This window comes from Corvus moneduloides, chromosome 12, assembly GCF_009650955.1.
Source record: "Corvus moneduloides isolate bCorMon1 chromosome 12, bCorMon1.pri, whole genome shotgun sequence".
Classification (NCBI taxonomy): Eukaryota; Metazoa; Chordata; class Aves; order Passeriformes; family Corvidae; genus Corvus; species Corvus moneduloides.
The window spans coordinates 14,601,799-14,672,460 of NC_045487.1; the positions used below are offsets into that span (position 1 = coordinate 14,601,799).

The following is a 70,662-nucleotide window of genomic DNA, read 5'->3' on the forward strand; positions in this document are numbered from 1 at the left end:
GAGCACATTTTTAATTTAAAATTCTGCTCTTTCCTATAAAAGGTAAAGAAGATGTCAAGGTCTTGCTGTTCCCATTCCAAATGAAATGGGTTCATGTCCTGTTAATCAAGAAGTACAGCCGTAGCATTTGTCATTTCCCTTTAAAGTAATGGGTGGTTGATACCTGTCATTTCTCAAACTATATACCAGATTATGGTGTATTTATAGAAATCTCAATTGCTGGTAACTTGGCTGAAGCCAAGTTTAGGCATACCATTAGTAACACATAATGAAATGACCTAAGTGGAGCTAGATTTGGGAGGGGGAGGAAAAAGCTATTTGAGTTGGATAGCTTGAGGATGCTGTTTTACTATTAAAATTAAGCTTCTGACCCCTGGCACTAAAGTGATAAAAATGAATCTTCCTATATTTCTCTTCTGCATTTAATCTTCTATATTGGAAAAGATAAAAAATCAAATCTCCTTCTCTTCTTTGTCTCTTTCTTTTCTAGGTACAGGACCTATTTATGCTACAGACCCACTCCTATATATGTCCCTGTTAATACTGCATAAGCTTGTACATTTATTAGTAAACCACTGACGGACTGCTCCCTCCACTCTTCCTCAGCCAAACAGAAAGGAACCTATTTAATAACAAACAAAACCCCTGACAAAGAAATCCCTACAGTTTTAAAGATGGACAGAAAGAGACTGAAAGAAGCATGATAAATTCTACATGGGGGGAAAAACATATTTTTGGGGATGCCACAGAAAAGTAAACCACATAGAATAATGCATCTAGTTTCCAGACTCTATGGTGTAAAGCCCTGCTCTGTGCATGGCACTTATGATTTCTCTATTTTAATGTAATATTTTTTCTTTTCTAAACCTTTCCTCTGACTCTTCATTTTGCACGAACTGTTGAGCAGTTATCTTTATGACAATATGTAAAGATGTTGGGTCAAACCCTTCCTAAGAAAGGAAATATTTTTAGTAGATTATTGTGTTTAGGGTTTTTTTTGGATTTCCTTTTTCTTTTTTAATTAAATTATTTCTTTTGGAGACATTAAAAAGGTACATCTTACCATAATTAATATTCACTGTCAATAATATTTATTTTTAAATGAAGATTGGAAACAAGGTAAGACATTTGTTTATAAACTGTATTGTATATTGCTGAATAACAGTTGAATAAAAAGATTTTGAAATAAAGTTTTTACAGATGTGTATGCCTTTCCCTGTGTCCTGAATGTCCCTGAGAAGGCTTGATGGCTGTGTGAGTTCCCTACCTTGTTACAGCACAGAGTTGAGGAAAGACACAGCACAAACAAAATAAAATTGAAATCAGTTGTTTTTCAGACACCCTCGCATAGTGCCTAAGCCCACAGCAGAAGGTGCAGGCAGCCAGTCTTAGGCTGCAGCTGCCTTTTCCTTGGTGACACCAGTTACCTCTGGGCAGTCAGGGCAAGATCTGGTAGATGGACAGGGGGACACTATGTGGCACTCAATGTAAATTGTTTTGGTTTGCCCCAGGCCTCTCTGAAAAAAGGTGAATCAAGCAGTGGAAAAGAGAAATAAATCATCCTGGAATGTTGTATTCTGTAGTTCCAAGATTTGTTTAAAATTTATTCCGATTTTTTTTTAAATGCAGAATTGTGTCACTTTTCTTATCCAGGTGAGATTTCTCTAAAGAAGCTTTTTTACAGTAAATAGAGCAGTTATTTTTCTGCTCCAAAATGCTTGTTTCTCAAGTGAGCCAATAGGATAACTTTAGGTAAAGAAACATGACCTTCGTTAGCTGAATTTAGTGAAGTACCTTGAAATTTCCTATGTCTGACTGTGACTCTTACCCTGTCACTTGTGTGGCATTTTAGAGAGGAGCTTCCTTGTGGGAAAGGTGGAGTGACAGCTCCAGTGGCAGCAGGACTCTGCCTGCAGGAGCTGCAGAGCAAACAGCCACTGCCTCACCTCATACCCAAGTCTTTTTCTAGAAGGAGGGCAGGAAGGGATTGTAATTTTTTCAGATGGTCAGGATTTCCTTTTTCTAGGGCTGCCAGTAACAGCCAGGGATTTGTGCCACCTGCACTCACTGGGTTTGAGACCAAGCAAATCTGTGTTTGATGTGTCCTACACTGGTAGTAAAAGCCTCTTGTACTGGGGCAAACTCACCATGGGAATCCAAAGGTGGTAAAATCTTTGCAGTAATGTTCATTCCATTACTGCCATGTAGGATCCCACGGATTTGGGAACAATCCATAATCCTCCCACAAAAAGCTGAACTGCTCTTTAGAAGAACTCAGAGCAGGGTGGTTGTTTTGTGCCTGAAAGTGCATCAGAGCATGAGACACTGAAGAACACAGTCCTTGGCTTCCATGTGCACACAGGAGGGCTTCTAAACCTGGAAGGAACAGATAGGTGGGAAAAAGATTTGCATGTTGGACCATGTCTAAACTAATACCAGCATTCCCATCTGAGAATTTGCTCAAGGACACTTACTCCAGCAGAGGTGTGTGTGGAGTCTGCAGTGTGACGAGAGCTCTAACCCTTCAACCAAGGGCTGCTCACCAAGTGAAACCTGCCTGTGTTTGGACTGGGGGTCCTCTGGCCAGCTCTTCTTGCTGCTGCTGTTTTCTCAAGGGCAGAGAATATTTCTCAGAGCCTCAAGTTCCTTCTGAGGGAGAGAACTAAAATTTTTCCAGAAGAAGAAGAAGAAGAAGAAGAAGAAAATGTGCCTAAATTGATCTAATAAATAGCTGAAGCTTGAAGCGCAGTGAAGCATGTTTGTCTAGGAGTAGTTATGCTTCTATTTCAACTTCAGCCCTACTCTAGCTGCTCTGATACTTCTGTTTAATCACTTAGCGAGCACATTGTATCTTGAATTACAGACTCTGTGCTTTGGAGGAAATATATCAATCATCTTGAATTTGTCCTTCCCTTCCTTTTGTAGCCTGTTACCTGCAACGGGATGTGGCAGCACGTTTTGGGTGCAATGACAGGAGCAGAATTACCAAGGTATTTTAGACTTTAATTACATTAAAGGTGAAAAAATATTAAATCTACAACTAAAAATAACTTTTTTATCCTTTCTGAGATCAGAATTAAGTGTGCCACAGTAGGAATAACTATTCTTAGATTCCAATTCACCATAAAACCTCAGAAATACTAAACAATAACCTGAGGATTTGATGGTAAATCTCTTCTTGCAAGAGCAACAGGCATCTTTTCTTTCCAATGAAGACCTGTACACAGGCAAAGAGAACTTGTTCCCAGCACACAGGGTAAATTCAACAGGTGAGCAGATTGCCAAGATAAGACGGCTTTACCTTTATCTTCACTATATTTCTGCCTTTAAAAATGTGCAAAATGAGTCCTTCAGGTTTCAGGGCCATGGTTTCCACATTCAGGCCAGCTCTTTTTGGCAAAATGCACATCCTATAATTGTCTCCATCTTCCTATAGCGCAGGGAAAATAACTGGCTAAAGAGGAGACTGCAGCTTTCAGTAAAGAGGAGACTGCAGCTTTCAGTACAGTGTTTTGTCTTTAAAAAACACTTAAAGGAATGAGAAACGTTTTTGAAGAAAAACTGTAAAGAATGTGGAGCCTTATTGCTTCTGAGTGTGTTGAGAACTTTTGCTAAAACATCTGTCCTTTGAGAGTGCTCTTTCTTCTGAAAAGGGCAACTGCCTCACTTCTGCTGATTGTATTTACAAAGGGCAAAGCGAGGTTTTGCCGTACCCTTAATGGACAGAGGCTAGTGGCAAATCTTGCTCTTTCATAAATCTCAGCATTCCTTGTGGTGTCTGCTGTCAGAATCGATTAGGAGTAAGTGCCTGTGCTGCAGAGCCGTGGGAGGGTGGTGTGGCTCTTGCAGTGCCACACAGAGCTGGGCACAGAGTCCCCCAGCACCGCGGGTGGGGCGGGTGGTGCCCAGGGAGGCAGCCCTGGGTCCCTGCTCTGGGGACAGCACAGGCTCCTCGCACAGCCAGCAAGCAGGGAAACATGAGGGATGGCTGTTGGGGGCCAGAGCTGAGTCATCTGTAATATAATCATAAGGAAACACCCATTTTTCCTGAGAGAAAATCAATAGAACTTTGCACTTTTCCTTGTAATATTTCCAGTCTGTGCCATCAGCTGCAGCTCGCTCACAGTTATACTGCCATAAATTCACTGCGAGTTAATGGATTTCCACAAAAACGAATGGATTTACAGCAGTGTAACAGAGCTGGTGCTAGAGCCGTGCACATGTAAAAATACATGGAACAAAAGTAGTTTGATAGCACACAGGTGACCTTCAAAGTGCCAAGACCTAGTGAGTAAAAAACAAAATTACCTAGTTTGTGGTGTGCTCCTTTTCTGGCAAAGTTCCCGAGAAAAATGGAGCCTGCAGTGCTGAAAGCCTTGCTGTGCGTGGCAAGAGGGCCAGACCCACTGAAGGGAAGATGGGTGAGTGAGCAGCTTCACGCTGTGATGGAGAGTGCAAAAGACTGTCTGAACATGTCATTTGTCATTTCCTGCATAAAACATTTTGGAGCCTAGTCTCACTTAGAAATAGTAAGTAAGTAAATAATGTGCTCCCAAACTTGTGTGTCAAAACTAGGTTGGTTAATATATGAGCTGCCTCTGTTGCATTTGTTACTCCACAGCAAATTTCATGCTTAGCCAGAGGCTGGCAAAGTTCATTTATTCATTATCCCCAAACTTTGGGCAGTTATTATTCAAGCTCCCCTAGTACATCTATTTAATAAGAAGAGAACAGAAAATTGATGGGATCAGAAATGTTAAAGTCTTAATTAATGCTTTTAGCAAAGACTGATTGGAGGGGGGTTGCTGTGAGAATATTAATGTGCAGCAAGCGCATTTCTGGCTGGTGTCACTGGGCAGGGGGAGGGCTCTGCCAGCCCTGCCAGGGGGCTCTGCCCCTGCAGCCCCGTGAGCTCTGGGCCTGTGGGACACCACCTGCATCACCCTGGGGCTCTGTGCCTCCAGGTCAGGGAAAACCAGTGCTGCAAGCCATGGGAGAGCACTAAAATACCAACATGTGCGAATTACTGCTGCTGATGGATAAAAGAGAGCGTTTAAATGGTAAAACATCCACCTACAGCAGAGTAAAGATGGGGGGGTTCTTTCTTTTCTGCTGTTTCTGGGCTTTTGTGGCATTTCTGTGCAGTGCTGCAGATCCTGTGCTTCAATGGGGGCTCCCAGGCAGCCGGGGGCTTCGCTGTGGGCAAGGGGGGACCAGGTTTTGTTCATGTAGGAGCAGCTACAATTATTCCACAGGAAAATTAACAGGTCTTAAAACAATGTGAACAAGACGAAGGCTTGAAGAATTCCATTAAGGCAGGCCATGAGGAACCCCTGCGTCAGCATGTCCTGCCCCAGAGCAGCAGCAGCCGCGTGTGGCAGGGATGGGAGGGGGATGGGAGGAGGAAGGGAGGGCGGGGTGGGGGTTTGTTGCTGAGTTTAGACCATGCTTATAAAACCCAGCAACCTCTGCCGACTAGAGATGGATAATATTATAAATGAAGCCAGTCAGGGAAAATACATGTTTCAGCTTTGCAACAATGACAGTCCAAAATTTAGCACTGAACAAGGTGGCTTTTTGTAAGGATCTGTGCTAATGCCAATGAGTGGATTGAAATCTCCTTTTTCTCCTCTGGTGACTGCCCACCTTCTAATTATAGCAATTATGGACATTCCAAGTAAAACACAGTTACATTAAGAGTTGAATCGAAGAGCACTGTGATGTAGAGTTAGTTAATGGATTTCCCTATTTGTTGCATATAGATTTCCTTTCCTCTTATTATTGAACTGTTTCTTAAATCTCATATGGAAAATCATCTGTAGTGTAATACAAACTAAATTACCAAGATCTTCATAAATAATTCAAAAATATTTACAGTTCAATTGAAGATTATACTTTTTCTAATAGGAAATTTCTGGGATTTACTCTGGGGAACATGGGAAAGGGGGTGTTACTTTTTTTTTCTATTACATGACCAGATCTGTCAAAAACTTTCATTTGTCTCTGTGTTAGTATTATCCTTGAAATAGGAAGCAACAGGTTAAGTCTTTGGGAGTATTATATAGGATAGAGAAACAGATGACTACATTAAATGGGCTCTTATTTTTTGATTTTCTTGTCATTTTGCTTGGAAATCTGAAGTAGTTGATTTCTTTTAATAAACTAAAATAGGAATTCTTCATTACTAAATATTTTTCAGGCTTTTAAGTTGCTCTGACAATCCAGTGAGTATCATGACTCATTTTGAGTTTTAGGGTGTTCAACACAGTACCTAGGCAGGTGTTGATATTTAGGCTGATAGTCAACTGTTTGGCAAAAATTAGTAGCATATTTCTGATTTCCAAGTGTTGTGTTTTTATAATAGCTCTTAATTTCTTTTTTTTTTTTTTTTTTTTTTGACAGAGTCCATCTGTATTAACAGTCTCTGTTAAACATGAGATATAGTTCTAAATTCCCATGGCAGAGCCTCTTTTTAATGTCTGTGCTGTAATTTATTTACTTACTGTTCTGGACAGTTGCATTTCAGTGCTTCCAGAGTTGTCAGAGTTGATCCAAGTGACAGATACCTGTCAGTATGTCATTAACCAAGTGTCTTTGCAGTTTTACAAATGTGTCACCAGCCCCACAAGGAGAGTGTCTGTGCTCTTAGGCCGGGTGTGAGGAAGATCAGTGCCAGGACTCTTGACACCCTTTGGCTTTGCCTCATCCTTTCCTCACAAGAGCAATGTGGTGGTGGCTGTGACACGGAGATGAGCAGCTTGGCCAGATCTTAGCTAAGGATCTGAGAATTAAAGCCCCCCTTGGGAATTAATGTGCCCTCTCCTGGCATCAGGCAGCCCTGGGCTGGGGGTTAGTCTGCTCTGAGAATCAGAAAATCAGTTCTCTGGAGCCTGTGGAGTATCACCAGCATGGTGAGGAGGACTCTTAATTTGTCTTTGTTTTCTGGACAACTCCAAAGCACTGAAAGCAGGATGGCAGGGGCTGTATTGCCAGGCCTCCAGAGCCATGGCCAGTGCAGCTCAGGAAAGCTCCTGCCCAGTGTCCCAGGGCACAGCTTAGCCTAACACTCTCTGGTCTGGCAGGACAGCCATTGCTGCTCTGAGCAGGCAGGGACAGTGAGAGCACAAGGAAAAGCCACCCATCGCTTCCTGAAGGGAGACCCTCAAGTGCCTCAAGATTTAAAAGCCTGTTTTCCCTAGATAAAGTCATCCTGTGTCTGTGGCTGGAATTAGGATGCTGTGCTCTAGTGAATTACAGTGCCCTGGGAAGCCAGCAGTGCCTACCCAGTGTACCTCACTCTGATGGAGCCAAGCAGTGCGTGAGCTCCAAAGCTGCGCTTGCTTAGGAACATTGATAAACCTTCGGACAAAGACACAGTGTGCACATCTAAATCCAAGTCAGGCCAAGGAGTAACTGTACTGAGTGATGATCTAGCCTGAACCATGTCTGTCAGCGATACCTGTTACCCTGAGGGGAATGCAGCACTTGACAAAGTGCACAAAAGAAGGCAACAAAATCAAGTGAGACAATGAAAATTTTGTTTGATTAAGGAAACATCAGTTACTTTATGGTCTTTACCAAATACACTCATGTTTATTATTCATTTATGCTAATCCAGTGCAAGATAGTAAAAGTACAATCATTCAGTGCTACAAATAATGATAATAGTGTAATCCATTTACAGAGTGCCTGGATATAATTCCAACTTTTATAGTATAGTGGTATGAAAGTCTTAAGTTAGTTAAATGCAGAGCAAGGTGCTGTTATAAATGAAGTCTGTAATTCGTGCTGTTATGTATAAAAATGAACTGTAATAAAACTATACAGAGCCAGCGTTTCAAACCCCCCCACCAGCCTGGCTGAGAGGAAAATATCACAACACTAGAGCAGTTGAAAAGGAAGTTCTCTCAGCACAGATGTAATCAATAGGTGAGGATTCCACCCCAGGTGGGGTTGGATCTTATCACCGGGACATTAACACTATGATGGCTTGATCGCTATCTTCTGATATCTACATCTCAGCCGATAACGAATTGGACATTCCGGGAACTAAGAATAACTGTTCCAGGAACCAGAGATGGACCATTCATCATCCAAGATGGACAATTCATCACACCCAGGAAAGGCTTTGTGCAGTCCAACTTCAGGACAAGAAAACATCATGGATGTGCTAAACTGCGAGAAGAATAGAATTAATTCGGACTCTGCCCAAGAACTGTATAAGAAGGAACCAGCCGAAGCAACATTTGTGAACTTGGGAGGTCTGATGTGATAGAGGTCAGATCTATGCGTGTTCACCCAGCTCCGACCCCGGGCTCGGGGCTGCTTTTCTCGATCGTGGCTTTCTGTGTCACCGATCTTTCGGCCGCGAAATAAAATCTATTTCTTTATTAAATTTAATTTGGCTGAATTTCTTTACTTCAGTGCTAATTGCAGTCCTGGTTAGAATGAACCTCCATTTATGGTTAAGTCACTGATAATGACTTTGCACCCAAGCTAGCCAAGAACCACACAGCCAGACTCCTTATGACATCTTTTAATAATTAATAACCCTGGCATTTCAGTCTCTAGAGAAGCAAGCAGGGTTTGACAAGACAGGAAGACCAAAACTGAGTATCTACCAGTGCTTTGATCCTGGGGGGATCTGTTGGTGTGGCCAGCTTGCAGTTCCCCAGCACTAGGGAGAGACAGAAGGTGGGCTTTGCCCTCAGGGCCAGGGGCTCCAGCCCCAGCAAAGAGCAGTCAGCAACCACACCAGGCTCCTGTCAGAATGGGAGCTGTACCATGACTTAATAACAAGACTGAATAAAAGGAACTAAATCCAGTTTGCCACAGTGTCAAATGTGAGTAGTTGAACTTTTTGCAATAATTTTTTAAGAACATAAACTCCCTTTATGAACCTGAGTTAATTATTTTATGACCAGAGAGGTCTTACACTACTTACGCTAGACTAAAGCATTTCACTGAAGAAAACCATCTCAAAAGGAGGGAGCTTTGCTGGGTTCAGAAAGTGTTTGTCAACCTGCTTGTAAATGTGCACGGAAAAGTCAACCCAGTTTAAGCTCATTACCCCGGGTAATTCAAACCTTGCCACAGCAGGATTTTTGGAGCAGAGAAGCACCAGAGAAAGCCCTGCTCACGTTCAGGGCCATGAAAATGCCATGTGTTCACCCAGCACGTTTCCTCCCTTCATTCAGTGCTCATCTATTGCTGCTGGCATTTACAGGACTTGGGAAAAACATCCGTCCAGTTTGTTGTTTACAGCCGGGAGTGCAACTGCAAAATGGTGAGGGGGGGAGGCGGTGTGGGGAGCCCTGGGGACCATTTCCCCGGGGAAACAATCTCACCTGCTCTGGGGCTCAGGGCCAGGAGACACGCGTGCTGCATGGCCTGCACGGGGAATGTGCTCAGGCAAGTTCTGCGGGCACGCTGAAGCCATTTATTTTTATTTTAGCAACACTTAGCATTCTCAAAACAGCCGGATGGAGCTCAAGGACACAGGTAAATAAGCAGAAGCAGCATGATTTGACACAGCTCAAAGTTTCACTCTGCTCTAAAACAAGCTTTTCTTGGTGCAGAAAAAGGGTGAGTGTTTTTTCTTCACCTGCTGAACCAAGAAACAAAATAAGGTGTTTTCCCAACTAAATGAACTGATAACGGGCTTTGTCATGCATCCCTAGCTAATTGGGGCGTGATGAAGTGCATAATTCCAAAGCCATCTAGCCTGAGGGCTTAAAGGAAAGCTTAACTCTGCCTGCAAAGCAGAGTGGCGATAGCTGGTGTGACAACTGCCTATCAGGAGGATGCAGGCTTTCAAACCAGCCTGACACAGGGGCACTATCTGATTGCAGCTCGAATTCTGCCCACAGTCCTGCTGCTGGGTTCAGCAGTTACTCGATGGCCAATAAGGCATTAAAGAGTCACAATGTACAGCTTATTTCAGGAGGAAATATTTTAACAGACCAGGTGTCTGTCATGCATGCGTTAAGAAAACCAGGACACAGCATACCAAATTAAGTTCAGCTACAGTAAAATAATTGTAACAGAGCAATGCTGACCCCCAACTACGGACCAGTGAGACCTGGCTTTTGCTGCACAGGTGAGATTAGGTTTTTCTGGTTTGTTTTCCTTCCTGTTTCCTTGCATATATAAAGCACACATATATAGTATATATTCACATAAATATAGCATATATTTACTATTCAGATGTTTGAGATAAAACCCCAATATTTTAGAGAGAGAAGTGTCCTTCAAGCTCAGCAGCACAAACTATGGTCTCACAGAAATACAAACTGCAAGAGAAAAATAGCCCCTACTGTGCAACCCTTTCACTTTGTTAGATTGCAATATATTTTCTTATTTTTCATGCGCCGGGTTCGTGTGACCCTGCCAGTATGTAAAAATGGTTGTTGACAGTTTCTTTGTTTTGATTTTATTACAATGTAATTTATGGGATGCTGAAAGTCTGCAAGTACTTGTACTTGACTGACATTTCTCTGAGAGTCAAAAGATTGCTCTGTATACTTGACTGAGATTAAAATGAGTAGACTGCGTATAGCTGTATCCTCCTTTGAAAGTGCAGGATTGGAAGGCTTCCATTAAATTGTTATTTTCAGTTATTATTAGCTCCTAAATCAGTTAATATAATTCCTTTCCCATAATGAATGCACAGCACTGTAAGCCTAAATGCCATATTTTCTATTGATCTATTTCCACAACCTGTTTAGTGAAATAATTAAAATGATTTACAAGGCTGACCCAGTATCTTAGTGGTTTAGTAAATCACGCTGCCATGTGGGAGGCTCAGCTGGTTTTAAAGCACAGCTCGTGGCAGGAGCAGGACCTGAGAGAGGAGCTGTTGTGCCGCACCTGGAGATGTGCCGGGCTCCGGAAACGCCTCCTCCGGCACTCAGGGAGAACAAGGGCTCCAGCTGCTTTGCTCAGCCATCACCCCTGGCCAAAGATGGGGAATTTCTTGGTGCCACCCAGAGAGATCAGAATCTGAGCTGCAGGGAAGGTATCTACACCGGCAAGTGGATCATCCCCGTTTTCTACCCCCAGAACTGACTCTGTATATCTGTGTGGGCACCAAAAATGTCTCAGCTGTGGAGTATGATATTTTTACATGCAACACAATGAGGGAAAATACTATTTCTACCTTCTTTTTTTTTTTTTTTTTTTTGTTTTAATTCATAAGAAGAGGACAGCACACAACACACATCTGTGTTTAAATGCCAGGCTTATGGCTCAGTATGATTCAGTAGTGTCAAGACAAAGACACACTTAGGCATTCCCCAGTCCCTTAAAATCCCTAGAAGTCACTCCTCAAGTGATAGGGAGAGTTTCATTAAGATGATCTCCTTGGCACAGGAGCACCTCCTGTAATGATATGAGCTCTCCTGATGCCTCCATGTCTCCCACAGTTCACACAGACAAACACAGAGGGCTGACGCTGGTAGGACCACCAGGATATTCCTGTGTTTGTTCCCAGCTCATCTCCCAGTGTTAAGGAAGCACCAAGAGCCCTTGGAGCAGGGGCAGAAGGACATTACAGCAGAGCCTGGGAGGAGACACAGCAGCCAGGCTGTGTAGCAAGAGTGGCAAGAGCCAACTAAAAGTACCATTATCAAAAGTGGGTAACAACTCTCTTTCTCATGAAGAGTGTGGATTTTGACAGCTTCAGTCTGGAACAAAAAGGATCGAGGTGACTTCTGGGGATCAGGGCAATGGCTGTAAAGCAAGGAGTGTGCAGCCAGGGTCAGCCCTCCTGGGGTCCCTCCGTGTCCTGCCCTGGCCAGCCATGCTGGGAGAACATCCCTTACACGTGTGTGGACAGGAAGGACACAGACCTCCATCCTGGAAAGACAGAGCCCGTAACTCTGAAATCAGTCAGCTTTGAGACACCACTTATAATGCATCTACTTGCAATCCCTGAGCAAGCCTCGACCTTGCTTTCAGCATCTAGCACATTTTTTTCATTCTATTATTTTGAATAATTACAAAAAGAAAAGAAAAAACATCCTATGAAAAAAACTTTTAAATTTGAAGACAGTTGCTGGATGCACTTTGCAGCAGATGTTCTTATCTTCCTTCCCTGACTCTGACCCACAACCAATTCTATTTTGCTTTAAATGGACCTGTAATTTCACAATATGTATTCAGCTGGAAATATTTTTTTTTGTTAAATAAACTTTACCCTTGTGCTGACTGCTCCAGGCTCTGAAAAGAAACACTTCTACCTTGTGACTGTTCCAAAATGTAGGCCTGAAATTTAAAAAAATAGAAGTGTTGGTAAATGGGCTGTAATCATACTGAAGGGCAAGTGAATACTCCTCCTCTAAGGCAGAAGAAAATAAAGAGAAATCTGCTTTGCTTCTGCTGCCTCAATGCTGATAATATTACAGATCAGAGGGCTTTTTTTAGAAAGAAGCCTGCTGTGCTGCAGTGTGTGTTTCAGGGTTGAAATACCTGTAGTCAGGCCCTTAAAGCCACACTTGGACATGTAAATCAGAGCCTTGTTTCGTGTCCCCAGCAGCACCTGGTGTTGCCAGCAGTGGAGGGCCCTGGCAGACACCACCAGAAGCACCGGCAGCTCCGGACTCACCACGGGCCAGTGTGCACTGAGAGCAGCGTGTCTGTCCTCAGCTGTGCACCTGAGAGCTGCAGGGATGTTACATGAGAGCTCAGTGCCTGTGACAAACAGCACTGAAGTGATGTGAGGTTCAAAAATGACCTCAGAGAGGGACAGTAACATGCAAACACCCACGTCCTGAGTGCACAGCTGGGTCACTGCCTTCTGCCCCAGGAGAACATCTCCCCCACTTCAGTATCTGCCTGGCCTCAGATTAGTTTTCTTCCAGAACAGGACAACCACAAACCAGAAGGAGCTGGGCAGCTCTGGGGCCAGTGTGTGCCACATGGCTAAAGCTGACAGGGTCCTGAGCAGTGACTTGCTTGCTGCCCCGACCTGCATGGCATGCACAGCTCTGTTGGTGACTACCAGCTCTGCTGAAGATTATCCCTCTTGGTGATTGCCAGCTCTCTCAGTGATTATCAGTGTGCTTTTACATACAAGTCTGTCCTTTCCTGCAGCTCCTCTGTACACCTGCCAAAGCATCCATCCTTGAGCTTGCTGTAGTCCCAAATAACCGGTGTTCTTCCTGTAGCAGGATCCACCCCTGCAGCACTCCTCATTTCACACTCACGTAACTCTCAGAAATCCTCTAAACCACAGCAACACAGAGTGACTTGAGCTACCTGCTAACTAGGGCTCTGTACTTACTGAGCTGTGGCAAAGCCAAGGAGCCCCTGGCAGCTGTCTGCAAGTGTGCTTTGGGTCAGGTATAAGCCTGTGATTAGTTAATTCTGTTTAGAGAATGTACTTAAATTAAACATTTTCTCTCTCCCATTTTCACACACTGTTCTTTTTTTAACAAGTATAAGGTGCTTAATAATCTCTACCACCTGAAATAATCACAGGCAGGATGAAAGGTCTCCCCCTCCCACCCTTGCCATTTCATCCCACTGCAAAATGTATAAATTAATCCCATGCTAAAATTAACATATATTGCTGAGGCAAATGAATTGGCATCTCCATGTATATCTATTAGCTTCCAGCATTTCCTGAGAGGGCTTTCATTTAATTACCAGCCTGACAGCCTAACTCACTCCCGAACTGCAGCCACATTTATTACTTTTATCTCCTTGGACACCTGCCTCCGTGGTTTATCAGATTTCTACTGAAGAGAAGGACAGAATATTTTCTATTGCACCAGGTTATTGTTTCTTTAAAAGGCACTTACTAGAGCCCTGACCTCACACAGGGGGTTGTTTTGGTTAGCTTTGGATGGGCTTTTTTCTTTTTCAATTATCAAAGGACTGCTGCAGCGTTAACCCTCTCACTGGCCCACCACACTCCAGCAGCTCTGAAGAAATGGGACTACAGACAGGGAGCTGAAAGCCTCATCACCAGCTCTGTGCAAGCAGCTGACCACTGCTCATAAGGACTCTGCCTGCAGTGGGAGTCCAAGCCCTCAGATGCTGTGACTGCTTTTCACACTCCCATGGATGAAAACTTCAAGTGGAAAAGCTGAGAGAGCACAGCTCAGTGCCCTCCACTGCAGTCCAGTGAGGGGGATTTAGCTGAATTGCTCTTGATGGTTTGGGTCACACTTTATACAGTCACGGATGTCTCTATAATTGGTTGATAAAACACCAATGTAGATACAAGGAACATTATAAAAGTAATGCTGCCTCCATGCATTACCAACATGGTCCCAGGCAGCATTATGGGTTATCACTACCCTGTGTGAGTATGCACCACTCCATAACAGCTGGGAATCACAGCTCTCCTTTCAGATTGCTTCAGGCAGCAGCTCAGGACCCTGCTGGTTCAGGTGCTGACTGTGGCAACAGGGCTCCCTCAGCCCAGTTACAACAGACAAATAGTTCCCAGTTGTTTTTCTCTGGGTCACACTACCTGAGACACACAGGTCCCCTGGGCAGCACTCTCGTGAGCTGGCGTGTTGTGACAGACACATTCAAACCAATGTCTGGGACCTGAAGCTGTGTGGTGCAGAGGAGCCCTTCCCGTGTGTACTCAGCAACTGCATCCTTTGGAGGTGCACGAGCAGATTTGCTTTGTTGAAAGGAATGGCTCACTCCTGACAGCCCCAGCAAGCTGCTTTCAAAGAGTCTAGCAGGAACAGGGCTTTGCTGAGAGTGATGCTTTTGAGAAGGATGCCTCATTAGAGAGGAAAAATGAGAAATTCTTATCTGTTCCATTAATGAACCTTCTCACTTTCCTGGGATTTCACAGCAGTTGTAACTCCAGGCACGGTGGCTGTTTGGCAGGAAGCACCTGCTGGCTGGGAGCTGTGCAGGACGTGGCTGTGCTGCAGGCACTGACCAGTGTGGCTGGAGCCTCCTGCTCCCAAATGGGTCAGGGTGTCAGAGGCAGTGCCCATGGTCCCAGCCAGAGCCCCCATGAGCTGCAGGGTACCCTCCCCCGCCTCTGACCCGAGCACCTGCTGGGAAACACAGCAAAAGATGCTTCAGTGAAACACAAATTACTTTAACATACACCTTTTATTTTCAAGACATCTGTATTATATTCAAAATTTAATGAGTTATGTCAATTTTATGTAGTTTAACCAAAACCAAATGAAATAAATTAAACTAGTCAGTCTGCTATAACTCCAATGACTATTATTACTTTCTAATTTATTATTCTTAATCCTCGTTTTTGCATCATACATCCCTATAACGAGCCAATGTTAATTAAGTTTTAAAATAGAATATTCAACAAGATCTAAATGAGACTCAAAGCATAACAAAAGTAATGACTGTGAGACAGACTGTCATGGAATAATACATGAATGCTGAATGGTGGTATTAATTAGTAAATACAAGCTGTTCAGGAGCAGAAGTGGTGCCTGTCATGGTGATGTGTGTTTGGATCATACGTGATCCAGCATGCAGGGAAACCAAATGTCAGCTGCCAAAGCCTCAGCTTTTCTGACTGCTCATTAATGTTTTGGGGAGCAAGTGTTGCTATTTTAGGGGTGCTCTGTGAGGTAAGGCTGGGTAGTTGTAGTTTTAGTAGTTATCTCCAGGTATTCTAGGGTTGCCCATATTTTAACTATTTTAAAACTGATATAGCTTCTTATTTTGACATAAGAATATATTGGTGTTTAAAAAGTGGCCTCCTTAGCTTGTGGTGAAATTGAATTCCTTCAAAAGCCTCTTTTCCCTGATACTGTGATGCAGAAGAGGTTGGTGTATGGGGGAACTGGAGTCCTGTATGCTAAACCAAGCTGCAAACAGGCCCATTTCTTCCAAAAGAGGACACAATTTGTAAACTTTTTTTAATTTATCTTTAAGCCTGAAACAGTGAGCTGGAGTCCAACATCACTGTACAGACAGTCTCGGGCTGCCCTCTAGTGTGAGCAGCTGTGGGGACAGGGCACAGCCTGCCAAAAACCTGCCATGTTTCAGTTTTTTTAAAACCCAGCTATTAAATCATTGGGATTTTCTGACAACATTTTTGAATTATTATTTGCTTCTGATTTCTGTGCCACTGAGATTTGGACCATGCTTCCGAGCGCTTTCTTGTTTCTGTCAGGCACAGACAAGCCAGTCTTTTGTCTGCGCCCTGCAGTGGCAGCTGCAATTCGAGATGAGAAGGAGCCAGGACTGCAAGGAAATAATGAACTTTCAGCTGGGAAGGACAGTTTATCAGCTTGGGGCGGGGCAGAACACGATGACAAGCCATGAGTTAAGGGCAAGCTGATAAAGCAGAAAAATTAATGGAAAAATATATGGAAAGAAAACATTTGAGGGATACAGGGTACTTCAAAAGATGCTGCTCTTCAGTCAGCCACAGCAATCTAGAATCAGTCAACCAAGTCCTTAATGCAAGAGTTTGGGCTTACACACACAAATATTGCAAACCTTCCTTTGGCAAACCTACACTGACACGAGGTGAAAATTCAGGCTATTCATGTCAATCGCTCCATGTACCCACCGGGATGGACAGCAGATTTAACTCTGCCCACCCACCACCATCCCCCAGACATGACCTGTTCCAGGTTGGGTTTTTCCAGGGAACCCTGAGTACTGACTCCCTGGAAAGGTCCTGGCTGCACAGCCAGTCCTGGGAGGGAACAGGTGTGTTGGGTATGGTCAGCCAAGGGGCCCTAAAACTGCTGGCATGGAGCTCCCTCCAGGCCCAAAGGAGATGTCAGGAGAAGGATGCCACAGCCAGGTGCAGGCAGCAGCTGGTGGGATGATGGCAGGGCTGACACAGACTGAATGGACGCTGCTTCAGCACAGCCATGGGAAGGGGGTGGGAATTACATTATCTGGATAGAGGAAATCAGATCAGAGGGCTTTAAATGGAAATTATTTTCACCAGTACAGATGTCCCTAAGGACCAACTTCAGCTGCTAATACAATTTGGCCAAGAGGAATAAACTATATTGATCTTGAGAGCTCAAATGCTTGCTGAGACAGTCCTTCTAGAGAATTACAGTATTTATTTCCTGCATCACTGACAGTCAGCAAAAGTATAACAGTGATTACAGCCCAGTGACTTTTTGCACACACCAGTTAACTTCACATTCCTCTCTCGCTTCAGTTCATAATTACTCTTTTTTAAAAATTCACTGATCTGCTATTCTTGTGTCACACAAATATCTTTAATTATACTGTCTTTGGTCACTTCACATCTCAAGTTTTAGCTTTCTGTGACTGTCACTATAAAGCTCATTCTGTAATTGCTCCATAGCCACCCAGCTCTCCAAAGACACTACTGCCCCCAGCCTGGCCTATACACAGGTTCTTACCCATCTCCGCAGCTCAGCAGCCCCAACAGGTACAGCAATATCCTCCCCTACCCTACACAGGTAGATTGTGTCCATGGAAGAAGTTTGCATGGGTGTGGGGGGGGTGTTATTTTTGGAGAGCAATAAATAAAGCCACATAGATTTAATTGGATAAGAAATGCCAATGCTGGCACCTGTAACATGGTATTAATAATCTATGTCAGGGAATTTTATCCCTACAAACCTATTCCAAGGTGATTTACTCAAAGTAAAAAGCTTCAAAACTCTAAGACACTAAGACAGGGTGCTGCACATCCTGAAACACGCATTACAGTTATTTTTTTAGCATATTTCCACATCACTTTATATTTACCTCTTATCCATCTTTCCTCGTTTCTCTGAGCCTTCTTTTTCTTATCTACAAACTGCCTTTGCCTATTCTGTGGTTTCTCAGTTTCTTCACCTATTCTTTTTCATGTTTATTTGATGTGACACAGAGCCTTCTTGCTGGGACACACACTAACGCTGATCTCTCTCCCTCAGACATTGTATCTGAAGATAAATTGTGGAATGAAGATGTAGAGCTGTTGGAACAGACTGGTTTCCCCAGGCACCAGTTTAGCTTGGATCATTGGATTTACAACACCAGCACCGCCAACACTGATTTGACTATTAATCCCTGAAGAGCCCTAAGAATTGGAGCATAAATCCAGTGAAGGAGCACTCATATGGCCCTAAAGACCCATAGCTCTTATCCTGGTACTCCATTCATGAAAATTGATCTTCTCGTAGTAGCAATGACAACTCAAGGAGTCCATGCTTTGTAAAACCAAGAGATCCACTTGCTGTGGTAATGTACTTAACTGCCAGGAGGTCTGTGATACAAACCAGCTGCTGTTCATGCTTAGTACTCTGCAGAGACTGGCCCTTTCTCCTTTACACACGTCCAGAGAGATCTACTATTTCATATTGGGGATCACTTTAGTACCTTTGTGCCCCACAACACCACTCAACAAAATCATCACGTTTCCTATACCCTGCCTCAGCAACTCCCTCCCCAAATATCCTTTTCCAAGCAGTGCTTAATTATCTGCTAAGCCAATATTGACATGTGACAAGAATATAAATCTCTTCTGTATTTGGAGAACAATCATGCCTGAGCAGAGGCTGCAGGAGTTGGGACTGGGCTGGCAAGGAAAAAGAACTGGACACTGGTTTCAAGATACTTCTGTGTTGTAAGTGAGCAGGACTCTGTCCTATCCCGGGAGGAAAGAGGCCCTGATGTGTCAGAGCATGTAAAGCTCGCAGTGATTGGCATCTTCCAATGTCTTGACCTTGATTGCTAGAAACATGAGGGCTGGTTTTAACCAAAGATCTCATGTTGCTGGGTGTGCAGTTCCAGGAACAGATCTGTTACCTGCTGAGAACAGAGCCAGGCACTGCCTGCAGCGGCAGCCAGGGCTACGGCTGGAGAGGCCTTGTAGGACTGCACGGGACTAGGAAAAACTTCTCTCTCCTACCAAGGGAAGTGGGATAGCAGGAACTTTGGTAAGGGCAGAGAGGACCTGCTCCTGCCGTGGCCCCCAGAGCTTGGGCGGTTGCTGGCTCCAGTACCACATTTGTAAATCCTGGGAGAAATTTCCAGAACAAAGGAGGCAACAAAAGAGGGAGATGAGGAGACTGCAGGATGGAAACGTAGAAATGTCTATCCTAGCATCTGTGGTAGGAGTGACTGCAGGATGAGAGAGAAGTGAGGATTGACGTGGCCAGGCTGCCCATCACGAGTGTCCAGACTCCGCTGTTACTATGGGAAGGACACTAACACGTCAATATTCCAACAACAGACTCGTGTATTCCGTGTGTCCACGACCATGCTCAGGTGGTGGATGACTACAGAAAATGGCCTGTGTTACAGAAGGTATGACTGACAGGGCTTTTTAAAAAGAAGTTCCCCCATGATAGCAAATGAAATATCTGCTGCTCAGTGTCTCCCAATTTAGAGAATTTATTAGTACAAGAGCAGTAAATACCAGCCAGATCAATAGAACAGCTCCCCTCACGGGAGCCCGCCGCGTTCCGCGGGCGGCGGCGCCGCCTTGTGGCCAGCACGGGGAGCGCCCCTGTGCGCAGGCGCGCCCGCCCGTCATCGCCCCGCGCGGGCTGCGCCGCGGCGTCATGGAGGGTGAGGGGAGCGGGGAGAGAGAGGGACGGGGGGACAGGCAGGGTGAGGGGAGCGGGGAGAGAGAGGGACGGGGGGACAGGCAGGGTGAGGGGAGCGGGGAGAGAGAGGGACGGGGGGACAGGCAGGGTGAGGGGAGCGGGGAGAGAGAGGGACGGGGGGACAGGCAGGGTGAGGGGAGCGGGGAGAGAGAGGGACGGGGGGGAGAGGGAGGGTGAGGGGAGCGGGGAGAGAGAGGGACGGGGGGACAGGCAGGGTGAGGGGAGCGGGGAGAGAGAGGGACGGGGGGACAGGCAGGGTGAGGGGAGCGGGGAGAGAGAGGGACGGGGGGGACAGGCAGGGTGAGGGGAGCGGGGAGAGAGAGGGACGGGGGGACAGGCAGGGTGAGGGGAGCGGGGAGAGAGAGGGACGGGGGGACAGGGAGGGTGAGGGGAGCGGGGAGAGAGAGGGACGGGGGGACAGGCAGGGTGAGGGGAGCGGGGAGAGAGAGGGACGGGGGGACAGGCAGGGTGAGGGGAGCGGGGAGAGAGAGGGACGGGGGGACAGGCAGGGTGAGGGGAGCGGGGAGAGAGAGGGACGGGGGGACAGGGAGGGTGAGGGGAGCGGGGAGAGAGAGGGACCGGGGGGACAGGGAGGGTGAGGGGAGCGGGGAGAGAGAGGGACGGGGGGACAGGGAGGGTGAGGGGAGCGGGGAGAGAGAGGGACGGGGGGACAGGGAGGGTGAGGGGAGCGGGGAGACGGGTGGAGGCTGAGGGATGGAGGGAGAGCGTGGTGGATGAGGGATGGTTGAGGGGTGAGGGATGGATAAAGGGTGAGGGATGCAGGGTGGACGGTGGAAGGTGAGGGATGGGGCGGGCGCCGGTGGCAGTGCGGGGCGAGGGGTGGAGGGTGAGGGATGGGGTGAGCGCCCGCCCCCGCTGACCCTGCGCCGCCGTGCCTTGCAGGGCAGCTGTACCGCCGGCTGCCGCCCGAGGAGACCGGGGAGCTGCGCCTACAGGTACCGACCGGCCCCGGCCCGCGGGGCCCGGAACTCCACGCCGGGGGTTACCTGGCGATTCCCACTCCTACGCGGTCCTTTAAACCCCGTTAGGCACCGAAGCGCCGGGGGTCGGTTGAGTCCCCGGTTTCCCCTGTAAATCCCGCTCGGAACTCGCCGTTTCAAACGAAATGCAAAAAAGAGCTTTTCCTCCAAAATGTGAGTCCGACTCCGGGCCGGAGCCGGGGCCGAGCTGTGCCCGCGCTCGGCACTGCAGGCGGGGCTTCGGAGTGGGAACATCTCCCTCCACTGGCACTGACGGGAAGATCTCCCATTCCCATGGAGATTTTGCCGACTTGATAAAATCACTAGTCAGCAGCAAGTTTTAATTTAATTAAAATGTACTATTTTAAAGTGTCCTTTCATATGTCTTTAGCCCCAGGGCTCAGAAAAAGCCAAGACATTTGTACATGCCTTCCTGAAGCGTAGTATGCCCAAAATGAAAGATGAAGCTATCCAGGATATGTTAACTCGGAAAGCTGTAGTTCTTGAGCATTATCCCAAAAAAAAGACCAAGCAAAAGAGGAAGAAGACAAAAGGGTTTACTGCCAAGCAGAGGAGAGAGCTGCGTCTGTTTGAAATTGAACCTGAACAGCAAAGGTAAGACCTTGAATGTCTTCTTTGTGTAGTGAAGTACATCAGAAGTGTATAAACATGCATGTGGATAGGAATCCTTCAGTATGTAAAGTCACACTACTTGTGGCATTTCACCATGAGAAAAAGAGTTCTCTTGTCTGTATAGGTGCAAGATTCATTTCTGTGCATTTCATTTTGTGTACCTGAATATGACCACAAATCAAACCCAAACACAATTCCCTCTGATTTCAGTTTTCAAAGTTGGACTGTCTGTGACCAGAGAGTAAAAATTCTGCATAGGGTCCCTTGAATTGATCATGTTGAATGAAGCCCCAGCTTTGCTAACAAAGTAAGCAAAGAGATAAAAGAGTAGAAAAAAAAGTAGAAATCTCTTCAGTCTTAGCCTGATTCTCTAAAACACATGACTGGTTTGGGTTGGTAGAGAGGAGCATACTTTGTGCTTGTTTTATAAAGTAAACCAGCTATTTGGAGTGGGTCACCTTGCAGGGTAAGTTAAGGTTATGTAACTTACAAATGTCAGTCGTAACTCTGTGGAAATACAGACTACTTCAATAATCAACCAATGGATGTTTTATAACTAAGTTTTGTATGATACTTTTGATCTCTTTTTACTGCAGATATGCCATCTTCCTCCCACTCCATGAGCTGTGGAAACAGTACATCAGAGACCTGTGCCATGGACTCAAACCCGATGCGTACGTTGACATATTTTAAATTTAGTCTGGGTTTTATACAGTAGATGCTTCCAGTTTTATTGAGTTACTGCTTGAAACTCTACAGTTGATAAGTACTATTTCTGTAAGCTTTGACCATGATTACAACAATCATGGTCACATTTTGTAAACCTGACAGTTCATAGGATTTTTTTCCCTCCTTTTTGATCCCATTCTCCTCTTCAAGGCAACCCCATATGATTCAGAGCAAGCTGCTAAAAGCTGATCTCCATGGAGCCATTGTTACAGGTATTCTGTTTGTTTGCTTGTATAACATCATCTGCAGTTAAGTAATGCTTAACTTCACTTAAGTAGTTCAGGTGCTTATTTTTAAATTCTTTTCAGTATTGTTAACTCTAGAATCACATAGTTGAGATCATATTTCTTTCCTTAAAATGCTAATTGCTTTACAACTACTCTTGAAAATCCTATTGTTGTTTGCAAAGGTTAACTGCACATTTTACCAGTGATTACTGTAACTTCTTTATTTCAGAATACTGCAGACTAATTTTTAAAATCATGAGGCAACAGGAGAAGGGCAAATAAACTCCATCTGAAATTTTCTAATACATACTTCTGTTCTTGCAGTTACAAAATCAAAGTGCCCCTCTTATGTTGGGATAACAGGAATCATTCTACAGGAATTTAAACATGTCTTCAAAATTATCACTAAAGAGGACAAGTTAAAAGGTATATAAGAATTTTTTTTCAGTTCTTTTCACGACTTGAATCATAAAAAAAATCCTTGATCACACTCTTCATTTTGCACCTCTTGAGTACATTGGTTTATATCAGTGGTTTTGGCTTTGCGTAGAGTGGCAGAAGTCACCACCCAGCAGCCCAATATCTTACCAAAACCAGATCTCATTAGAAATGAGCAATTTAAAAAAAGTGCAGCACTTAACTGTATGCTCCTGTAAGAGGACTAACTTCGGTAATTCCAGTTAAATTTGGAGGCTTGGGTTATTTTTCTTCTCTTGATAAAGTATAAAAACCTTGAAATGTGTCAAGGCTCAAATCTCCAGGTGAATAACATCCCCTGGTATGTCAGTGTATTTTCATAACAGGGATTTATGTTAGCCCACTTTGGTCAGTTTGTGTCTCTTTGCATTTTCAGTTGTTCCCAAACTTAACAACGTATTTAGCTTGGAGCTTGATGGATTCATTTCCTACATCTATGGAAGCAAGTTCCTGCTCAGAGCAAGTGAGCGATCTGCAAAAAAATTCAAGTTGAAAGGAACTATTGACCTATAATTTCATGGCAAGTCAGAAGCATTCACAGAAATGTCTGCTGTTTTCCTGCAGTTCAAAGACCAGGTTTTCTGGCAGATGGAAAAAGCAACAGCCATGTGAAATATTTATAAAGCATTTCTTCTTAATGAAGAATGAGCAGTATCTGCTGTCTTTAAGCAGTCTCAGACTGTTGAAATTGGTTGTATGTTTTGTTATTGGTATATAATATTCTGGCTTTTATTAAAGTTATATGATTAGTATTAATTATCTGACTTCTGTTTCAGTGTATAATTGTGAATTTGTACAGTGAAAATTAGATTTTGTAACTCTGTAATAAATGTTACTGTTGTATAAATTGGTCTTTAGCTGCCTGTTATATGTTGGCAGTGAGACTGCAGGTGCTGACAGCTGCTTTTTATAATCATTGTGCCTGGGCCAACATCAGCATCTCTGCCTGCTGCAGGCACATGCAAGTAAATTGTTTCAGCTGACAGGTTTTACCTTGAGTGTCTCCTTCCCTGGGGTTGATGCCCTTACAGAGAGACCAGGTGTGTGTAATGTAACCATGCCAAACGTGCCACACAGCCCTGCAAGGTGTCTGTCCCCCAGTGCTCACTAACACCCTGCTACTTCGAGGTTAACTGAGATATGTCTGTATCAATAAATATACACTGTCATGGCAGAGTGCAGGGAACACATCAGAGGGAAGCACTTGAAGCTAGAAATTCACAGATGTAAGTGACCCTGTTCAATCTTGTATTTCAGTTACCCATGGAATTGCCTTGTGAATGTTTAACCTCTGTCCACAGAGCTATTGTGCTTCAGGTATCCTCAGCCCCTTCACGTTTTTTACTGTACACTTCATTTTTGATTGCCCAGATTACAATCTCTCATTGACTAGGTAGGTTTGACATGTTTGGGCGGTGGAAGTGACCCCTGTATTTAGATTGCTTAACATTTTTCTGTTATAAAAGTGCTTCTATGGTGGTTTTGTTACAAACGTAATTTTCAGAAGCTTTTAATCAATTTCAATATCAAATGAAAGACTTGTACCTGGGAAAAGTTCTTCCCTGTCACCTTTCAAGCATTTGTAGCCAACCAGGGTCATTTCTTTAAATAGAACACAGCTGTTCCTCACATAATCACACCCCAAAGCTGAGTAACTGGGGTTGGGAAGGCAGTCAGAGCTCATCACCACCTCCACCCCCAGTCCTACAAAAACACTTAACTGGCCTCCAAAGCTCCCACTTGGTGCAGAAATAAAAATCTTTGTTGCAATTATATTATAACCTTGAAATGGGGAAAACAGTGTTTTTGCTATTTTATATGAGGAAATAGTCATTTCACACCAATGAGAATTTTTATCTGTGAAGTAAGAACAATATGTGTTCAAGTTGTAGACACAAGTTATTATTCTACCTTGCACCCATTACTCCTTTCAACATTCTCTAAAATCTCTCGGTTTCCTGTGAGAGGTCAGAAGGAAAAACAAACAAAGCTGTAGAAAGCATAAATCATAGCAGAAACTTTCGGGACAATGACCTAGTTTCAATTTTGCTCATAGCCTTCAGTGTAACATCTAATTAAGACATCTGTTAAATGCCTATAATATTAAATTAATAGGGGGAAGCTAATGGAACTTTATTGGCATAGTCCAGTTAATTAACATTAAGGGCCTTTAATGGAGGGCTTAAAGAGGCATTAATGGGGATGCCATACAAATCGGAATTAGGCACAATCATGTCTCATTGTGCTGTGAAGGACATAACATGTTCTACCATATGGGCACATAGATGAGCACGATACAGCTTCCCATAGCTACTGGTGCTTCCATTTTTTAAACTATTTCAGCAACCACAAAAACAAATGCTGCCTTGGCAGTGCCTTGGTAAAAGCAATGCTTTCATTATTTACAGTGAAGAGTGCCCAGGAGATGTCAAAGGGCTCCCCAGGTAATCCCAGGCTAGTGGCGCAGAGAGACAGGTGACAAATAAACAGTAACAAGAGCTGAACAGCCCAGGCATTCAGTATCCTTTACTGCAGCTGGTAAATCACCTGAGAGGCGTTTTTGCAATGCCTCCAGGTGTTCCAAACAGCCCCATAACTCACTGCAGCTGAATCGCCCTGCAGAGCTGGGATCACTGCCCACCCCCCAGCAAATGGGAAGGGCTCTGTGCAGGGCTCTCTGGTCACTTTTCCTAGAACACATGAAACTCCCCAGGGCCTTGTCAAGGACCTGCCTTAGAAACTGGGAAATGTGAAAATGACGGCTCACCTGTCCTCCCCCGCCCATTCATGGCCATTCCCTGTCTCTTCATTGGCTGAGACAGTAAATACTTAATGGATTTAATATTGGAAAATTGGAGAACTAATCACAGCTGTCGCTAATATGCTTTGTCCTTCATATGTTCCAACTCTGGATTGCACTCAGCAGAGACACGTTTTCTGTAATGATTTTTACACCTGAACTCTCACTAACCAGGGAATAATGAACAGCAGTGAGCAATGTCTCACTACCTTACACACATTTCTGCTTTCCTATTACTGTGTATGCATATTCATAACTAATATGAACTAAAACAATTGTAAGCAATTTAGTTACTGAATTTTGAACACTTAAGCAAGAATAGAAAAACAAAAATCCCACAATTTCTCTTTCAAACCTCAGAATAATTCACTGTAGGAAATGTTTGAAATTAAAGCCAAGTCACATCCAAGAAAACACATGGGCTATTCTCTTTGAGGGGGATTTCCTCTAAAAAATGGGTTAGACAGCAATATAGCAGAAACCCTCACAAACTGTCTGTGGCTGACAAACTCATATTAAATCACTGAAATAACAGCAGCATGTAGCTGATGCTAACTCTATATATTCAATTCATTCCGTGTTTTAGAGATGTGTAAGAGAGAGCATAAAATTCTGATCCAGACCATGCTTTCAGGAAACAGCAGCAGTATTTTCTCAAAACTAGGGTGGTCCTGATTTTGTCTGAACAGGGCAGTCCCTCAGCCCCTTACTAGAACAGCTCCATGTGCCCATTCCCCATAACAAATGCTCACCATTCCTGCTGTTATACAACCCAAAACCTGATCAAGCCTGTCACACCACAACATTCACCAGCCCATGGTCCCACATACCGAGCCCAATTATACAGCAACAGCTGATTCCGTGGAATTTCACACAGGTTTGACCTACCTTTGTCTCCTGCTCCCCGTCCTTAATTCTGTCATTCCTATGGTGACTCCAGTTCTAAGTCACTGTCCCTAAAGTGTGTGATGAAAATGTATTATTTTGGTAAGGCAGAAATTTCCCTCAGTGTACTGGTTTAATTAAATCAATAAGCAAATGTGAAAAATAGAGGATCTATAAAACAGAGGATCTGCTGCTGAGAGGAGCAGTTACATCTGGCAAACACAAACCTCCTGGGCTGCAGAACAAGCAGTACCTGATACTCTACCTGCAGATGGGTTTTGATACCTACCTCTGCAGGCTCTGCCTGTTGGATAGAGATTATGGAAAACTACAGAGAACCCAGCAACGCTTAATACTGAATTAAGAGCTTTTCCTGTTATGAGAGCTCTCAGCTGCTTTCTACTATTAGTCAGATAAGGCACAGTACCTTATAAGCATGAAGAAAAGAAAAAATGAGTACACAATTAGCTAAAATAATATAACTGATAGGAAAAGGCACAGCCTAAACTTTACAGTCTATCTCTCCCTGCTCCCCAGCCTGTTTTAGGCTATTCCTTTTTTTCATTCTGCTAGGAACTACTCCCATATTGCCAAACCACACTGATTTAAAACATGTTATTTTCATATACTTTCAGCCACTGACAAATCTTGTAATAACCATGCCCTTCTACAGGCATCCAAACGGCATGTCAAGGATCTGCATCCAGGCCTGTTAATAGAAACCTCTCCCTGCTGTATCAGTTATTTCTTTCAAGTCTCACAATAAGCTCCTACTCTCATGGCATATGTACTCTTGACTGAGGAACTAATCTTAAAAGGTACAAAAATGTATAATAATATAGTTAGAACATTAATTATAACATTCAAATCAAAGAACTTCAGCTTCACCTCAAAAATTTTAAATCAATAACCAAAATTGAATATAAATGCTTAAGGGCTTATATGATTGTTAAGGGCAAAAGACTTCAAAACCAAAGCCTCAAGCATGACTGAACTCTCTTTTCCATGGGTCAGGGCTTTTCAGCTGAGCCTCATGGCTCCAGGGCCCCAGGTTTAGAACAGAATGTGCCAGGAAATGTGCTTGTTGTGTGTGTGTGTGTCCAGCTACCATCACTGGCCTCTGACTACAAGCTCCTTGGACATTCCCTAGTGTACACACAGTACAGCCCCAAAAGAGACTCCACTTTATAGCAACATTATTCTGGGAGGGAGGGAAGAATAGGATTATGCACTTCTTGTAAATGTTAAAATAATTCCATAAATCTGAATAAAATTAATTTTTTTTCTTGGTGAAATTGTCTGCAACACTCTGCCATGCATATTCTTCCTCTACAGGATTATTTCAAAATTATGGACTCGGAAATGTTCAGCTGGATAGTTCTTGGGTGGCTGAGATGCTCACTGAAGAATTTAAATGATGTAATAGCTATTGAACACCCCATTATATGGCTGCCTAATTAATGTGAATGATAGTTATGTCTTACTCACAGAAGATTATTTTACACGGAGGAAAATCTACTCACTGCCACAGTAGCCATTTCGATAGTTTTTATAGGAGCAGTTGCATTATGGCTTCATTGAGTAAAAGGTAAGTAGCCGTCCTAAATAATGAAGATTGAAGGTTTAATAGTCCCAATAAAGAATCCTGCAGGTTTTTATTTCAAAAATTAGAGTTTGATTGCAAGTGTATGATAATGAGAGGGAAAAGATCACTGGCATGTGGAATCCTTTTGGCTCCTTGGGAACTTCCATTTCTTCTGTGCAGAAATACAGAGGAATAAGGACAGCAAAACAGAAAATAAGCTGTTCTTTACTTTTGCTACCAGCACGTCCAAGCTCCAAGCCTCTCCCTGTGGCAACATTTCAGTGGCTAAGGATGTGCTGGTTTCTGCCTGTTATACTCGGAAGGCTGACATTACTGGGACAGCTGCACGCGGCTGATCACGTACACACAAATAACCTCAAATAATGTGAAGAGCCCAGCTTAGACCCATTTGAATGATGATATGCAGACATAAGCCAGACTTGTAAACTTGTCTCAGAATTGCAGCCTATTACAGCAACTCTTTTTTGCGAGGCAATAGTCAAGGGACTCGGCATTTCTGTTACAAGACCCTATTTCCAAGGTTATATATCAGAGATTATAACAGCTATAAAAATTCAAATGAGATTTAAAACTTGGCATGAGCATTCTCACTTGGGATCTAATATTTTTTAAGCAAATCTTTACAGGAAAAGCTGAAAGTTTACTTCTTCCACTTGTTATTTTAGGTCTCTGTTGGTACATAACTCTCAGTCTAGATTCCTACACTCTCCCCATCGCAGAACCCAAGTAATCTCTTTTCACAGCTTGCATTTTCGGAGTGGCAATTCAAAGATAGGACAATTGATTTGACATTTGTTTCTCCAAACAGCAAACTTTCAGGAAGGGTTTTAAAAGAACTTCTGTTCCAAGGCAGCCACTTTTTTTTTCTTAAGCAATAAAGCACCACATGTGTTTTAGCAAGTAAAAAGTGGCAACAACATTAACCTGAATTATGGTAACAATGACTACAAAACAAGCTGGCTGGGGATTTGCAAATGCAATCTCCAGATGTCTGCAAAAGATCTGATTTATCAAACACACTCCGGGCAGGATTTGTTGTGGGCTTGTACTCCCTAATAAAAGAGGTCTGTGGTATTTATTTACTGGTAGTGTCAGTGAAAGGTGCTACCCTTGTGGCATCTTTCAGAAAGGTGAGTTGATCCATTTTGAATAACCCACAGGATATGGAGAGAGATAGAGACCCTAGAAATTAGACCTTGGAATCACCAATTAAACAGGATGAAGCTAAAGGTTAACTACAGGGAGAGGGGAAAAAGATTGTAGGAACTGGAGGCAGCCTCCAGAGAAAACCTCAAGTAGTGCCAAGGGGAAGTCCAGTGTACCCTAGCCTCAGGGACAGGTTAGAAACACTAAATGCTAGCATGGAGGTTGCAATTGTATTTTATCAGCACAGTCTGTGGCCATTTAAGATGCTTCCATCTGTGTGGGGGCTTAAAAGCACCACAGTGAAGAGTAAAGGCTGGTTCCACTTCATTTTGATCCACAGCCTTGCTGCTGAGACTGTGATGGGAAGCCTTGGCTAGTGCTTACTTTAGGAATGATTTTTGTGATATGATTCCCTGCCATACAGGAATGCACTCTTTCCAAGCAGGTCTCCACACAACCCTCCCCATGGATAAATGCTGCATGCAAATAACTCATCACTTGTGTTAGTGATCTTAGAGTGGCACAAGTATGGGCAGAAGCACTGGGGCCATTAAATTTGTATTCCCTCACCTTCACTGTCACAGTTCAGCCACGAAGTACTTTGGACTGAAAACTAGTGCTTTGTACAAAGAATTTGGGGTCCTGTTATCCTAGGCTCACTATGCAGAGGGGAAAAAAAAGAAAATACTTACATATGTACACAGAATTAAACCAAGTAAAACACACGGTCCATATTTTTAATGTTGCATTTACAGAGCAGTGCCTCCTATTTGCAATGACTTGCAAACAACAGCTTTAGGACAACACCACATCAAGATAATTACCTTTTGTTCTCATTTGTTGTGCTGGGAGTTGTTCCAAAGCAACAAAGTTGGGGCAATTCTTTAGGATTATTTAGAAAACCCAAGGTTTAACCAGCAAGTGATAACACCTCCTGGTTTTGAACAATTACTTACTTCTGATTAAACCACAATGAGTTACTAAGGTGAACAGATTGAGTAATCAAGCTCAATTAAGCATGCGCAATATGCGCTGTAACAACATTCACTGTTTGGTGAAGTAATAAAACAGCTTTATTTTCTTTTGACTTCTGGCAGTCTACCTCCAAGAGCCATTCATTCCTGCTTCTACCCAGGCAGCATTTCCATGAGGATGCATCATGGATTTTAGCAACTTTGCCAAAGATGTTGTTGCGGAGGGAAACAAAGAAATACATCTACAGCCACGAGCAGGAGACAGGAATAGCACCTACACAGGCACGAGGCTTCACTGGGAGAGCCCACACCCTGAGCAGACACTGTTTTCACATAGGACAGCACTGTCGTGCTTTAGAAGACAAGCCACTTTGGGGCTAAACATCTAAGAGAATGTTTCAAAAGGCAGTTTTCTTCCCATGCAGCAGAATGGCTTGTAGCTTCAGGAAAACTACACTAATAACTCGTAGCTTGGCTCTGGGGCACAGGTATTTTAATTTATTCTTATTATTGTTGCTGCTGGTTTTGTTGTTGCTTTTGCAGAAGCTAACATAAAAATGATACAGAAATCTCACCTCGGTCTATATCCAGAGCAACACGCTTTGCTTTGATACCAGAAGATGGAGCCACATGCTCACAGTTTTAAAGCAGGTTTTTTCCTCTTGCGCCAGAAAACCCACCCATGAAGCGAGCAGACAGTGCCTAGAAACTGCTCCCTTACCTTACATGAACTTGCTGTTTTAGCGTGTCTGTGTGTACAGCGAATCTGGAGCCTGCCTTACCCCGTGTCAGCCGCCTCGCTCAGATGTTTCCATAACAACTCCATTTTCCTTGCTGCAAATATATTTTCTGAATTGCCTACCACGTCAAAATGAAATCGGGAAACAGAACCAAACTAAGCCAGGCATTTCCAATGGCTAAAATATCACACTTTTCATTTCCTCGGTGGAAGGATATACTCTTCAAGGGAGTCATAAATATCCCAGAACCATCAACATAAGACTCCAAACGTCCCATCTTAATAAAGGCAGATACAACATCATTTTTATTGTGTCCTACAGCATGTGCTCAGATGGCAGAACAGGCTAGGTCTGTGCTCTGCCAACCCTTCAGCTCTGCTGCAGTCAGAGTAAGGCAGGTGTTTGACATGACCAATGTGTGCCTTTGCCCACCCCAGCAGGCAAATAAACCCCTGGTTCTGCTTCAAAACCTACTTGCAAAAAAAAAAAAAAAAACAACCAAAAAACAAAAACAAAACAAAACCCCCCCAAACAAACAAACAAAAAACCACCCAAAAACCAGCCATGGTAGGGTATCTCCCACTGTCTGTTTGGGGTTTTTTTGCAAGTAGGTTTTGAAGCAGAACCATCCCCTGCCCAGCATCCAGGCTGTAGCAGTGCCAGTGGCAGCTGCTCCACAGGCAGGGCAGCCAGGGAGCACCGCTGACCCCCAGAAACTCCACCCTGGGCCGGACAGGGGGGACAGGGCTGGACAAGTGAGGGCCACTCTGCTAAACCCTGCCCTTAGCCAAGGGCTGTGCTGGTCCCACTGCCGCCAGCCACCTCCACGTTAAGATGAAAGGGGCCTTTGTAAAATGACACACATCTGAGAGGAAGAGAAACCCTTCGCTAAAGGTATTAAAGTCCATTAGGGCTTGCCTTTGTTGGCTGCTTGCTCTGTGTCAGCTGGATGAGCAGCCAGTCCTAGAGAGTCAGATCAAAGCAAGAAAATGGCATTCCTAATAATGCCAGCAGAGATCTTTCAGGTAAAAATGTTTATTGTTCAAGAACACTGTCAGATCCTTTCATGTCCTTTCCAAACCTGGCAGTGTTCCAGGTTAGCATAGAACTGTTTTAAATACTCAGGTTTAATTATTCTTTTAGCTGCTCTTTCAGACTGTTCTCAGGCAGCAGAAGCAGGCAATAGTTTACTCTCACCCATTTTCTCAGCACAATTTCATAACCTCTTTATAACAAATCCTCCACCACAACAGCTAACATCTCTCTAATGGGACATTAAAAATGAAGTCAGCAAAGCATTCTATCAAAGTGTTCACAAAAAAAGAACCCTCATTATTTTTTACAAAATCTAAGTACAGGATAAAGCACGCTGCCTTTACAACCCCAAATGCTGCAACCTATCAGCAGTAGATATTCAGACATGGCTTCCTTGGGGCACCACCATTTGATAGGGAAAACCAGAAGGAAGTGCACAACACTGAGTGGGGCCCACAGTAGGAGAGATTGACACAAGTGTCATCCTCTATCCTGAGCTTGTAGATACCATGAGAAGGCTCCAGCATCTGGAACAACCAGAGTAAATAGTTACCACTAATTCTCAGGGTTTTTTTTTTTCAATTGTACTTACAAGATTATCTCTATCAATTAAAGGCAACCCAAGCAACAAATCTGAAGAAAATGTCATATCAACCCTTTTTGTCCCCATTTATTTCAGTGCTGTGGCCGAAAGCCCAATTACAGCTTTGGCAGCCAGGACTTCTGAGCAGTGGCTCCATCACTCCCTGTTCAGATGAACATTTAAAAACTTGGATTTGCTTCCTCTGCCTGTAATGTGTGTGGAAAAACTCACAATGTGAGAGGTTCATGTCCAAAAAGGAGACAGAGGAGTCCTGTAACTTTATTTGAATAAAGTGAGAGGCCATGGGGCACTTCCCATGGGGTCTCAAATTTTTGGGGGCACAGCCCCCTTTTTATCCTAAGTTCCTGGCCACATCACCCTCTTCCTTTCCCCACTGGCCAAGGTACTCAGAAGGTACAGACCCCGAACTGCCGACTCCACACCCCCCTCTAATATACACCCCCTTTAATTTTTCTTTTGTAACAAAACACTATTCAGAATTGTATTAAGCCTTTGTTCTTTTTCTGTACGTTCAGGAATTTAACACAGCCTTGGCTGAGCAGCAGTCTGTGTCAAGAGTAACATTTTCTAGAACGGATGGTTTCTTCTGTTACTCCCCTATCTGTAAGTTCCTGGCCCTATCTACAAGCAGATTCTCATCCTATTCCTTTCACATGTAAACAACACTCAGAGTCCTTGGCGCTATGAAAGCACTCTGTAGAGGTGAAAGGGAGCCCAGGCACTCCTCTACAGAAACTCAAAGGACTTTCACACTCTTCCCATGCAGTCTGGGTCCCTTGCAAAGCAGCCACAGCTGTAGCAGCTTTCCCAGTGAAACTGCAGGACCTGCAGACAGCTCAGCCACAGCCAGTGCAGGCCGAGGTCAGCTGTGGGCAGCCCCACCACGAGTGGATGAACCTGCCAGGCTCAATCCCTGTTAGACAGGGCAGAAGCCACAAAGGACACGTGGGCAGCACCTGTTCAGTGTGCTGCATGATCCCAAACACAGCACCAGCACTGCCCGTGCTCTCGCTGCTCAGAGAGCCACGGCATCCCCAGACAGGACAGGACTCCTGTGAAGTGCTGCCCTGAAATGGTGCAAGCTGAGGAAAGCTCCAGGAGGAAGCAGAAAAGGCCACACTGATGACTGACTCCTGTGTCTGCAAGATGGATGAGAATTTGAATTCCTTTGTAAGGGACCAAACATATCACTTAATAAAAACAAGGCATCCTACAATGAACCTCTCTTTCCCATATTTATTCCTCTCTAAACACAGCAGTGCACAGATTATAGGAAATGGTTTTACATTTAACTTCAACCCCAAGTGGTAAAGAAACGGATTGTATCTCACAATGTAAATTTGCATCTACCATCATTTAATGGATGTTTTATACATGCTATGTACTACTGTGTTTTTATGGAAAGGCAAAAAAATTACTTGGGAATTTGTTTTTAATTAAGCAATAAGGCTCAATGGGGTACTGCTATCATGCAATAAAACCACTCCTGGGGTGTTGTGAGGCATTTGGTCCAGATGAGTGCTTCAAATCACCCCCAGATTGTGATTAGATGATTACTCCCTGGAGTTAATATTAGATGGCTCTCTCTAGAGTTGTCTTATTGCTATTATAAAAAGTCTTCAACATGGGGAAACTAAGTAGCTTTTGTGCTTGAAGAAGATGAAGTTTGCAGTTTCGACTGTTGAGTGGCTGTGTGAGCTGTGTGGGTCTCATAGATCACTTCACCTATTTAGCATGCGTGAAAGATCATCTCAGGGCATTTCTTTGACCCAAACAATTTTACAATTAAGTGGCTTTCTTTTTTTTCTAGAAGATGGAAGGATATAAACAGCAAACAACTCCAAAATAAAGCAATCCCAAGACAAGGAACTGGGAATTTGATTCAGAGATATGTATTACAGGCTTTATCTTTTTGTTGGGAATAATGAATCCTAATCACTATTATGCTAATTGTATTAATGAAGGCTAATGCATGTGGTATCTGCAAGAGATTCTCCCAAGTTGGGTCCATGAGGAGGTGCATGGCCTGAGGCATTTGTGAGGGCTCCCAAGCTAATGAAATCAAACAACCCAAATGGTACAGAGCCAACCTGCAGTGCCTTCCCCTGCCTCCCCCCAGCTGCTCTTCAGGGGTGAGGTTAGAGATTAAATATTTCATTCTGAGAACAGATAAAACAAAAACAAAACAAACAAATGAAAAAGAAAAAGAAAAAGAAAAAGAAAAAGAAAAAGAAAAAGAAAAAGAAAAAGAAAAAGAAAAACCTGAAGCTTCCTGCATTTCAGTACACCAGTAAGAGAGAAATCTCAGGAAAACATTAACCCTTGCAAAACTCTCCCAAAAAGCCGGATGGTACCACCTCAACATGGACAATTTCTGCACAACTTGAGCTGAAGTACAGAGCAGAATCCTCAACTCCTCCTTCAGATGTCCCTCAACAGCAACCACACACCTCTTGTTACACAGCATCCCTCTGGTTTCTCAACCAGACAATGATTTTTGCCCTTCACAAATTAAGGTGTGAACCTTCACGCATCCTCTGTGTCACATCTTACACATCCTGCGCAGCCCAGGCAGCAACACAATCTCTAAAAGCCAATAAACCTCTTCTACCTCAGAAGAAATCTCCAATTCCTCATTCAGATCAGCACCTCTCCATCTAAAGATCCAGCATGCCAATGGATGGGGATCTCAGCCAAGCTGAGGTTTGCTCTCTTGGTTTCCACGATGTCAGCAGAACACCCCAGAAAAAAACAGACCACCTGGCTGTTTTCCCTTATATTTGAAGATGACAAAAGGAAACAAAGATCCTCTTTCTTGTTCCCCTTTCATGGAGCTCTCTGCACATGTACTCAATACATGAAACTTCCCCAGGCAATGGCAGCAGATGCCTTCCTGCACAAAAGACACTGATGTGGGGCAAGGTCCCTTACAAAGAGAGGATTTTCCCTTCTGAGCAACACGCACATTCAGCCTGGGTAGCAGTTACAAAGGAAGGAAACCAAAGCATGTTCTTCACATAAATAGAAGCTATATCCATAGGCAAAGCAGGGTTAAGGAATGAAACTTTTATTTGTCTTTGACTAATCAGTCCATCAGTCATTTACATCTTTTTGCATTAACCAGTGATTATCACAATCTTGCTCCCCATGCTTTTTCCCTATTTCAATATTTGAAATGGCTGATCTACCTCAGTTTAGTGTTTGAAACATTTGTTCACCAGTTATTTGTTCACCATGATTTATCTTGTGCAATAAAAGCACACTGAATACGAGATCACTGCTCAGACAGAATAGCAACAGTAGGAAAAGAGTTCAGAAGAACATGCACAGAATGGTGCATTCTGAAGGAAGGCGGAGCTCAGAAGGTGCAGCACTCGCTCACAGCATGCTGCAAAATGCCTTCAGCAGTACTTATACACACACCTCTTTATTTCCACATTAATTTCACACATTTTGTTCTAATATTACATCTGCACCGAACACCTGCACCTCCTCACAGTTCTGGCATTTTATATTCTCTTACCTCAGCTTTTCCTCACCTTCACCGTTTGTATTTCAACTCGAGCCTGTTCCTACTACTGGGGAACGCTACTCAGAAACAGTGGTGTGGCAGCATGTCAGAGCTCCTGCTTGTTTGTCAGTGTGTGCTCACCCATGCTGCTCCTCAGGAGAGCTCAAACGTACGAGCTTCCCCTGTTGTGAGTCCCTGCACTGGGTAGTTCTTGGGTGCAGCCTGGAGACTCATCACAACCAGCCCACTTGATCCACTCAGAAATTATTGCTCATTATTGATTATTCAAGAATGACCGACTCTACCGCACTGTACTCATGTGACCCAGGAGCAGGGCTGAGGTCTGAGCAGGGAAGGGTGCAGCAAACACCAAGACAAACTTGTAACTTTAGAATCTGCAAATGTGAGAGGTTTTGTGGTCCTTGCACACAACAGCTTTTGTAAGGATCACTGAGATTTGTGAGCTGGGGATGGCCCTGTGGTGAGGCACATGGGGCTGTGAGTCAGGAGCTCTGGGGGATGTTCCTCAGCCCCCAAGTGATTCACTCCAAGCCAGAGCCTGTTGCTACTGTAGACAACAGCAAATAACCCACTGTTCTGTGTCGGTGACCAAGAGCCATATGACCAAATGTAACTCTTCAAGCAAGGAACTCCCTGTGAGGAGGGTACAAACCCTCACACAGTTAATAGAATTTTTGCTGCACTTCAAGATCCTGAGAATAAAGTGCTGCACACATGCAAAGCACGGCAATGCCTCTGTAAAAAACAAGAGCACATTGAGTATTGATTTATGCAGAAGGCAAAAGTCAGAGGAGAAAGCAAAGGTTGCTTTCAGGAATAAGGAATACTTTCATCAGTCAGACAGTCATTTTGCAGCCAGGTTCCCAGAGCCACTCAAGACATCGGTAATTTCCTGCACAAGGGTTGAGAGATGTCCCAAAGACACAAGCACCCTCCGAAACAGGTTTACTGGGCAGCAGTCTTGAGGCGTGTGGCCTAGTGAGAATTTGGAAACTGGCACCCTGAAGTTTCAGTCTGTACTGACAGAGCTGAGCAGGAATCTGATTTCTGTACTGTCAGACTGGGAACAACTAATTTCCAAAGCAGGCAGATGAAGCTGGTAAGGCTTCAGAGACACAATTCAATCATGGCAAGTCACACTTTTCTAGAAGAGGCTGATTAGCTGAATTCCTGAGGAGCCAGATCAGACATTCATCCCCACACACACACCACACTCTCACTCAGAACAGAGGTCATTCATCCCTATAAGTAACTTGTATGATGAACACAAGTTGTCTTATTCCTTCACTATGTCATAGTATTCCAAGCTCAATTCAATAAAATCTCCATTGCTAAAAGCTGTCTTGTCCACTGATGAAATGCCCCATGTAGTCAATTAGTTAAAACCACCATCTACCCTATGATCACAGTGGGCTCCTAACATCCCAAACTGAATCTAAATATTGAGTTTTATTCAAAAGAATTTTATCAAATGCCTGGGTTGTTTTTTCTTCTTTTCAAACATGTCCTAAACATAGGCTGAGCTGAGAATTTAACAGATGTTTTTGCTACTATTATAATCTAATCTTTTCCTGCAGGCTGTTGTAGTAACTTTGCCACTAGAAGATAATAAAAAAACATTTTCTCCCCTGCAGAGCTTACCTTTGGCTGACTCAGCTGAGCAGCTGCAGTTTCCTTTACTTGCTTTGAAATTATTGCATCCCAGTTGGGCAAGATATTTCTGCTACTGAGAAAAAAGTGGCTTTGGAGAAAATGCCAGAGGCAATCAGAAGTCTCTTCACCTTGCTCTAGTTGCACTAAAAGTGGTAACTTAGGCTGCAGCTTTTTCAAGTGGTCCCACAAATGTTTGGGTTTACAACCCGGAAAAACAGAGCTCCTGAGCCTGCCTATCAAACAGCTCTTAAGATTACTGGTGAAACTCCGAGTTTGCATCTCAGTAAGGAATTCAAACAAGTGTGTAAGAGCTTCCAAAACAAACAAACAAAATACCAACAGAAAGTCAGCTCTCAGTTGCAACTGCTTAATACTGACTGTAAGCCCAAAGTGTATCTTGGGTCTTCCCTTGCCTTATGCAACAGTTGCCTGAACACACCTCCACTTCTGACTGAAGAGGGACAAAGAAAAAATCCTTCACATCCCAGGCGGTTTGGCCAACTCAGTGCTGTGTTTGGCTGATGTGTTGTCCAAGTGAGCATACTGAGAAACAACAAGAAAAATAAACTGAAGTATTACATCTCAGTAATAAAGACTGTGATTAGGATAACATGAGAGCGAATTCAGAATAATTTTAGCACATAGGAGGAAAAAAAACAGTTTCAGAGTAATAATCTGTGACTGGTTAGTCACAGTGAATTATTCTGACAGCTAAGACAAACTCTGGCATATTTAGTTCAGTCCTTCATCTATTTATAGTTTACAAATATTTACAGTTAGATCATGTTAAAAAAACCCCCAGCATTCTGTAGAGAATTAATTTCTAAGATGGGCAGATCTCCCCAGAGTTAGCAGACTGCTCCCAAGGCAGCCAGGACAGAGACAGCTGGTGTCCAGGCTCAACACAAACCAGCTCCCAGTTGTGAGAACCAGTCTGCAAAGGCAGACCACGCTCCTTCCACCAACAGACCACTGAGTCCTGCTCTCCCACAGAAAAGGTAGGAGGACTGAATAGACCCCAGACTAAATGATAATGACAACCTGAGTCTGTTCAGCCCAGCAGCCTCCCCTCTGTGCTGAGCTCTCTTTTCCCAGGTTTTCAGGAGTTTGTCAATGACCTGATGGCTCTCCCTGTAACCCTCATACACTGCTAGGCAGCCATGCCTAGAACTTAGTCCATGTCCTCATTTGTCTGCTCATCTGACACAAAGTGTAAAGAAGTAGAGTCTTGTGGAAACTCCCATGACTGCTGAGCACTTTAGCTCTAAAGTGCACCATGAGCTTCCCAGCCCACATTATTATTACCAAAGAAAATTAAAACCTGGAAAAAAAAATATTTCTAATACCTTGACAGGTCCATCAGTTTCCATTAAAAATAGAAAAGCTATTACAGAAAGTGAGCAAGCACCTGAATTATAGATCAGCATAGGCCTGGGGTAGTGTCACTGCACCTGGCAAGGGCCAGAGCTCAGCTCCCCTGCAGCACCTTCAGCAGGGCTGAGGGACACTCACAGCCTCTGCCCACTCATCTCACCACCCTCCTGGCAGTGACACATGGGAGGGATGAGTGGGTGGGAGAGAGGAATGCAAAGGACTTCCCTGCAACACCAATTTCGGTGTTAATAGCTTGCTCTTTTCACAGAAGTCTGTAACTGTAATCACAAAAGTGGTTAGAAGACCTGGTCCAAAGCTTGGGAAGAGGTCTGGTTTCTGTGTTGGACCAGGGTAATGTGTAGTTCTATTTATATCCCTCTTCTTAACTGTAAAACACTGGGGGCATTTTATCGCCGAAACCATCTTCATGCCATGTCATCCGTGAGCACCATTCTGCTAGATAGAGTATACTGTGAGCAGGGGATGATGAAACTTGAAACTGTGAGCAAACCAAATACACTGAGTTATGCTCGTGGGGGCAAGTGAAGAGCGTGCAAGAGGGTGGTGGATGTCAGCAGGGCACACGCGGCCACGGGCACAAGCAGCTATGGGACACACGCAGGCATGGGACACACACAGGCACGGGGCACACCCACGGCTCTCCGGGGACACACAGCCATGGGGCACACGGAGCCAAGGGACACAGGCACACACGGGCATGGGACACATGCACCCATCGGACACAAGCAGCTATGGGACACAGGTAGCCATGGGACACACACAGGTGTGGGGCACACGCAGTCGGGCACACGCAGTCATGGGATACACGCAGTCATGGGATACATGCAGTCCTGGGCAACACGTACCCATCAGACATACGCAGCCATGGGCACACAGCCCCGTGGCGCACACTCGGCCCCTGCTCACACGCAGCCCCCGCCAGCACCGCCCGGCAGCGCCGTGGCCCCGGGGCGCCCATTGGCCGGCGGTGGGGGTGGGCGGGGAGCGGCGGCGGGGCCCGGCCCTGGAGCGGAGCGGAGCGGAGCGGAGCCGGGCGGCGCGGGCCGCGGGAGCGCTCGCCGGGGCCGGCCGGGAGGTACGGGGCGAGCGGGGGTTCGGCGTGGGGTGGGCCCGTGTGCGGAGGGCAGAGCCGGGGTTTGTCAGCCGCCGGGCCGGAGCTGGGGGGACAGGAGCTGGGGGGCAGAGCGGCGGGGTGGCGGGTCGTGCGCGCCGCCGGGGCTCGGCCCGGGGGTCCGCGGTGTGTCCTGTTCGTCCCGCGGTGTGTCCGGCCCGCCCGCGGTGCTGTCCCGCGTGTGCGGAGCCTGCGGCCCCGCGGTGTGTGCGCGGCCCGAGCGGCGCTCAGAGGGGCGGGTGTGTTGGGGTTTTTAGAGGGACTCTTTAAGTTACCGACTCTGCCCGTGTGCCAAAACCCCGGACCCTGCTCCTGTGCAGAGCTGTAAGCGGAGCCCCGCTTGGGCCGTGCGCCTCTTCCAGAGGGGTACGTGAGCTCTCGGGCACTGGGAGGGACGGGGAATTGTCGCTTCCCTCGGTGTTCCCCCCTCGCCAGCCAGCCCGTGTCGGCCACGGGCCCGGGAGCAGCGGGGCGGGAGCTGCGCGCGGAGGGCGCTGCCCGGGATGAGTGCAGGGACAGGGAGCGGGGGGACGGAGGGGCTGAGGCTCTGCCTCGAGTTTCGTGGTTTTTCCCCCTTCCTCCCTCCCTCCCTTCCTTCCCTTCCTCTGCTACTTGGGCGCCTCTGAGCCTGGCTGGCACTCGCAAGAGCCACAGCTGAGCTCAGGCTGCCAACAGCTGGGTTTGTTAGCATCAGTCTGAGCTCCTCAAAAGCCACTGCCCGGCCGTCCCCTTGCTCTGGCCCTACGCTGAGCAATAGTGGCGAGAAGCTTGGTAGCTCAGTCAGTCCTTGTCCCACTGGGACTGGTGACATTCTCAAAGGCCTAATGTCACAGCTAGCCCCAAAATGTACGTGTGCTGAATTGGGTTCCTCATGAGCATGGCAGGAAGGGGGTTGCCAGAATCTGCCCCCCTTACCCCAGCAATTACAGCATGCCGGGAAAGAGGGAGAAGCAAGCTGAAATGCCCTCAGGCAGTAAAAGGAGAGGAGCTTTGTTTTTCTGGCTTAAATGCCTGCTCGGGCAGCTTCATCCTACTTGGTGTCCTTGGTGAGCAAGAGCTTATGCCAGCCCTAACTCCAGGAGAGATTTCTCTGAGCAAAGCAGAAAGAGGGAGTCAGGGAAAGCTGCAGAGAGATGAGGCTTGGGGCATTTTCTGCTGGCAGCCTTCAGCAGTCGGATCTCGGTGTGCTGACACTCATGGACCATCCCATGCATGGTATGTGCACGAGGTGTGCAATGGATACCACGGCTGTCGGTTCTGCCTGATGGCAGGAACGGAAGGATCAGGTAGAACAGCTCGCTACATCGGTACACCTAAGCCTTAGATACATACAGACTTGAAAAACATACCCCAGACTCGCTGACCCGGGAGCTTAAGTTGAAATGCTGTGCCTGGCAGGCATCAACATGGCTGTTTATAATCACAAGTGAACAAGTGCTCATTGTTAAGTGTTGTGGCATGCTTGTTCTGGAGTGGAGTGCCAAGCTGTATTTTTTTTCCTTTGAATATCAGTCATATTCACTGCATAGTGTTTGATCACATGCAGGACCAGCAGATCTTGATGAAAAAAACAACCCCAGAATTTGCCATGCCAAAAACCCCTGTGAAAAGCAGCACGCCAGCAAAGCACCTCTTGCCACCCTCATTTCAGCTGGGTAAGCTACTGCATGTGTTACGTGGGCATAGGTAGCACTTGGAAATAAGCACTGTGACCCTGCTGACCTGACACAGCAAACTTGAGCAAACAGGAAAAAAAGTATTTACCCAAATGAATAAAATAGGTTAGACTTCATATCTGTTCCAAAGGGAGAGGCTCTCATCTCCCAGGAAAGGAGAGACCATTGTAACACTCAGCAGCTATCTTTATTTGCCAGATTCACAAAGCGCTTGCATTCTAAAGCCAAACTGTGGATTATTTGCACTGAGTCACAGTACTGACATGAAATTGGGTTTTATGTGGTCAGTCAAGCCGAGAGCTGTGTGGAACTTGGGGCACGATGGATCTGGCTTGTGGTGGGATGTGATGAGTAACGCCCTCAGATGGCTGCTTCTCCCCCCCTTCCTGAACAGGGAGCACATAAAGGGATAGAGTGAGTTGTCCCAGACTAAAGGTAGGCACTATAAGTCCCACTCCTACTATTTTTTTTTACTTTTTATTATGTGAATGTGCTGTTCTCCAGTCACTTACACCTGAGGGGAGAGAGATGGAAGGAAAACATTCTGCTTTTGCATCCCAGGAAAACTCGTTCAGGAAATACCCTGTGCTAGAGCAGCCAACAATTTTAGTCTTAGCAGAGATTTTCCCACAACAGAGTTGGCTTTTCTTTGGTTAGCTTGTGGCATTTTAACTAGGTAGCAAACCAGAGGAGTAAGGACATACCTGCAGGTAGAAGTGTGATGTGTAATGAGAGCTCACCTTCATTTCTTTCACACTGCAGAATTGTATCCAGCCCTTTCTCCTTTTGCTCCATGCAGTAAGTCCTGGAGCTTTCTGGCCTGTGCAGGGAACTAGATCAATGCAACAGCTAAAGTTTTCACAGCAGCAGAGCTTACACTCCCCTCTGAAAATGAGCTCGGGTTTCCTGGCTCTGTGCAGGCACGGTCTTTATATCTGACAAAATATTTTCATTTCCACTGGGATCTGGTGTGGAGAGATCCCTTGAAATACAGTCATGTCAAGTGCCATACATTCTTGAGAGGTTGGACCATGCTTCTAAATTACATAAAATAAAAGTAAAAGAAGTAGGCTAAGAGCTCCATAACCCAGAAGCGTGAGGAAATTAAACTGGTGGAACTGCTTTGGTTTATTCCATTTGGTGTTGCTGGTGCCAAAAGTTCTTGACAGTATATTATTGCATTCACAGTCTTTGCACACCAAGGATCCCAAGCTGTAATTTGAGTTTTTCCTTTATTATTTGTGTGCTCATCTTGCTCTTTCACACAGAAACTCCTCATCCAGGGATTTGTAGACAGACCACATCCCAGGATAGGTGAGAGTCCTTACTAGGGGTAGCCCTAGTCAGGGAGTTTGGTGTGCAGTTGTGGACAATGGTTTCCCCTGCCTGTTTGTTCTTCAGCCTAATTTGTGTATTTAAGAGGGAGAGGGTAAAAACACCTGGTGCTTATTGGAGCAGGGCATCTCCTCTCCGTGCACAGGTCCGCTCGGGCTGATGGATTCACGAAGGGAATGGAGCTTCTCTCCTCTCTGATGACAAGTAACAAACCCTTTGCACAGCTGCTGCATGTCTGTGCCGTGGCAGGTTGGCTGGGGTGTGATTTCAGCTGCTGCTGCTCGAGTCAGCCCCTGGATTCCCCCTCTGGCTGCAGCCTGGCCAGAGCACTCAGTTAAATGTAAACTGCCCGCACACATGAGTGGATGTGCCCAACACTGCCCAGCTCCATCCAGTGCATTGCAGTGCTCTGAGGCCCTGAGGATACACATCCTGCCCTCCAGCTCGAGGGGGACCCCGAGGAAGGCAGCTCTTCAGGAGCACTGACTGCTCAGTGCCTCTCAGTGAAAGCAATTTCTTCAGGGTAGGTCACTTCGTTTACATCTCCCATGGCTAAACATGTGCCTTGGCCTTGTGCCTTTTCACCCTAGAGAAGGAGGTTCTGGGAACTCAGAGGAATTGCCCGGTCCGTCTGCCAGGTGGGTCAGGTGAGAGGCACACGGTGTGCAGAGCCTTCAGCAGCAGCTCTGTGGTTTCCCTTCCAGCACAGCAAAGGGGTGATTTGAGGTGAGGGGCAAGGGTAGAATGTTCCCCCACCACAGGAACAGGCATATTGTCATCCTCCTCTTCCCTTTCCCTCCAGCCTCCTTGGCAGCAGGGACTCTGGACAAGGAGCACAGGGATAACAGTGGAGAGCAGCTCTGCATTAGTGGTTCGATGAACCATTAGCAGCAACCAGGGCAACAACACATGTCCCTGTGATCTCGGAGCTGCCTCGTGATGGTTGCAGGAGGAAATTACTCACATTCCCATGGCCAGTTGGCCTTGGGGCAGCACCCTGCAGCCTGCAAGGGGCAATGAAAAATCATCTTACAGAGAGCACCTTCTTTACTGCAGACTGCCAAGAGCAAGCAGCTGCTTTTGCTTCAGAGTTACCCTTACCTGTGTTTCCTGTTGGAACAAAAACCCAGCACACTATCAAACCCCCAGATTGTGTGAGAAGGAGGATGCAGAGGTGTGGGAGAGATGAGCGTGCTGCATTCCACTTCCTGTTCAGCAGAGATCACACTTTTCAGAATGATGTGTCTTGCATTTGGAAGCACCATCAGCCCTGGGATAATGGAGGAAAGGCTTAGCTTGTGTGGGTTTATTCACATCATGGGGGCTTTTTGCTTTTCTTTTTCTTTACCATTTTTGTCATGCATGGAAGACCAGCAGGAACAAGTGATACCACAGAGTTTTGTTTTGTTCCTGCCTCAGCTCTGGCCTGAAAGGGAGCTGTGGGGTGTGTGTGTCTGTAATGAATCCTTGAGAAAGCAGGTGTGCAGTCAGAAACGGGAGGCTTGCTCTCAAGACCCTTTTATGCAGATCTATGGATCTGCATAAAATTGGGCTCAGACCAAGCAGCTTTCTCTTCTAAGGGCACACAGTGAGACTGGTAAAAAGCACAACCAGGAAGACCTGGCTCTGCCTTCAAGGGCTTCCATTGCTGCAAACTGAACTATCTCAGTATAGCCTGGGCTGTTGCAAAGTGAGGTCAGAAAGTTTGAAGATCTAATTTAGAAAGGTAACAAACTAAAGTGAGGAGTGCTTGTGAGATTACCTGTACCCTCAGATCGCATTAGGACATCTCACCTGTGTATACACTGGCTACTCACCTGCACCCCGGTGCAGATGTTTGCAGTTTCACCACTTCCTTCTTTGTTTTCCTCTCTTCAGAGTGAGCTGGAGATGATGGACCATCTTGCAAATACCGAGATCAACAGCCAGCGCATTGCTGCTGTGGAAAATTGCTTTGGGGCTTCGGGACAGCCCTTAGCCTTGCCGGGCAGGGTCCTTCTGGGAGAAGGGATTTTAACCAAAGAATGCCGCAAGAAACCAAAGCCTCGCATATTTTTCCTTTTCAATGACATCCTCGTCTACGGCAGCATAGTCATCAACAAAAGGAAGTACAATTCCCAGCACATCATCCCCCTTGAAGATGTCACTTTGGAGACGCTGCCAGACACCTTGCAGATGAAGAACCGTTGGATGATTAAAACCTCCAAGAAGTCCTTTGTGGTTTCCGCGGCCTCCCTCACGGAGAGGAAGGAGTGGATCAGCCATCTGGAGGAGTGCATCAAGCACCTGCTGACGAAGACAGGCCGGCAGCCCTGCACGGAGCACGCGGCTCCCTGGATCCCAGACAAGGCGACGGACATCTGCATGCGCTGCACGCAGACCAAGTTCTCCACGCTCACCCGGAGGCACCACTGCCGCAAGTGCGGCTTCGTCGTGTGCGCAGACTGCTCCAGGCAGAGGTTCCTGATGCCCCGGCTGTCCCCCAAGCCCCTGAGGGTCTGCAACCTCTGCTACAGGCAGCTGCTGGCAGACAAGAAGAAGGAGGCAGAGGCAGATCAGAGGCAGACGGAGCCGATCCGCTCTGCCACCCAGGGCTATGAACCCTCCAGTGGCGATGACAGTGACAAGTCTGATGATGAGAAAGCTGAGCAGTGGCCAGCAGACACAGAGTTTTATACCTCAGAAGTATCCTGGTCTTCTTTCCACAGCTGACCTCCCTGGGAGTCAGTGACGTTTAGACACTGGGAAGCCAATCTCTGGCCTCCAAGGCATGTCCTTCTCCATGTTTCCTCTGAAGGCCGTGCCTGGGAAGGTGGATCTTGGCCCTGTGTGTGGTGTCTGAGCAGAGGTGAGGTTGCCCCTCTGAGAACATCTCATACAATGTGAGCACAGAGAGAACAGCTCAGCGAAGAGCACTGAGGGTGGGGGCAGTGCCCTGTGGATCAGTCTTGGCCAAATGAGCTTACCCTCCGGTGCCTTATTCTTCCTCTCTGCTAAAAAACAGCAATATGAACTTCTTGTTTGAAATGTTTGAGATTGGCTCTTGGGAGAAAAAGGAACAAGAAATCCTGGAGCTGAACACACTTGGCTGCTCACAGTGCGTTCCTCTGTCACAGCAAGGGGCACTCTGGATGCCGCTTTCCATGAGCTTTTGAGATTCTCCCTGTGAGCGTGCCAGCCTGAGGGAATAGCTGCTCTTCCCTGCATAGTGAGGCCAGCACCGGCTTCCCTGTCTACACCTGGGTCTCTCAAGGTTGGAAGCGCTTAAGAGAATGGTACTCTGGATGTGGGGAGCTTGTGTGGGGCTCAGTGTGAGCAGCCCTAGCAAACACTGGAGCATCCAGCTCTCTCAGATGGAAAGAGGCCATGCCAGTGGTACCGGGCCAGGGGAGGAAGGAGAGGGGAAAGGGACAGGTAAAATTACACTGAGCAGTGAAATACAGAGGGAGAGAGGTACTGCAGTTCACTCAACTAAGTGCAGAGCCCCGATCTCAAACACAGGCAGTTATACCAGATTACTAGAAACTTGAAGAACTCAAGCCTATCAGGTAAAAGGATATCCCAGGGAAGACTTGTTAAAAGTCTTTAAAAATCCAGGAAAAAGCCCCAAATGAAGATCCTGTGAAGTACAGCACTTCAACTTCCCCTTCCCTCCTGGGCTGCTGCCCAAGGCATTGGATTCTCACTTGTGGGCTCACCTCCTGCCTTATCAGTCTCATGAGTCCAAAGTTAAGGTCCTTTATGTACTTCAAAGATGGGAGCCAAAGACCTTACAGTTTACTTGAGATCAACTTTGAAGTTCAAATTCAGTTAGAAATAAACTATGTTTATTCAAGTATTATATCATAATATAGTGTGGAAGTAAATATAGAGGAAATCAGACAACAGCAATTGTTTTGCAGCAGACATTTCTACAAACTCCGTTATTGCTTTTAGTATATTTTTGTATTTTGTGGTCTGGAAAAGCAACATGGCTGGGAATACACTGCCAATGTTCTAAAATGTTTCCTTACCATGACTTCTTACAAGCAGTGCATTGCTTGACAGATGGCCATGGGTTTTTTAAATTTCAGTTCAAGATAATCATTGTTACTGTCTTTTATAAACTGCTACTGTTCCAGTGAATTTGTATCACTTGACTGTGTGTGAATAAAGATATGGCCAACAGGAAGGAGCCAGGAAAACAGGACAATAAAGCGTATTATTATTGAACAAGAGTTTTAACAAGAGCTGGGATCCAGGCCTGGCCAGCCCAGCGCAAGCTGTGACTCCTCAGCTGTGGGGAGACTGCTCTGGTTTCTGTTTACTGCTTGAAGGTAAGGGCATCAAATCTGATGCTTGCTTTCTATTTATATCATGTTATCGTCTGACAGACTATTCCCAAGTCTTTTACAATCCCCTGCAGTAGTCTGTATTAACTGGAACGGTATTTTTCCGGTGGGGACACAGCTTAGAGTGGGCCAGCAAACCTTATGACCTAAGCAGATGTTTTTGGTCTTTAAAGCAATAAGTACACTGAGTTCTGTTTTTTCCATTCCTCTCCAGGCTCAGTTCCTAACTCTGCACAGCAGTGATTGTTTTTACAATGCCTCCCACCCACCAGAAGGGTGTACATGCTATGCAAACAGAAAATGACCTTAAAAATAAACAGCCATTAGAGTGGTTCACGAGCCAAAAATAGCCCAGCTGCTGAATCTGCATCCATAGCTGACATTCCAGTTCCCTGCTCCTGAGGTGAAACTCCCAGTTTCTTCTTAGTAACTGGCTGCAGAAATGTATTGGAGCTTTGAACCTAATCCTTAGTTCTGTTAGAGATCAGCTTACTTTATATGTTCGAAGGTCTTACTATTACCAGCCCCAAAAGACCTATGAACTGCTTGTATGCTCTAATGAGGGACAGGCACGCCTCTAACGAATGCCTTCTTGGTGAGCAAGAGCCTTTCTTAATCACAGCAGGGAAAAAGTCAGAAAAAACCAAAACCACCCAAAACATCAAAACCAGCCCAGCTCCTGTTTTTGGTGCATGCTGTTGATGGCTTTTGGGGAAATGCACACACCTTCCACCAACTGGAAGCCCCAAGAAACCAAGCAATTCTTAAACTAATAATGCTTATGGTAAAAGAATCCTGCCCAGAAAAACATGGGGAAATTTAAACAAAGCCTCTCCCCCACTTCCTGAAGTTCTGTTGTGGAGCTCAGCACTGGGATTAGAGCCTGGGGCTCCTGGCTTCTGGCCTGCTGAACACATGGGTTTTAAATCACAGGCTGTGTGCTGTTACAGTCCAGCCTGGAGTTTTCCAGCCTGATTCTATCTCCAGTGCATTAATAGGGCATTTCCTGATGGTTTCTGCTCGTTCTGTTTTAGCGGAATAAAGGCCTTACCGGAGATTCATTATAGTTTGCAGGGACCAGGAAGAGCAGCAGCTCTAATGCCCACCTTGGGAAACATCTGCAGGCTGGAGGGTTTGTGGGGTCACATCCTCCTCCTGAAGGGCTCCCAGACATGATGTATGGGCATCATTTGCCAGAAGAGGCTCCTCACTCAGCCCCTGCCTGAAGGTGTCAAGGCCCAAAGGGCACAGCAGGGTGAAGGTGTCCCCATTTCACACCGTCCTCTTCTGCTCTCCAGAGTTGGTTGGAAAGGCCAGAAGAGGATGGAACTGGTGCAGCAGCCAGTTGTGAAAGCTTAAGAGAAGGTAATGGGGAGATTGCTCTGTGAATAAGCTGAAAGGATCAAAGAAGTTCAATGAAAGCTGTGTGTTCTGCTGTCCCAAGGCACAGGCCAGGCACACACCAGCTCCCAGCACAGTGCTGACTCAGCATTCACAAGCACTCCGGAGAAGTGAGGCAGCTGCTCCAACCAAGTCTTGCTCCCAGTTATTCAAACACTCAGTTTCTATCCAAGAGTTCTGGCTCTGCCACAGCTCACAGCCTCTTTGGCTCACTACTGCTGCAAGGCAGTTTCTAATGTTCCTCACTCAGTCTGGATTTTTGATTAGGAGGAGGAGGAACTGAGGAGTACACACGGTCCCAGCTGCTCATGAGCTGCAAAGTGGTGTCTCCAAGGAAAAGTACAGGCTTCTGTTTCTCACTCTTTCTGCTGCAGGTCATGGACCTTTAAGAATGGTGCTGGCAGGAAAGAGATTTTACATTACTGTCCCATCCATGGTGGACACAAAACAGCTGCAAGAAACCCTTGCCCAAGACCTGCATGCTGGAGCTGGTGTCCAGGGCCCCTGGAGAGGAGCACAGGCTGCACACCAGGGTGTAAAGCACTGCAGGGGCAATACCCAGCCAGGTCTGCTTTATGTTACTGTCACAGGCAGGAACAACCCCAGTGCCGTGCAGGCTTATGGGAGGGAGCCTCTCCTGCCTGTGAAGTGGTTCATAAAACCCCCAGACACAGCCAGTGCTGCGGTCCTGTGCAGCAGCTGGAGGAGAAGAGGCAGGCAGGGAGGTGGTGTGAAGTGCTGGTGAACACAGCAACACCAAAGCTGGCATTTGACTTCAATTCCAGTAAGAGCCAGAAACACAAGCAATAAGGTTTTCTGTAAACCTCTTATGGAGAGGTTCACGGCCCAGAGTGAGTTACACAACCTCCCCAGTCTGTTGCTGTAGGAAGGGGAGAGAAAAAGGAGGAGGGGAGCTAGATACAAGGGTTTGCTTTAGCAAAGCTCTCTCATGCAGCGCCTTGTGTTGCACACACCCTGGGGCAGAGCATCTGCTGGCAGCAATCCTGCTACCTGTGATCCTGCTGCCCTGACTGCCCCATGCAGCAAGGGATTGCTGAGCTTTGGCCAACCTCTCTTTTTTTTTTAATCCAAAACACAATGTGTTTTGGTGACAACTTACGGAAAAAATGGATTTGAGAGGGGAAAAAGCATTAACTCAAGGCCAGACAGGTCTCTTCCCCTCTAACAGCAACAAGAAAAAAAATTCACGTTTTTTACAGGAAGAGTTACACACAAGGTAAAACCAGAGCCTTAATGGCTTCATATAAAAAGGATCTTCCAGAGTGCTTTCAGGAGTGCCCCTCACAATCATTCTCAGATGGCTCAACCAGCTCCAATAGCGGGGTGAGAGCTGGAACCAACCCACAAACCAGAGCCACCAGCACCCAGGTCACAGCTTCCTGGCTTCTGTCAGAGCCTGACTTGATCAGTGCTCAGCAGCAAGTTCCAGGCAAACCAACGGGAGTCTCTAGAACCTCCCCAGAATGGCCTTGAGCACGCCTGTTTCCTGTTTGAGCAGCCTCTAAGAGCCAGGTGTGTTCACAGTCCAGAGGTCTTTCATACGCTACTGTAGAGCTTTGCACGCCCTGTGAGCCCGCCCTGCTCCCCAGGCACCCAGTGCCAGCCCTCCGGTCCAGCCTCTGGGGCTGGACAGCATCTTCCCCCTGCACAGCTCCGTGGGCAGCAGGGAGCCTCACCCCACCTGCAGGGCTGTCTCCTTTGTGGGGAAAAGCGGCTTTTCACTGGCTTAGCAGGATCCAGCTGCTCTCCCTGCCACGCTCCCACCCACAGCTGTCTGTAGAGCCCAGGGGAGCAGGGGCGGGAGTGGCGCTGTGCATTAGCCTTGCTGGGGCCTCTGCAGCACAGCTTTGTGCTGCGCTCAAACAGGGCACATGCCTTTCCCCCAAACCTCAGCAGAGACGGGCTGGTGTCAGTCACATCCGTCCCGCGGGGAGTGGCCTCGTCCTGCAGGGTGTGAGGCTGCAGCTGCACTTGTTCACTCTCCAGCACCAGGTTGGAGGCAGATACAGCCCCCGCGGGCTGAGCAAGCCCCTCTGTCTGCGCTGGGTCCCACAGGCACTCGGGATGTCACACGCTGCAGCCATCTGTTTGCAAGGAAACAGCTTTAACGATGAGAGGTTCTACAAAATCCGCTGGCAAACAGCTACAGTGTTAATCTGGCGAGGATGACAAATGGAGACTGTCACACTTGGCTACTTCAGGACTTAACAGTACTGCTGCTGCTCTCTATAGTACAGCAGTTGGTTACCTCCATAAAAAGGGGCTCTGGAATGTAGCCCTCGAGCAGGGCCAGCCCTCACAGCATACCCTGGAGCCTAAGGACAGCCCCCTGGAGCAGCAGCGCTGCAGGCACCCAACAATCAGCAAGTAAGCACCCCTCACACAAGCTGACATCCTCCCTCTCTCCTCAGGGGCACGCAGCAGCCAAAGCCCAGCACATGGCTGTGTCACAGAACGGATCTGAAAGGATGTGTTTGTTGGTTGAGACCTTGCAAGTTAGAGCTCCACAGAGCTACCCCCCCCCCCCCCCCATTTCAGCACCCTCAGCCCTCAGGAGAACCATCTGGGCAGTGCATGAAGAATGGGGGAGCCCCAGGATTGGAAATGCTGCTCCCTTTGGGAGAGGGAGGAAGGGTCCTGTGCTGGAAGCTGGCAGAGGAGCTGGTCCTTGCCCAAGCACAAGCAACACAGCGCCCCAGACACAGACTTTGACAGGCTGCTGCAGAACAGATGTGGTGGTGACAGCTGTCTGGAGGACAGCAGGCTCATCACCTCCAGTACAGCTCTGCCTCCCACTCAGGGCACTGGAACTTTCTCCTTCTGCTCATCCTCCCCACCAGAATTTGCCTCTGGAGGTTGGATTTTCCTGGGACCAGCTCATCCAGCTACACTGGAACGAGGCTGCAGCGAGCAGGGCATCCCTCCCAGCTATACCAGCCCTGCCCAACAGGCACCTCTGTGAGCTGGAGGGCTCCTGGCTGAAGGTTTAGGAATGACAGCAAGACAGGGGAAGAGAATGAGCTTTTATATATATAAATTTTAAATCTGTTCTGTGAGAATACTTAAACATTCAAAATGAAAGAAGAAACTTGACTCATGTAATCTCTCTCTGTCAAACAACTTTCCCTTCTCCAAAACAAAGCAATAGCAATACCCTATCTTAATACAACTTCCACTATATAAGGATGTGAATAAAGATTTCCCTCTTTAAAAATATGGCCTAGTGCTTTGGGTTCTGGTGGCATGGAGACATTTTGTCTGTGGTGCAAGTAATAAAGGCATTTGGTTTAATTTTTAAGTTGATATTGCAATTTTGAGATCATGAAATAACTGATTGCAACTGACAGACCAGGAGAGATCAGGTCCTCTGCTTAATCACTTATTTGCACGTGGGAAAGCAGTCAGGGAGGAAGGCTCACCTCCTGAGCAGAATAAAAGACACAAAGGCAAATGGGCAGGTCTTCCCTAGCACAGGAAACCCCTTTTGTACAACACAAAACATGCCACGCTTTTTTCAGAACGCGATTGCTTTGGCAGCTCATATGTTGTATTTTACTCAGAGTAGCACAACACTCCAGGAATGCATGGGTTTGGGAGAACATGAAAGCAGTCTCACTAAACCAGAGCCAGAGTTCACCTATCCCAAAATCATGAGGGACAGTATCTAAGAGGCACCTACAGAGCAATACTTCTGCTGCTTTCTTTCTCAGCCTGGTGAGAAACTCGTGGAGACAGTGTTTGTTCTGGGCCCCGTGTGACCAGTGCTCACTATCAATCTGCCTAATCACTTTCTGAACACATTTTTGTTTTGGCACTTAGAGCATCCTGTGCCAATTAGCTCCACAATTCCCTGTCACACCGTGTGAACAAGGACTTCCCTTCACCTCTGCCAGCTCAGGAGATGGACCCTGCCTTCTATACCACAGTATTGTTCCTCCTATTCATCTCTGTGCCAATCACAGCTGTGACCAAATCTCCCTCCATTAGTGCCTTTTCCAGGTCGAACAGTTTAAACCAGCCCATCTCTCTTTACACATGTGCCCTCCCATACAGTGTTATCCTTCTCTGTATCCTTCACAGCTCTGCAATGCCCTCTGGTTCCAAAAGGACAAACCCGAGTGGACCAAGCAGGCTGCACAGACTATTCAAGATGTGGCTGCTCCCTGGATTTATTCAATGACCTAACTACATTTACTTCCTTCTTGGTTTCCTTTCCCATCTGTCCTAACCTTCTTGTTGCCTTCTGACTCACTGCTGAGCACTGAGCTTGTACTATCTGTTCAGTGACCTCAAGCTCTTTCCTGAGAGAAAATAGGTTACCAATACCCAGGGTTCTGCTGACTGCAGGTTCATGGCAATGTTTGCAGCTGCTGGCAGGCACTGGGGTGCTGTGGGAAGGTGGCTTCCCAGTAAGGTTTTGAAATCTTGAAGATAAAGCAGAACATCCCCTCTATTCCTCGCTGTGGCAGCACAGCACAGCGTGACCCCGTTTTCCTTTGTGACCAGTACACACCAGAACGATCCTGTTCTTAGAACACAGAACCAGCAGCACAGAGCTGGGGCTCTTTGGCTAAGCCCAGCAGTGCCTGGGTTTAACTCAGTAGCACTGGGAGTGCATCCTCTGGGCAGGATTAAGAGATGGTGCGGCTGAAAACTGAGCTGCTGCAAAACACTGCAACCACATCGTTAAACACTTGGCACGTGCAGCTTTCCATGAATATCCGAGGTTCCCAAAGACGCGCCAAGGCTAACCAAAAGACATGCGGCAGCTTTGAAGCTGGCTCGGTTGTTGGGGTGTGAGCAGCCAGTAGTTGGTTAATTGATTTCCTGATGGCTATCTGCAGACACCATCCAACTTTGGTCTATTGCATAACAATACAGCACAGTTACATCAGGCACAACACAAATACGTACCTTTGTCAGAAGGCAGCTTAATTAGTTAGTAAGAGCAGAGCACTTTGAAGACTTAAAGCACGACAAGAGTGCTCTTTATTATCCTCGCTGCTACTTACCATTAGTGGCACAATGTGAAGGCTAATCTTCACCCCCATACTCACCAGGGATGTGCTGCTATCATTGTGAGCAGCACCAGTCCCACCGGGCCGGGTTGAGGACATCAAAGTCCGGAATTAGGATTAGACTGAGCGTCAGCACAGGCTCCTGCAGAGTTAAACTTCAGAGACAGCAGAAAGCCTCAAGTATGCAGGCGGCTGCCAGACGATGGGAGGCTGTTTGCTGTGGTTATGGAACAAATATTTTTATACACAGATTCCTGGAGAGAATGGCTGGGAAAAAACATGCAAACCCCTTTTATGGAAGTCAGCAAAATCAGATCCAGGAGCCTTCCTCACCAGCACCCTAGTTAGACTTTTATTACTGACTTTGTTCCTGCATAAGCCATTAATAAACTGCAGTTTGGTCAAAGTCTGCTGCACGAGCTGTGGCTTACAGGCACAGAGCAGGCAGCTGATTTCTATTGATACTCCAGCAAGTATTCTGTTTCAATGCAGTATTTTCTGGATCATTTTGCCCTGTCCCCTGCTTTGTTGAGTAACAAAGCATTTGCTCTTGCACCCCATCTCTCTCAAGCCCAAATACTACAGTCAGCTGTTGTGTCTTTTGTATCCTTCACTGCTCTAAAAGGGAGCAAGTTTTTAACTTAATGTTTTGAAAATCTGGTTATGTAGGGCTTAAAATTTACCTGGAAGAGCAAGGTAGAAAAGTGAGATGGCCCCCTCATTTTTTACCCTGAAGGAGTAGGATTTGTAGAGCCAGAGAGGTTTGGGTAAATGCAGATGGCAGTCAAAAGTCAGAGTGGCCCCGGGCTCTTTCTTGCAGAAAACTTCCATTAGTATCAAGCAGAATTGTCTGCCAAGGAGAGGGCAGAACTGTAGAGGAAATATCCATTGGACAGTTAGCTGGGTGAGCACAAAAAGTTATTTTGAGAATCTATACAGATATCGGAAGAATGAGCTTACCTACACCCAGGACAGGCTTTACCCACTTTGTAAGGAGACACAGATCCCCTCCGGCAGTGAGGCAATGCCAGCGCCTCAGGAGGAACAGTTGAGGCTAAACACACACCATGGCTCCATGGTCTCTCCCACTGCAAACACTCAGGTCTCTGTAAATGTTCAGGAGCTGATTCTGACTCTGATTCTCCAATTATTTTGCTTTAACATCTCAGCACAAGGAATTGCTCAGGGAGCTGCAGCAGGGTGAGGTAAGACCTTCAAAGCTTTTATTTTGTTAGAATGAACCCAAATTACAAAGATTATCATCATATCTCACTGACTGATACAGAAATAACAAACCCTTCATTCTGTCCTTAGATTGCACATACAAAGTAATCTGAGAGTGCTCTACTCCAAAGCAGTATGTCAGAGCATAGGACAGATTTAATTTCACCCTAAATCACTCCTGCCCACTGAAGCTGAGCAGGAAATAAGGAATACAAAACATTTGCATCCTGTTAGACACTCCTGTACAGGGTCTAATTAGTTAAGGTCAAACATCGGTGTAAATTTTTCACTCCCCTACCACAAAGAAAATAGCTACATTTCAAAACTTAGCAGTTTCTTCTTTGTCCTGATTGCTGTGAACCTCTACTAACATTTATTACATTCCTTCTTTGATGCTCATGTCCTGACTGCAGGATCAGAGAGTGATTAGCTGTAGAACAGTGCTATCACATTTCTGTAACACAACATTCCTGTTGATAGATTACAAAGTGTTTAACAAAAAGTGCATTCAGGATCTGGATGGGAAGTTACTCAAGGTCACCCAGCAAACCAGAAGAAAAGCCAGTGAAGGTGATACTTCTTCTGAGGCCCAGCAGAATGGGCTTGCCTCAAAGCCACACTGCTTTCCCTGCTGAGAGCTGAAGGGTGATCTCCGGTGAAAGATCAGCAGTGACACGAAGGGAACTGCAAAGGTACAGGTGTCCAAATGCAGTGTCTGCACTGAATGTTGAAAGCTGTAATGTTCATGTTAAATTCTTCCTGCTGAACAGTCATCCAAAGAAATGAATACCTTCATTTTTGCAGACTTCTGAATAATTTTATATATTTACCTCGTAGGCTCTTCTGGAATTCATAAATCACACTTAATGAGAAGTATTAGCCCACACTTACTGCAATTACATGATGAATGTTTGATTTCTGGCTTACAGCCTGAAAAATACATAGATTTCTGTGATCGCTAGAAAGGTAAAGATGAAACCTCTTGTTTTAATTAGGGGCTAATAGCTTTAGTTCACTTCAATGCAAAGGCCTTTGGTTTTTTAAAAGCTTTCCAACCCAGCTGAAAGGCTGCTACTCAATTAGTCTGGTGTTATACATCAGCTGATCAAGCAGTGACAGCCTAAGCTATTGCTTTCTCTGTAAGAGCTTTTAGTTGGGAGTAAAAACGCATTGCTTTTACATCCTCTGGCTGCACCAGCGCTGCCAAACTGCTGATGAAGACTGAGCTCAGCAGGTCCTACCACTACAGCTACACAGGATCAAACCCCTGAGCCTGCCCCCATGTCACCAGTGAGCACTGCTGGAGCTGCTGCAACTCTGCGATGAAAAAACAGGAAAATTTAATATCCACATGAATCTGCACGTTTTTTAACAGGAATATTAATATTGGAATAAATTACGTATGACCAGAAGTGTGTGTATGTGAAAGCACCAGAACAATTAACAGAGAGGCCTCTCTGGATAGTGAGGGATGCCATTCCACCAAATGGGGGATTCATTCCTGCTGTCCAGCCCCAGAGGGTCCCACACTGGTGAGAGCACAGGCAGCTCCTGAAAAAGACCCTGCACTGACAGCAGGACAGTGACAGGAGTTTCAGCAAACCACATGTGCCAGTCTTCCTGTCAGCCCAATAGGGCAAGGGGCTCACAGGAGGGCTAGCAGGAAGGCAGCAGCAGTAGGATATAAAAGATTTGTCCAAAAAGTTAGCTAATCATTGACAATCAAGAACCAGGACATGAAGTGAGGATTTGACTCATCTTCCATGTTGTGCACAAGCAAACTTGGCCAGACCCTCTGAGCAGGTATGCCATGAGAGCATGGCTGTGTAAAATCAATTTGCTTAATGACTTGGAATATTACAGTCCCCTTCCAATAATCTTTCAGTGAGTTTTGTAACCCTAATTTCCTATAAACCAACCAAAGTGAGAAAAGGCATGCTTACCTCCACTGGGTTGCAATCATCAGGGGAGTATCATCTGAAAGAAATGTGGACACACACTGGGTCTCAACAGCTTTATGCCATGTGTGCTAAACAGAATTGTGCCTCAGAAGAGCAGCTGTCCCGGCCCACCCAGCCCTCTGAAGCACAAGGTTTCCTCCCTAAAGAGATGAGTGTTACTGGGAGCAGGTGATGGCAGTCATTCCACCCCACCTGTGCCCCATGTGCTGGAGCACATATGGCAGGAGTCATAAATTGTGACCTATGAGAGGGGCAAGGGTTCTGCCAGGGCACAGCAGCCTGTAATCAGGCTACAGCAGAGAGTAGCACACATCCTGCTGCTGGAACCACCTGAAACGATATGCTGAGGAACAATCAAACACTAACAACACGCTGGTAGTATCACACCCCACTGCTATCATCACCAGCTGGGTGCTGTCCTCACCCCCTCACACCAAAGCAGCTGATGGGGAAGCTGTGTGAATGTCCAAAGCCATCCAACAACTATTGCTGCAGGAGAACATTCAGCCTCCTTAAATGAACGTACTCAGGCAGCAAAGCACCTCTCCAGCCTCGCCTGCTCAGAGCCAGCAGGCACGGGCAGGGCAGCAGCAGCCTATGGGAGAACCCAGCCCACACGGCCCGGGAAGGGAAGGACAAGGACACACGTGTGTGCCCCTGCACAGATGGTTGCACAGCACCTCCTCCTGCCAGCAGCCCTTTGGAGGCTTCTCTGAGAGAGAAGGAGACTGTCTCCTTTGGGAATGTTCTTCCCAGCAAAGCCCTCTGCAGGTGAGGGTGTGCAGCCCTGCAAGGAGAGAGGCTGTCCTTGGAAAAACTGCCCATGGAATGCAATTCCCTGTTACTTTTCATACTGGAGTAAGAGGTGAGAGATGATGTGACAAATATGATGTGAACAGGCTGAGCCAAGAGCCACCTACCTTCCTTTGTAGGGCACAAAGAAATGCAGCCCTCCAAGTAACAAACTCCTGACCGGCTTGCCAATTCCACTGTGGACAAACCGGCTGCTGCACAGCTCACAAAATCCACTTGTCCTTCAGTAATCAAGAAGCAAACTGCCCTCCTCTGCCTGATTCTGTATTTTCTCACTATAATTAAATGTGACGTGCAGCTGCAGTAAATATTTGTGCTGTCACAGCTCACATATGATAATCATCCAAGAGCCAACTTCAGCAGGGAATGCATATAAATTCTAGTCTCATCTGTAGCTGGGCTGATATTTTTAGTCTAATACAAATTCACTAAAGCTAGATATTTGACAGAGTAAGAGCAAAAAAAAGAATGCAACCTTGCTTTTCACGGAAAAAGGTAACTAACTGTGTTATCCAGATACTGATGCAGCCTGGAGAAGCTGAGTTTAAGAATTAATCTAATTGCCACTAGATGGCACATCTCAATTACTAATCTGTATCTGAAGTCAGGACTGCCTTTTAAAAAAGCATATATAGTCCCTATCCTTGCTAACATAACACTTTGTGTTGCTTTCTATTTTGAAATCAGAAAGATTAAAAAAAACCCACATAAAAAAAAAAGAATTTTTAACTAATAATACACCATCTGCCAGTGAAAACCTAGCTTGATTCTGTCACATCTACAACCAAACCAGGTTAATAACCAGCAACACAGATGGTTTCTTTATACAAATATGTACATCTCCCCATAGTGACTCTTTCAGCTGCTTCCCAAACTGCTGGCACTGCCTTACCTCGTTTCCTAGGCAATGGCTGAGCCTCACACTCAGCCTGGACATTATGCAGCTGGAATGGATTTCAGAAGATGCCATCCCCCGCCTTTGGCTGTTTCCAACACCAACAAGGGATGCAGTGGTGGACAGCCATGTCTCTACCAAAGAATAGCAACAGATGGATATTAAAATATTCTCGTGCAGCTGCTCTTTTCCCCTCAGATGATCAAATCTGCTGAAGGGTGCTTTTAACTTGCCTAAATCTCCACATAAGGCTACAGACCAAATATCATGGTGACCTCGATATGACAGCATAGGGCTGCACTCAGAGCACTAAAGGTACAATTGGCTCTTTCTGCAGCATTCAGCAATATAAACTGTTATAAACCACTGAAACACACACAACAAAATCTTTGTGGGTGCTCATTCTCCCTCAGTAGTTAAGTATCAGGGTGTCCACCATCAGGAGTGGTCATTTCCTAACTCTCTTATGTCCAAACTCACGAGTTGAGCACTTGAGCTCATTTCTCTTCTTCCATTGCCAGCAGTGAAATGTGTTTCAGACCAGCCTGCAAACCTATTGCTACCACTTGGAAACAGGTACCTGCCACCTTCCAAGGAGCTCCAAGAGCATCAAACCTGTTAAATAAAGATACAAACAGAATTCAATTCATTTCTTCTGGTTCTACTTCAGTCATCTGAAAATCTCTAGGAGTTAAATTTATTGTAATGACTAAGGGCATGCTCCTCTGTGGCATAAAGCTTCCCAGGAGCTCAGCAGCAGTGGGGTTTGACATAAGCTAGGACTGGTGTGTACAGAATTCTGAACTACTTGGACTCAAGTTCTGTTGGCATCCATATGACAGATGCCTCTTTTATACCACAGTGAAGGCTAAAAGAGTGTAGTTCTAATTGGTTCATAATTTCTAAGGGTATAATAAAAACCATTTCAAAGATTATCACAGGAGAGCAGAGGATGAGAATAATATGATCTAAACTCCATCCACATCTATTACACCGATACAAGTGATAAAAATCAATTCACTATCTACGTTTGGGCCCAAGTTTATGAATACCTGTAAAATGGGGGTCATGCTATTGATGTCAGAAACCACTGAAACATGTAACAGTCTGTTTAAATACTAAATACTATTAGAAATGAACTGGAACCCCCATTTTCCTATGGTTTGCTTTACAATTGTCAGCTCTGTTCATTCTGGGTTTGAACAGCTGAGCATAGGATGCCAACTCCATCCCACTGGATCATTCAATCATCTGCCACTGCTAGCAGCGTGTTGTTTTGGAAAGACTGATTTTAATTAGTGAAATAACCAGAAAATTGCAAATAAAAGTAACTGGATTCATAAAAATAGTACTTCTAAAGGGATGTAGTTTTTAAAATCTTTTAAAAGTTGCACTGTGTGTAATCTGCCAATGAATCTGAAACCTCACTGACTTCAGGCTTGGCATTATGAAACTCTGACAAGGTTAGGAGTGCCCACTTACCATTCATTTCCACCTCCCTTTCACATCACTGAAAAAGTGTTATCAAATGCTGAGAACAGTGCCCTGCACTGCACTGAATTTATCAAAGGCAAACGGTACCTGCAGCAGTAAATTAATCAAATGCATACAACAGCAACTTCTGAGTTTAAAGCTTTACCATTTAAACCTTAACTTCTAGAAACCTCACCACACACACACAGATAGATCTTTGTTTTTATAGGCAAAAAAAAGAACTTGTCAGAGCAGTTTCACTGGTCTTTACATAAAAAGAAGGCAGACCTGCACATTTTTCTACCTACAAACTTGTCTTCTGAGTGCCTTGAAACCAAATGTGAACAACCATGGCATTTGGTGCTTACAGCAATAATGCAGCTGACACATCACCCCACCCCTGCACCCCAGCACTGCTGCTGCCAACTGCTGGGTGCCCAGTACAGGCCTGGCTGAGTTCTTAAAGAGTTCATTTAATTTAAAGCAACACACAGACCACTATGATGCTTCTTATGAATATTTTAATGACAACTGAGGACCAGCTGTTCAGACTCAGTCAAGAAACCAATGCTGAAATGACAACCATAATCCTGGGGCTAATATAAAACTGGCAGATTTAGCTCCTCATTTTTCAAAAGAGTATTCTTGCCACACCCTCCCATTCTAGGGCACAGGAACTTGGTGAAAACTGAATTGAAATTGTTCACAGTTTGTTTTCCTTTTACTTGAAATCTTGTTTAGGCATTTGCTTCACTTCTTACATAAAAAGACAACTCAAGAATTACAATAAAAATGTGCTAAACAATAAAGTAAGGACTGAGTCCTTTGAGTTCACAGTAGAGCAATGTACTTTCCTGTAAAACTTTCCTTCGCAGAGCTGAAACAGACAATAGGTAAAATTCTTCAAAGTGCCACAGCTACTTTGGCACCTTACATGTAATTCATAGGGAAAAAAAATTAAAGCACTTAAACAAACAGAATTAAGTCTCCCACATAAAACAAAATGACTTTGAAAATATTCACAAGTGACATAATTCCCTTCAGCGATTTGAATTAGTGCCAGTGCAGAGCAATCCAAAATTACATAGCAAGTCAGTGTCAGGATAATGCAGTAATCTAATACTATCCTTACAAATCCACACAAAGCAAAAATTGTAATAAAAATTTTAAAAATCCCAAACACCAAAACCCAAAAAATACTCAGATCAGCCTATATTTATGATAAGTACTGATAACTAATAATTGTTGCATTGAAGATTAACAACTATCGGAGTAAAATTCATTCCAGTGTAAAAAGCCTGCTCTGGAGAGGATTATTCTCCATACTTTACTTGTGCTTTTAGCTCCCTGGAAAGGTAATTGGTCAGCACTCCTACCACCATCTCCTTGAGAGCAGGATTTGCCATTACAAGAGCAATCAGCTGAGCAGCATCAGTCCAGCGTAAGTTCTTGATAACAGCCATGGCTTCATCACAGAGTTTCTGCCGCTCAGAAGCAGGCAATTCCATTAAAATCTGAGGGACTGGCTTGAAGTCTCCAGACGTTATCCATCCAAGAAGTCCACCCACTACTCCTCCTAGGAAAGACAGTGAGTCATTAGTCTTTACCAGTTAATGTTAAAGCCTGAAATTCTATCCACAGCCTTCATCAACACCTTGATTAGAAATCAACATAGAGTTGTATATGTGTCTACTTTAACTAGATTTATACACAATATTCAAAGCACCAAAAAGGAATTTTAAAGCTTTTTACATCCACAGCAATCATAAAGAAACCCTTTATACAATCAACACAGCTTCAAGCTAGAAACCAGAAACAAAACGCTCCCTGGGATACTCTCTTAGGATAAGCTCTAGTACTAAATAAAACCTTGCCCAAGGGAAACCCCAGACCAACAACCGCCTTATCAGTGTTAACACATAATCTCTTACTAGATACTCCCAGACTGATCAAAGCTTTCTGCTTCTTTAAGAGTCACAGATTGCAGCCTCCTACACACATGAAGCCCACCCCATGCTCTCATCTACCGAATCCACCCCCCACCCACTGCAGGTGGACGAGACATGCTCAGGTAAGTAGAAGGTCCCAGGTTATCAGGATAACAGCAGAGGGATGGATCATCTGGAGTTGATGTGACTGTGGCTGCTGTGCAACCAGCCCAGCAGCCCTACAGGGGCTCCATCAGCAGTCTGACTGCACCACAGCAGTTCACAGGACTAACACCACTGTCCAGAGCACACACATCCTGCTGCAAGGAAAGAAGAACCCTCACAGTGGAGAGGTGACAGAACTGACCCTGCCACCAAAACTGCCACCCCCAGTGACTGTTCCTAAAAAGCCATTTATGCGCTCACAAGGATGCAGTTTTTCATTAGACAAAAATTCTTTATTTGCAGCTTTTACTCAGTTAGCAATTTTTCCCATGATGCCACAGAAATACTTGAAAGCCTACAATGGCTGAATTCATCTTCAAGGGACTTTTATGAGAACATCAATAACTGATTTAGGGGCACTTAACGCAAAAGCCACTAGAAGTATTGATGTCTAAGCTCCTCGTCCATTGAGACAAGATTTGTTATAGGATCACACTTTTTCCCCCAAGCAACAAACCCACAGCCCACTCTTCTCAGAGCAGGCAGTCCTCAGGAAGCATGATGACTGCAAGCTTCTACAGCAATGCTGCACATGGCGGGTAACTCATCCTCGTTCCTGGTACAAAGCAGCAAGAGGGACAATCCCTGCCACCCAGTACCACACCTATCCAGGCTGTGTGTGCAAGTGCACTTGATTGTAAATGTCTCCCTAACTGTCCTAAACTTATTTGGCTTATTTACCATTCCAATTTTAAAAGTTAAATGAGGGGGTTATGATTTAGTTGCACTGTAATTGAGTCATGGCTTTCAGTTTAGTTAGTACTTATTACTCTTATTATATATGCTTATTGTTGTATACTTTCAGTATAAAGTAATAGGTATACTTGTTCCAGTGCCTTCCTCACTGGCTGAAGAACATCAAGCTTGACTGGGAGACCCTATGAAAGCTTAAACAAACACTTAAAAAAGAAAATACATCCAGGAATAACTTCAGTATTTCTCCTAATCTTACTCAAGAATGAGGCCAGTTACATTATTACCTTTACTTCAGATTTTAAGCTTACAAATTTCTTACAACACCTTAATTTCCCTTCTTTGTTCCTGGTAACTTCAGTCATATGTTTGTCAAAATAGTATTCTGGCTATTAATTAAGCTTTGTACCTCTAATAGGAGTAAATACACAGCTTCACTTTGCATTTTCTGTTATCACTCCTCACAAATTCTTTGCTCGTTTTTGTAACTCAACCTGATGGAGGCATGCTGCAATTCACTCCAGACTCAGTGAGCCTGTTGAAATTCCTGCAACTGCTCACAGGACATGCAACTGCTCAACATTCAAGGACCAGGACCCCCATGACTTCTGTGACAAGGCAGCATGCAAACTAGAGAACTCTTAATTCCAGAGTTACAGAGCAGAGACAATTCTTTATTATTAGACTTTGGCTTTCCTGTAACTTTCTGTAACAAGAAGAAAAGCTAAGTGACAAGGAATAATGAATCCTAGAGGAAAAAAAGTAAGTTTGTCAAGACACAGAACTTTTAAAATACAGAAATAAGCATCATTTTTAGTAAGACCATTTGGAAAATGATCCTGCCCTATGCTGAGGCTGACTAAGAATACTTATTCACCCTCACCCCCAATGCAGCAGGCAATCTCAACACTGAATGTCCCTTTCCTTCAACCCCCACCTCCTACACAGACTCCCTCATTTTTTCACTCAGGGATTTAACCACCCTCTTGTTCCTAAAGCAAAGCACACTCACCTGCAGCGATTCCAGGTGGGCCTGCCAGGAGCCCCCCCACAAAGGCTGATGCGCCCGTCAGCAGTGCTCCCCGCCCAGAATGTGCGACAGCAGCTTTCATGCCCTTCACACTGGCGATACGGACGAGCAGCTGCATCACATCATCAACACGGATGGGCATCTCGGCGAGTCCAAACCCTGGAAAAGATGCCTTGTATTATTTTTTGATCATGCACCACAGACTAAACCTAGCTGCTAAATGAACTTTAGGGGAAAGAAATGCCTAGTGCTCAAGGACAAACACAGGAAACAGTATCTACTTTCTGTTTCAATTCTTGGAAAACTACCGGTATTAGCCAGCTGCCAAAGGTTACTGAAACTGTCAATGAGATCTCAGAGTAGACCAGAAAAAAAAAAAGTGTTTATGACAAATTCAGAAGTTCTACAGTATCTAATTCTTCAGTACATTGCTTTTGGCCTGAGCAATTCCCATGTGTGTTCAGCATCACACATAGCTCTGGGAAAAAGACAGGGCTTCACCCTACCACAACTAGCAGATTATAATTGACAAATCTGTCAAGTATCTTCTCATTCTCCTAATTTTTACCACAAATCAATTATTTTTGCATATCGGTTCATCTCCCTGTTTTGTTACATGCTTAAACACTTCCATGCTGATTTCTGAAGGCAGGAGGCTGGCTGTAGCAATCAAGAACTGCCTGAGCAAGTGCTGGAGGAGAGAGCTGGTACAGGGACTAAATGAGGTGCTCTGCAGTCAGGCCATCAGAAATGCAGCGGTGGATGATAAGGCAGTCGGGACTCAGAGCAGAGATATCAGATGAATCTCATGTAGGAGGAAGCAGAGACACAGGACCCCAGCTTGTAAAATGCTGTCACATGTCCTCAGCAAGGGACAGAGACCTGTCCCTGAGAACAATCCCTCTGAGACCAAAACTTCTCCACCTCATTCCCTTGCTGCTGCTGCTCATTAAGTAAATACTTCCCACTATGCACACCAACTGAGAAAAGGGCTTCCAGGGATAAGTAAAGAAAAAAAAGTATTCAATGGGATTAAAAATAAAATCACATATACACAAGTTTCAGATTTCTTGTTGCACATGTAATGTCAGCACTACAGAACAGACGAGCATTTGGTTTTCAGCCCCTAGAAAACCTCTTATCCCAGTGTGTGTGCAATACTTTCTCAGCCCAAGCCAACCTGTCTTCAAGTCCTTCCTGAACAGATCTCCTCAGTGCAAAGTGAAAGTGGAGTGGTATCACACCATTTTTCATATTAAAAATTAACTACTGCAACAGGGAAACTTTTCTTTTGCATTAAAATGGCTGACTGCAAATCATCCATGTCACTGCAGGATCCAAGCACTGCTGACACTGAACAAAAGTCTGGGGTTTGGGAAGGGACTACATATGCTCCATAGCTGCAAAGAGGCACAGTAGGAAATTCATCAAACAGTTGATTTCTCTCACTACTTCATTCATCTTTGTGCCAGTCTAAAGAAAACATCCAGGTTCATCATTTTACCACCGTTGCTTTTGGGTTTTTGGCAGGCTGATGACACAGCAGTGGCTCAGAATGGCAGCGCGTGCTGGTTAGCAACAGCAGGAGCGACACACTCCGCTTCCAGAGTCACGTTTTATCTCATTCAATAGGACTCAAGCTCCAAGTAATGAACAAATGGCTGCTCTGTCTGTCCTAGAGCAGTAGGGAAACCCCCCCCTCCCAAAATATACAACTAGTACAGCTCCCACTGCCAGGCCTGGCAATGATGGAAAATGAGACACTTGTTTGTTTTTACCTTTCTAACAAAACGTGAGCAGCTTTCCACTCAGAGTGACAGCCCTGAGCAGTCTGAAGTGCTGCAGGCTTCACTCCCTCCTCTCAGACACTGATTTGTGTTTGTCCTTCACCCCCTTGGCATGTCCTCGGACTAACCCAATGTGCTGAAATCGATTTACATCTCCTCTCTGGGCTAAATTCAGTGAATGTCTCACACGAAGCTCTCCAGTATGACGGCTCTGCAGCACAGGTGGGACAACACAAGTCGGAGAGCTGACAACACATGGCTCTCACTGATAATAACATCATCAGCTTTGCCCCCTCAAACTGAGGGGGGATTTCCTCAACCAGCCTAACTGTAACAGATGTGAAATGATGTTTTATGAGCAGACACACCCACAGCTGAAGCCTCAGGTTCCTGCACTGGGTTGAAGCTGGCTGCCTAAAGTCACCTGCATTACTCCATCCTCCATATGGCCAGTACTGGGAGGGGTCCTCGTGGTGACCTGGTACTGCAAACAGTGCAAAAGTGACGAGATACCACAGGTTTCTCTGGATAAATAAAATCCTCTTTTGTAACTAGCTTCAAAGTGCAGTTGACTTAAATTTGAAAGATAACCAGGGCATAACGAAAGTAGTAATCACAGTGTGGTCTGGTGGCATACAAATTTGTGGCACACACATTTTTAACTGCTTATAAACCAGCCTCAAGGTAAAGCAGAAACATACTGGAACTCAAGAAACTGTAACTAGTTTTTCCAAACTAAATTATTGACCATTTCACTCCCCTCACAACTTCCCCAAAGGAAATTTCCACTCTCAAAATTAACATTTATTTGGGCATTTTTGGCTTTTCTGAACAAGGTTCTTGGCATAGCAAAGCGGTTCCTGCTTAGCTCTGGATGCGAGCATCACACTCAAAATTCTCAAAGACTTTACAAGGACCACTCATTTTCTCTAAACTCTTAAAAGTTTTTATGATCTCTTGTCATATTCACCATATTTTAAGACCTGCAGAGAACATTAGTGAACACAGTACCTGAGGCACAGCACATACAAGGGGTTTTTTTAAACTGCACATACAGAGCACTAGCGAGAGCCACTGAAACATAAACCATATCCTAATATGTAATGTCCTACATGTAAAGTAATCCCAGATTCCTACATTCAGCACATAGAATTAGGCATTCCTTGAAAAAATTGATGTTCCAATGAAAAATCAAGATGATCAATCATGCAATTTTCAGTGAGCAGGTATTTATTGAACCATACACCACAGGCCATTAAAGGATATTGTGACAATACACCAACAAGCTGCAGCACAGACACCACTAAAGTGTTTAACCTGCTACTAGGATAAGCAGCCCCCACCAAAAAACCAACTAAATAACAGTCAGCAGCCAGCCAGCTCGCTCAGGAAATCAAACAAAAGGCTTATAAAGCTCTGCAGCTGCAAACCTCTAACACCCCACAGACTGGTAAGGTCTGGAAGAAGTCAACTGCAAGAATGTGGTGCACAAAGTTGCATCTGACACCAACCTACAGATCAGAATCACAAGCAAGCATAATAGGAAATAGGCACGTTGCAAAATGCCGGTGGTGCTACAAATGAGCAAGGATCCTACCCCAGAATAACAGAGAAGGAACTGTAAACTTTGCCTGTTAGAAGTACAATCACATGATAGCCAAAAGCATTTATAAACTCTGATTGTGTAACTGACAAGTAACTTAAAATGCAATTTGATTCTAGCACCAAATTGTTCCCTACTGAATTCACCCAGACATTAGGAAACACCATGACTGTAAAATACTGGATTTGGTCTAATGAAGGGATAGAAATGTCAACATCCATAAAACTGTGTGCAGCTTTCAGAGCTGCTGAGTCCCCACAGCTCCTACTGACTTCACATGGTACCAAGAATCTTCAGCACTGCAAGAAAAAAACCAAAACCAAGAGTTCCAGAACACGAAGTCACTGAGAAACCAACCTTTGCTGTGTAACTTTTTTGTTCTATTGCAGTTCAGTGGCTGCTTTCCTTGTGTCTTTGTGGTCTCCCCAAATACTCATCCGAAGTCTTAGATTCTGTACTTCAGTTGATGCTCCCTCTCTCACCCCAAGGACAGGGGAATAAAGTGAGCAATGCTCCTGCTCTCCCTATCCAAAGGGAATGGTAACATCATGTTACAACATCTCAACTTTGAACCTAAAACCAGCAGGTTTTCTTAAGAAGAAAAATGCCATAGAAAGAATTAAAACAACAACATCGTACCCAACTCACTGAAAGTCCTGCTAATATAAATAACTGAAGAGAGTCCCCAGATAACTCTATAGCATGAACCTCATTTCAGCTCTTTCCAGTTTAATATTCCCATCTCATCGCCCTACTTCCCCCTTCACCAAATGATGGCTTCAGACAAGCAAAAGCCATTCTATCTCTGGGCTCACTATCCCACTTATAGAAAAATGAGCCTCTCCCCAAATAGTCACACAGGACATTCTCACCAGCACACAGCCTGGCCCACCGCCAAGCTGTCCTCACTGCTCCTTACAGCTTCTCACTGAGGTAAATACGTGAACCTCTCTGCTATGTGCATGTACATAGCACGAAAAACCACCAACACAACACATTCCAAACCCCCCAGGCAGTGAAGATATAGAGCTAAGTCCTCTTACCTGGAGCTGTCTGTATCATGGTGGACACCATATGGTGATGAACAAGAATGTGAGGTGACAATTTCTTCTGTCCCAACTGTACAGCAACAGCTCTGTACGTACTGCAACCTTTTATAAGAAATATGAGAACACCACTGGAGCAAATCCAAGCACAAGGTACTGAGCAACTGAGACAGACTAAAGAACATGACTTTACAAACAACAGTGTGCAAAAAGATGTCACCTGATTGATTAAACAGGCCAGAACTCCATCAATTATTTCAATAACAGCTGGACAGACGGGACTCAAGATATTCCCATCTGCAAAGGAGGACTATCTCATCACCAGTCCATACATATCCTCTAAGCACAAGCAGCATCTGGCTCCTAAATAATCCCTTTCTGAAAATCCTACCTTTAGAGCCTGGTCTAGTACTCGAAACCTGCAAAGCAGGTGGTCTGTCTGATATAAATGATGACTGGCATCAGCAGCCAGTAAATGTACCAGTTTTGAACCTGCTCTGCACTTGTAATTTTCATTTACTTTCCTAACAAAGGGTTTACTCCTGCTTGGTGGCATAAAGGTTAAAATACGCTTACTGCCATTATCACCTCAGCATTTGGCACTCTTCTTTCCTAACCATGAGGATTCACTGTACCTACAAGTATTTACTGTAATATGTTACTGACTACATATTTACTCAGATTTCTTTTAGTTTCAGTTATATTAGGAGATGGTAAGAAACTCTTGTATTTGCTACACAATCTGAGTTCAATTGAAATGCATAAAACAGCACTTTAATATTGTTTTGTAAGAACTGAGACTGTAATAGCATTGCTCTTCTGTGTATTTATCAAAGCATGTAATATAATCAAAGCACTTAATTCATTTATTTAACACAAGAGGTAACAAATTAACTCATTAGATGAGCAAACTCCTTCTAGGAACCTAGAAACTGATCTTACAAGGCTCTTGGATGCCTAAAAATGCAGGTAAATATTCAGTGGGAGTGATTAATTCCACTGAGATAAAAGGAAATTTGGCACCTAACGTGTCTAGGCACTTAGGATACCCAGCTTACCTGGTCTGCTAAATTACAAAGTATCTCTGAAAGAATGGCTGTAATTCCTTCTATCCTTGAATTTTTATAGGCCTACTCATTGTCCTTCTAATTATAAACCAGGAGTGATTTTTTTTTTCCCCATTTCCTAGCCAGTTTCTCCCTCTTGAAGGCTGTACTCAAAAAAGTTACAGGTCGCTTTCATCAGCCAGCTGATACTGAAGCCAATAACCAGACATTCATTTAAGAAAGAGAAAAGAGCTGACACTCAGAAACACAAATAGCAGAGCTGTTCCCCTGTAGAGGTACTTAGTGCAGCACACTGCAGTGGTATCTTCAAAATCTGAACTAAGCCTGAAAACTAAAGATGTTTTCCCTGACTCATTGCAAAAACATAAGACTTCATCTCATTAAAATTAATCAACATGTTCTGAATGTTTTAAAATTTATTAAAAATGTTATGACTAAAACAGGCTGAGCATAAAATGTAATTATAAATCCTTTCAAATAGCCCAAATTTAATTACACTGTAGCTATTTCTTTATTTATTTTCCTGCCAATTTCAGGTTTACTATTGCTGAAGCATCGCTCCAGCAACAATGTGACTTGCAGAAATGAGGAATGAGACGTTCATTCAAAACCCACCCAGACGCGTTCCTGTGTCACCTGCTCGCGGTGACCCTGCCTGGGCAGGAGGGTTGGGCCGGATGATCTCCAGAGCTCCCTTCCCACCCTAATGCCTCTGGGATTCCGTGCAGCTAGAGGGGGGTTCAGTGGGGCCTGAAGGCCTTCAGGGCCATTAGCGCCGCACCCGAACGATGGCCCCAGGTCCGGGGCCGGCCGCAGGCGCTGGGGCGGCTCCCGGCGCTCCCTCCCCGCGGCAGCGAGGCCCTCATGGACAGAGCCAGCGCCGCGCTCCGCAGCGCCCTTCCTTCCTTCCCCTCTTCCCCCGCCTACCTCCTCCACGAGAGCGCGGCTCGCCGCCGGCCGGGCAGGAAACAGCTGTGGCGCCGGAGGAGGGGCAGCCCGTGGAGCGCCCGGCCCACCCTCAGCTCTGCCGGCCGCGGAGCGGTGGGCCTGGGCAGCCGCGCCCG

At 45.3% G+C, this 70,662-nt stretch overlaps 4 protein-coding genes across 7 annotated transcripts in view; 3 read left to right on the plus strand and 1 right to left on the minus strand.

The window, feature by feature from the left end:
- VSTM2B (V-set and transmembrane domain containing 2B) overlaps positions 1-1,207 on the plus strand; it is a 19,932-nt gene extending 18,725 nt beyond the window's left edge. Inside the window, exon 5 of the mRNA XM_032121853.1 lies at positions 491-1,207. Within this exon, the coding sequence (XP_031977744.1) occupies positions 491-579 (89 nt within the window). The 3' untranslated portion in view covers positions 580-1,207. The remainder of the gene's footprint in view (positions 1-490) is intronic.
- An 18,181-nt stretch (positions 1,208-19,388) lies between these two features.
- On the plus strand, positions 19,389-23,437 carry POP4 (POP4 homolog, ribonuclease P/MRP subunit). The gene is made up of 7 exons (XM_032122064.1): positions 19,389-19,506; positions 20,448-20,500; positions 20,916-21,139; positions 21,754-21,831; positions 22,037-22,098; positions 22,438-22,539; positions 22,967-23,437. Exons 1-7 carry the CDS (start codon positions 19,500-19,502, stop codon positions 23,101-23,103), a joined length of 663 nt encoding a protein of 220 aa, XP_031977955.1. The 5' UTR covers positions 19,389-19,499; the 3' UTR covers positions 23,104-23,437.
- Positions 23,438-39,979: 16,542 nt separating this feature from the next.
- PLEKHF1 (pleckstrin homology and FYVE domain containing 1) lies at positions 39,980-47,268 on the plus strand. Of its 2 annotated transcripts, XM_032121461.1 has the most exons (3): positions 40,014-40,035; positions 41,618-41,726; positions 44,961-47,268. In XM_032121461.1, the coding sequence occupies exon 3, from the start codon at positions 44,973-44,975 to the stop codon at positions 45,792-45,794; it is 822 nt and encodes a 273-aa protein (XP_031977352.1). In that variant the 5' UTR covers positions 40,014-40,035; positions 41,618-41,726; positions 44,961-44,972; the 3' UTR covers positions 45,795-47,268. The 2 variants fall into 2 exon arrangements, with proteins under 2 accessions (XP_031977350.1, XP_031977352.1); XM_032121459.1 differs by lacking the exon at positions 41,618-41,726 and having other exon boundaries at positions 39,980-40,035.
- Positions 47,269-60,720: 13,452 nt separating this feature from the next.
- C12H19orf12 (chromosome 12 C19orf12 homolog) overlaps positions 60,721-70,662 on the minus strand; it is a 9,960-nt gene continuing 18 nt past the window's right edge. The window contains exons 1-5 of one of the 3 annotated variants that reach the window (XM_032121467.1): positions 68,529-68,636; positions 67,843-68,009; positions 65,874-66,093; positions 64,078-64,254; positions 60,721-61,795 (exon numbers count right to left, since the gene is read on the minus strand). In XM_032121467.1, the coding sequence (XP_031977358.1) occupies positions 61,533-61,795; positions 64,078-64,237 (423 nt within the window). In that variant the 5' untranslated portion in view covers positions 64,238-64,254; positions 65,874-66,093; positions 67,843-68,009; positions 68,529-68,636 and the 3' untranslated portion in view covers positions 60,721-61,532. Of the gene's footprint in view, positions 61,796-64,077; positions 64,255-65,873; positions 66,094-67,842; positions 68,010-68,528; positions 68,637-70,525 lie in introns of those variants that run through there. The other 2 variants (XM_032121465.1, XM_032121466.1) reach the window with 2 other exon arrangements.

What these genes read in the sequence shown, in the direction of transcription:
- PLEKHF1 (XM_032121459.1), top strand. Translation starts at nt 44,973, where the DNA reads ATGATGGACCATCTTGCAAATACCGAGATCAACAGCCAGCGCATTGCT.
- POP4 (XM_032122064.1), top strand. An exon ending in ATTGAACCTGAACAGCAAAG is followed by an intron (nt 21,140 to 21,753) that starts GTAAGACCTTGA and finishes TTTTTACTGCAG; the next exon opens with ATATGCCATCTTCCTCCCAC. An exon ending in TAAAGAGGACAAGTTAAAAG is followed by an intron (nt 22,540 to 22,966) that starts GTATATAAGAAT and finishes TTGCATTTTCAG; the next exon opens with TTGTTCCCAAACTTAACAAC.